This window comes from Mastigoproctus giganteus, chromosome 12 (genome assembly GCF_048544385.1).
Source record: "Mastigoproctus giganteus isolate SK-2022 chromosome 12, ASM4854438v1, whole genome shotgun sequence".
Taxonomy (NCBI): Eukaryota; Metazoa; Arthropoda; class Arachnida; order Uropygi; family Thelyphonidae; genus Mastigoproctus; species Mastigoproctus giganteus.
In genome coordinates, this window is record NC_143586.1 from 137,148,127 (window position 1) to 137,220,215 (window position 72,089).

The window sequence follows — 72,089 nt, forward strand, 5'->3', positions numbered from 1 at the left end:
ATCTTCTCCAATATGAAAGATCAATCAAGTTCCTTGGCCTAATCCTGAAAATAAGTGGACTTTCTTACCACATCTATTCCCTGAAAGAAAACACTAAACACTATGCAGCCATGTTGGCCTGTGTATCTAGAATGGACTGGGGAACAACTCCTTTACAGCTCTGCACTCTTAATGCCGATCATAACTTATGGAGCCCAAATCTGGTTTCGTCATGTTGATAAGAGGAGGACCATCATCAACGGGCTGGGATATATTCAACATTTCTTCCTTCTATTCTTGTTCAAAGCTTGCCACATGACACACCATATGAACATCTGCTCTCCAAGCCATCACAGCAAAATTTTCCCTGGATCTGTATGTTGCTTTCTGCGGTCTTACAGAACATGTCAAGATGAACGTAATAGCAAAATTCCAAGGTAAAAGCACTAGACTTAACCAAACCCTTAAAAAAGAAAAGAAATGTATTTGGCAAGAAGTGAACGTCCTGTGACAATCTTGATTGTCCAGTACTGATAAAGGTGTAATTACAAAGACGTTTATCTCAACCTTCGACCGCTCCGTCAGCTGCACCCTGACCTGATTCATCCCTAACCTTAAGATGGTATATCTCCTTTCCAGACATGGGTAAATCGAGGGTAATCTACTGGAACTGGCCTCGCCAATGATAATCTTTGCATCATGTTTAACTACGTTGTCTACTTAGACCTCAGACAGTAGCTTCTTCTGGAGAGTGAGTTTCAAACCCCCCAGCTTGTCTACTCACTAAATGCAACAAAGAAGGCCCTCCTTGCCTTTCTCATTATGCTACCAAGATGTTCATGCGGTGAAGGAACTTCTTGGCAGCCCTTCCCTGGCCACCACAGCAGTACATCTAGCTACTTGAATCAGACCTATAACAATTAACTTAAAAAATGCGTCTACAGCCTGACGACCTTCAACACTACTTTGACTCTTGCTGCACTGTCATATAAGGCGGTAACCTCGTGGGATCTGGCAAATGCTAGAACTCCTGCACGGGACGAATAGGGAGCTAAATGCCAAGCGGTTGGCTTCCACCTCTGCTAACCACATTTTGGATGGAATGCCTGCTTGCTGGTCTGGCCTCCGAAATAGAATGAAATACCGAAGTTGGATCCCCAGTGTGAAAATCTCGTTCCTTCAGCAGAGGCGACAATATGTCAGTGGCAAAGTTCATCAAGCGGTTTTATTTCTGATCAGGTGCCAAATGGCATGCAGTCTAGCAAGCACAGGTTCCCAACATTTTAAGGTGCTCTGTAACAATTGTGAGTCCACACTGCCATAAGAGAATGACAGTGCTGCTTATCTTACGGAATGTGATTCTCCTGTATTCATCCAGAATCTCCTGGGCAATTTGCTCTGGAGCGATGGAAGTCCTCGGCTATCCAGGCGAGAGTCATCCACTACAGAATTTCGATATTTTTTAATGAGCTTGTCCTACTTAAAAAAGTTCTGCTTTTTTGAAACACTTGTCTCAGTAAATCTCACAGTCACCATAGCACTCGTACCAAACTGAGCACATCAGAGTATAACAAAACGTTGCTCAGTCTGCACATCTTCCATTATGCACATCACAAAACGGTTCACAAGTATGTAACTTAAGACTACTTGGCAATTACCAGACAACATGTTAGAACTTGTAACTGTGTCAGCGTATTCTTAGATGCATTTTCCTATGATCTAATGGCAGTTAGCCGAAATTTGAGTGGTGATACGGTGGCGTTACCATTCCTCGAATTAAATTGGAGGAATGGTAACGTGGCCTGTGTAATACAGAATTACAAGTGTCATATATAAATCTGCAATACGATTTAAAATCGTATTTAAAAGATGTTCAATATCTGAGTAAAATGGTTCGGTGAATAATTTCGCAGGTTGAGCAGGGTTAACATGCTTAATTAGATAAAGTCAGCCTATGAGGAAATTTACAACGAACTGCCTAATCACAATGTAGAACATAGGATGGCAGCCCATAGATCGTATAGAGAACAGGGGCAAAGATTATTATAGATATTGAATCGAAGCTGCTTCAATTCAATATACGCTGGTAATTCGCACAATTTTGTTACAACCGCAATAATGGCTTTCCTGTGATAGCTGACGTAGTAAAACACTCATTAAATCTGTTAGCCACTAGTGCAATAAGCAACTATAATTTTAACGCCTTAGCACAGCAGTTAGGTTGTTCAAGAGCACTGAATTCATGTCTCTCTTTCTCCAGAAAGTGTCGACTCCATTATCTTTCTGCACAGCGATTTGCATCAGGTGTACTGCATATTCCATGCTTGTGAATGTAAGTGAAAATGTATGTTTTAATTATTGTTGTTATTAATTTTTTTCATTTTCAGTAAATTCGTTTCCGATCCTCCCTCCATTTTTGTATGTTTAATAGTTTTAACGTTTAATAGAAATAACTGCTAGTAGCCAACGGACCAAAATAAGGTATAAAATTCAAAATGACGGTTTTCTCAAAAAATCAGGATCCAAAAAAACAGTGTGTTCAGAACTCTCCCGTGAGAGACATTTGTTGTATGCTGAACAGTCTTTGACCTTAAAATTTATTTTATTGAGACTAAAACTGTTGTTCATTGTATGCTATATGCAGTTCGGGGCCGAGGTGGGCGGTTTATGTCTTCAGTTCAAATAACGTGCTTTAAAAAAAAGTACGTTATTTGAAAGAGTGAGAGACTAAAATATGCATGTCATACAAACACACACCACAGCAGCAAACGTTCAGCAAATTATTATTATTTTTTTTTTTTTTTTTGCTTTTTATCGACCAGATATGGCCCCTCACTCTAAGGATGTCAACTGCATTCAGTTTCCTGCAGAAGTTGATTTTTTTTTTTTTTTTTTTTTTGAGACTTAATTCTACTCCATATGATAAGAAAAATAAACAGATTTTCTACGGAACTTGGGCTTGCAATTGCAGGTTCGAAATTTGCAGTTCCCATTTATTTATTCTAAGATGTCTTTTTGCAGGATTATCATCTTAATTCGAAAGGCTTGCCTTTCAGCCTATCTATCCACCACACCCCTTTAGTTTTTTCTTCATGGCAAACCTGTTGAAAGGCTTCAACCCTTCACAAGGGTTGAAGCCTTTAGCATAATTTATTTTCTCAAGAGTAGTATAACCTTAATGAAATGTGCAATGATTAATATAATTATTTTGTAGCTGTGATGGCCACTGTTAAGTACCAATAGAATTTTTGCTGAAAATTTATTTTCCCAACTTGATGGAAAATCCATGAAAGAGAGATAGAACGAATGTGCTTTAGTAGAAGTCTTGTTGATTTAACACAGTACTGTGTACCCTGCTGTTTGTTTTTGTTGGAACTTAATAAGTTGTCTAATTAATTTGATCCTTATCTGATGACAGGCCGTTATTAATGTGTTCGGTATAATTTGTTTTCCTTTCTTCAGTACATCCGCTGAAACAGTTCCCTCCTCCAGCACGAGCCGAATTATAGCCCTCCTCTTGCATCTGCAGTTTGTCTGCTGCTGCTGCAGTGGTGTGTGTTTGTATGACATGCATATTTTAGTCTCTCTCTCTTTCAAAACTCCGAGGGACCACTAGTGCACCCAGACCGTCATGAAATTGGCAGTCGAACGCTAGTAATTAACAGGTCTTTATTAACTTGATTAATTAACAGGGCGCTAATTAAAGGCATCACGCGCCCCATCAAAAGTTGGTAGGGGAGGGGATGAAGGGTCTAATAATTACACAAGTATTGATGGAAAGCGAAGGACTAGCAAGAGTGTAGCACTTTTGTCGTCACCTGTGTAAGTACAGTGGTGCATGTAGTGGACATGTTCTGTTAGCTATGGCTATATTTTGTTCTGTATAAGACAAACAACATTAAAAACAAGAAAAAGGAAATAAAGAAAAAAATTGGAGGAGTTGGCTCCGGTATGTTAGAAGCTTTATAAGATAAACTTTCGTTTGCTTAATACTATTCATTATTATTAGAAATACAATAAAAACAACGGGATAGTGTTTATATATTTGTTTGCCAGAGGCTTAATTATTATTGTCCGTTTGATCCTTCCTTTCTATGTTGTGTCTGTAATTTGCGTGTATTCTCTGGTCGATGCTTGTTTGCTGGACCAAACACTCGAGTTTCCGGATGAAAAACCACGTAACCCCCGCCTTGGGACCAACAAACTCAATCAAATTGTTACAAAAAAGAAAAAAAGAAAAAAAAAGCTGATTAAAATTCCAAGCGTCGTTGATGGGGTTCGAACCCAGTCCTTTCCACGCGGTGTGAGGAGGATGGTTGGTTACCCTCCCACCGCAGATAAAATTTCTGTTTGCGCCACTGCATGGACACATATCACAACACCATCTTTATTTAAAATTAAATTAACCGTTAACATTTTAAAAGCCCATAATAACGGCGACTCGTTACAGGAAGGATCCTTTCTTTCTGCTGACCGAAGTTGATTGGCTTTAAACGTGCCTATGGCTGAGTATGGGCGTCCAGGCTGAACTGCTAAGTTACATACTGGTCACTATGGTAAAGAAAGAGTTCCATTTCACAGTGTCGTGAACGAGGCAGTTGTCTCGGACACGTGGCTGTGAGGAGTATTCCCGAGTACAGAAACGCCTTGTCTCTATTCTGCTTCTTATTATCACTACCATTGCGGCAGCCACGTTTGAAACGTTCTAGGTTCGAACCTGTCAGTGATAGGAAGAACTTATTGAAGCCTTTCCAAAAGACCGAGTTATGTTTTTGGGGGTAGAATATTCTTTTATTCAAAGAAAATGAAAACAGTCCTTACAGAAGCAATACACCTACAACTTTCTGTACATCAACAAATTGTTGTTACGGAAAATTTGCAGTGTTCTAAGTATAGAGGCATACCGGTAATTAATGATGATGTAGCATATTCTACTCTCATCGATCTAGAATGAAAAATCTCGGATTTCTTGAGAGGGGTGAATCTACCATACCTCTAGGTATGTAGTTGGGCTAGAATATGCTATAGCATCATTAAATACTAATAGGTATCTTATAATTTGAAAAACCTGAAGTTTTCCATTTATAGAGATAGATTTTTTCTTATATTGCCTTATTATTCTGTATATGTAGCTCTAAGTCGGAGACATCGGAAGTGTTTAAGAAGTGGGGCGATCGGAACTTTAAAAAAAGCGCCTGCGTGCATGTTTGAGCACATCTGTGGCTTAGCATGTCTGTGGCCTCCGTAGCCGAGTGGTCAGAAGTGGGAGTGTAGTAGCATATGCTCTTTTAGTAGACCGGGGTTCAAGCCCCTGACTGCTAAATACGGTCGATCTGCCAACCCGTATTAGACCAGCGTGGCAGATTATGGTCCATTTCCCTCAGCATGAATTGTTAATGAGGCTTCCATCCTGCAGTGGGTTGATAATGGCTGCAGTTTACCTTTTATTAACATGCACGTATAATGCAGCGCTTCTGTGAAAGATCTTATTTTTTAAGTACTGTTCTGTACTAGACTTATTTTTTTATTCATCAAAAACCCGTTAAAGACGTAATTGCCCACTGAAAAATAATGGAAAAGGTGAGAGTTTACATTCCTCACCGAAATTTTTTAATGAATTTTTACAAAGCTCCACTCAGAATCTATGGGACAACATCGAAGAAACAATGACGTTTACAGACTGTTCAAATCAAAGCAAAATTCGCTTTGATTTGTCTCGTCTTTTTCATGTATGGTGTCGATGAGGTTTGCACAGTTGCCACCACATAAAAGAATTGTTTAACTCAGAAATACGAGCATTATTTTAAGAAAAGGGTGTTCAGATTTTCTTGCTGCGAAGATGATGTCTTTTTTTTTAAGCTGAGAAATAAAGAGATCACATTATTTCGTTAATTTTAGAAAATTGTGGCTTATAAGAATACTGTACAATTTTTGCAGATATGTATTTAAACCCAAATGGATTAATCCACTTAGAAGTAGAGCCAAGAATAAAAATTGGTGATCCTTTTTCTGTTTTACTGTCGCCCTGCCAGCCCAGCATATCTCCTGATACGATGGAAAATTTGGCGTAGGGCAGTTGCACGGTCCTATCCCAATGTGGTGTCGATTAACTTTGTAGAGGCGTGATAAATGGTCCTCTTGATAGCAGGCCAGTTTCTTTTATTAGATTTTTTTTTTATTCCTTTGACGCTTCATTGGAACCTCTAATTTTTCTTTGTTGTGGTCGACACTTCTTAAAAAGTCTACTGAACAAAGAAGCGATTTATTCTTTTTTTCTTTTTTTTTTATTTTGCCTTTAACACACTAAAATGTAAATCGGCTCGCACTTCACGGATGAAAAGAGGAATAAATTGTCACATTAAATCCGTCCAATATTTCTCATTCTACAGGAATTTACAGTATTCATGTTATTATAATATGTGCAAAATATTAATCAAAATGTGATGTGGAGGGAGGAAGTTATGTTTAGAGGGACACTTCTCTTCCCGCATTTTGCCTTGACAAATTTGAAGCAAACTGTGGGAAGTTCAGTTCAGGTGACTTGTAACCTCAGCCATCATGACGTTTTGTTGAATCCGATCCACAGGCTCGAAAGTAAGAATATTTTCGAACCTACGCTCCCCCTGCCTAACAGGATCCGCCCTCGTGGGTAGTACGGTTGGCATAATTACCGTTCTCCCCACACCGGGTGAAAAAGACCGGAGTTCGAAACTCATCAATGAATCGAGGAATTTTTCGCAACATAGTTGAGTTAGTCGGTCTCAGGCGAGGGTAGCATGGTTTTTACTCTCGGAAACTCGGGTGTTTCGTTCCGCAAACAGCAAATCGACCACAGAACACACGCAATTTACAGACATATTATATACAGTGCAATATTGCCTAAGTTGCCGATGTGCCTAAAACCATAAACCACCAACCAACCTCACAGGATCCCTAGGTAGCGATTAAATACAAAAACTGTGGCATTACAGATTTCGATTCCGCGAAAATCACACCACCCCATACTGTACTATCTGATAGCACATTCTGTACTATCAGAATGTCCATATCACAACGAGCAAGCTGTAATTATCTCTTTAAAAATACCTAGTCCTGTGGCACAAAGCTTAATGCAGAGAAAGAGATAACAAATCTTAGTGGTACTCACAGATATCATATTGTAACATACGACTGTACTCAGAAGAGGATCGGTGAGGTGATGATCTGCATCCATAAAAGTCTCTACATCATTGAGAAAGTCCTGAAAATTTCTGGGAAAATTCTCGATGTCATATGAAACGCGTTATCACCCTTGAATTTCAGCTGCAGTTCATTGTAATTTACATTTTCCCAGACCGCAACCCAATCAACAGAGTTGAATTGTCTACTTGCTTTATGAATTAATCCCCCCCCCACTATCATATTGATTTCAACCTGTCCCTTCTCAAGATATAGTTATGAGAAAGAACAGTTTAAAAAAACTATTATCAGATATCGGTATTGAAGAACTAGACATTCCCGCCAAAAAAGCATCCCACTGGCTTTGGGTTTTCACAACGTGAACGGAGTTAAAAGTGTTACCACACAACTTAGATTCGGTTTAGACCAGTGTTTCCCAACCTTTTTTTTTACCATGCCCTACCTAAGTCTTTCTAAAATTCTGATGCCCCCTATGTAACACATACATATTTTTTATATTCAAAAATTGAATTATTCCCTAAATGAAGCCTAATTACAACTTGTTCAGGACACAAGGCTTAGGTTTTAGGAAGAAATCATTAGGAAATTATTAAGAAAAAACAGTAAGTAAATTTTCAAAACATATAACAGACAACTAAAATTCAAGTACAAAATAATTTATATGAAAGATTTTTCTATAATATTTTAATTTTTAGTAATTATTATTTAATTGTTTAATAATTTCAACATTCCATGTGAAGTCACTTCTAGATGAGTGCACTAAATTTAGTGAGATCCTTGTGCTTGATGCTTGCCGCAGAGAGATTTTATATTGGGCTCCAATTTAGTCAGCTTCAGTTTCAAGTCTCCCCGTTTTGTGATATCCAGTCGATTTCTTTTCTTTAGTAACAAATCATTTATGGCACTAAATCCACATTCAGCTAAATATGAAGATGGAAACGGTAACAATAGCTCTCTTGCAAAGTTGGTTGAATTTGGGTATTTAATTTCTGTTTCATCACAAAGCCATGCCATCGCTTCTTTTATATTGAATAAAGTTTTAACTGACTCATCATTTTGCATTTCTGAGAGTTCTTCTTGGTACTGCATTGATACATCAGACAAATCCACTAACATTGGTTGCATCATCCAGGTTGGAAAATCAATTTGTTTTAAATCAGAAAACCTTTCTTTTAAATCAGCGGACAGAATTTTCAGATGATCGACAATAACAAGTACAGCGGTATCAGTCACTTCACATTTTTGCAGCCAACGAAACTGTTCAAAATTTTTGTTACAAATATATTTTTGACATAATTCAATAAATGTAATGAAACCAAATATCTTCGCTTTTGCATCGACGAGAGTTTTATTTGTTCCTTGAAGTTGTTTATTTAATATATTTAGTTTTTCAAAGATATCGGCTAAATAACTCACAAATGCTTTACCATCGACCGTTAACAGATGCTTCATTTCAGGTTTGTCACTTAAAAAGTCACTAATAGTATCAAATAGTTCCATGAATCTTTTCAAGCAGTTCCCTTTCGAGAGCCACCTTACTTCAGTGTGAAGTAAAAGTCTCACATGGTCTCCATTTTGTTCTTCACAAAAAAGCTTGAAGAGACGTTCACGTTTGGCATTAGCTTTAATAGCATTGACACATTTTATAACTGATTTTAGTACTTCATGAAGAATAGGCGAAATATTTTTAGCTACCAAGTTTTCCCTATGAATAACACAATGCACAAGAAGCATTTCTGGATTCTCATCTTTCATCAATTTTAAGCAGCCATTTTTCTTGCCCATCATATTAGGAGCACCATCTGCAGCACAAGATGTTATATTTTTCATTGGTATATTATTGTCATCTAAGTAATTTTTTAGCTTATTATATATATCTTTGGAGGTAGTGGTGCTCTCTAATGATTTACAGAATAACATTTCTTCAGCAAAATTACCTTTATCAATATATCTCACATAAGTTATCAGTACGGCTTCACTGTCTCTCAAAGTTGATTCATCCATTTGCACTGAGAATTTTCTTGTTTTCAGCTTTCCAACAAGTTGTATTTCAATATCTTCACTCATTTCATCTATTCTTCTGCTAACAGTATTGTTATTGAGTGGCATAGCTTTCACGTCTTTGTCATCTTTTTCCAGAACTGTTTTAAGAAATGCTGATATTGATGGTTTGATTAAATTCTCTCCTATAGTATGATTTTTCCCAGATTTAGCAACGAGTAAAGAAATTTCATAACTAGCCTCAAGAGTACGATTGGCAGTTGAAGTATGAGCAATAAACAGAGACTTTAATGTTGCTCTTTTTTCAAAATTCTTCTTTAAATTTTGAAAGTAATTTAAATCTGAATTTACATGAGCATTATGTTTCGCCTTCAAATGCGCCTCAAGACGACCTCGCTTCATTGATTCGTTGGTCAAGCATTGTTGGCATAAAAGACAAAAAGGTGACCTTTGATCGTGGACAGCGGGTATGAAACCAAATTTTAAGTATTCCTCTGAATACTGACGAACTTTTTTTTTACTTGCACTACTCATTTTACTGCGCAACTGAAAGAAATAAATATAAGATAAATCAAAAACTAAAAATAAACTACGCATTAAAGTTAATTTTATTTTATTTTAATATATCAAAATTAATTATTAGTACGCTTTTTGAATGAATAAATCACACAAATTACTGAATTCGGGCTATTAAATCTGTGGTCTCTGTGAACAAGCAGATAAGTCTAATTTGTCAAAAATGAGATAAGTGCACTATAATCAAGTATTTATTATTTACTATTATGTGACACGCAGATATCTTCGTTATTGTAGTTTTAGCGTGAGTAATAAATATTTGTATATTCGAATGTATGCATGTTTATATGAGAGTGTGAAGTTTATTTTTCCTCTCCTGCAAATTCGAGTTTTTGGACTTATTTGCTTATTTACTGAGACCACAGAAATACATATACGACAAATACACACCTTGTGTATCACGGTTCTTTATTAATAATAATTCTGTGCGCGGACAAAGTAATTTTTATTTTAATCTGAGATCGCCAAACCTATCCAAATGTACAGTCACGACGCCCAAACGAGCGTTTGTATGAAAGGAATAACCTATTTCATATAACATGCTGAGTTTGCGGTAGGCTACAGTAGACAACCACTTTGCTTGCGCATTGCGCATGCCATAAGCAATCGTCCAATACAGTACGTACTATTCCTTCACTAGGCATAGTAAGCAATACTCTCCGAGCAAACTGTAGTTGATATTACTCCAAACTTTCAAGTGCGGCTCTATAGAAAGTACAACATTTAACGAATGCTTATTTCAAATTGAGATACCAACAATTCTTCTTTTGTACAAGTTAAATCATAGTAGGCGGTTGTTTTAAACTCTAGACGAGCAATTTTTGAATTGCCCCCCTGAACAATCAAATTTCCCCCATGTGGGGCGTGGGACCCACGTTGGGAAACACCGGTTTAGACCATTCACCTATTTGTTATCTGCGCTCAGGCTAAGATCTCTTCTTCAAAGAGTAGCCAGCTAGGCCGCCATGTAAGTAATTTTCTCCAAGAAGTTCACCAACAAACTCATTATCCGATAATAACTGCAGTCTGGTGAGTGGTATGATACTGAACACTGTTCACCTGTCAAGATCATTGATCTATCGTTCTGCATCTTAAAAATAGTGACGGAATAGGAGTATAAGTGGAAATATAGGAGATAACCAATACTTTTGGACCAAGCATTGGTTATCTCCTGAATTAGAAGTCATTTTTTCTGAAAACCAATGGTTTTATAGGGTTTTCAGAAAATGTTCATCGCATTAAATCAGTAAATAAACCGTCATGCAAGAGCAGTTTTGTGAGAAGCAGGACTTGAGCCCATCGGCGGAATTATCTGCAGTAGGCTCGCTACAAATAAGACGTTTACGAAACCAATAAAGAAAGAAGATTAAATTATTATGCACTTGAAGAATGGGCCTTCGACGACTTTGGGAAAGATATCGCTGAAGTATATACCTCGTTTGATCTAGGATGAAGTGGCGTACAACTCTTTTTTTCCCATTACCCTTACAAAGTTCTATCTTATATAGGCCATCAACAGTTTCCCCAATAAAGAATCGGCGAAACTCAGTGACTTTTCTTCTCTACGTACTCGATCTACTTCTCTAATAATTCAACAATATCCTTAATCTGAGGCACGAATTATTATGTATGTAATGGTATGTATTCTTCGGTTGGTTTGCTGGATGCAAATCACGAGTTTCTTGGAGGAAAAAAATATGCAACGGTTCGCTGCGACCAACTAATTCAAAAACGTTATGAAAAAAAGCCAATAAAAATTTCGCGCTTCATTGACGGGATTCAAAATTAGTGTTTTCCACCCGGTGGAGGAGTCAGTGATTATAACCACCATGTTACCCGCTGAGGCGCCAGGATTGCGCCTTAGCGGGTAGCTTTATCTCACTGTGGAAACTTTAACTCACTAAACCTGGCCCGAAAGGCTATTGAAACATATCAATCAATTGTCGCATCTTGAAATTCCTGATTAAACACTACTAAAATATTTCAATTATATCACATTGCATACCTATATTCAGGAGAAATCCAAAGTAAACATTCTTGAGACATTTCGTTGAATAAAACTCACTGAACGGTGGCAATAAAATGGTATCTTTTTTGAATATTGCATCCGTCTTTGGCAGAATCTCTGTTAAAAGCCCTGCTAAACACAATTCGTTGCACGACTTCTGTCTTATCAGCACACTTCCTTCACCCAGTAGAAGTTCTCATACCCAATAGGCAAATACAGGTAACTGAAGACAAAACAGAGGCCTCTCCGGTTCTCTATTCTGCACTACCATTGATCCCTTTTTTTACCGCTTGCAAATTTATTTTTGTATTACAGCGACCTTAAATTTACTCCATCCAGGGATAACCAAAATATTGAACTGATCTCTAAGGATATCGCCAGACAGCTAAACGATCTAGCATTAACATTAGCATTAGTAGCGGCATATCATGCAAGAAAGCAAGCTTATGCAGCATCAGCCAAAAAAAAAAAAAAAAAAAACACCACTCCCATTTCACCCTTCGTTCGTTCGATATACCTGTCCAGCTCAGCCGTAAATTTATTTAGGCCATCAACTTCCACAACAAGGGATGAAAGTCTATTCCACCAACCAACTACTCGCTGGCTAAACGCCGATTTCCGCACATCTATACTACATCTGTCTTTCCTCAATTTGAATTTATGCCCTCTCAGGTGATTATTCTGAGCAAGAGGAAGAATCCCATCGGCATTGAGCATGCTCAAACCATTCAAGCCTTTATACACCTCTATCAGATCACCTCGCCGGTGCCTAGTCTCCAGGCACTGTAATTTGCAAAACTTAAGCCTTTCTTCGTAAGAGCAACCCTTTGTTCCATTCACTAATCTTGTTGCCCTTCTCTGTAGTCGTTTCAGCAGCTCTACATCCTTCTTGAAATGAGTCCTGTATACAGTACTCAAGGTGTGTCCTGACCATTGCCTTATACAAGGGAATAATCACCTCCTTATCCCTGCTAGAAAAATTCCTGTATATGATTGACAGGACACCATGAGCTATTATTGCAGCCCGTCTGCACTGCTCAGAGAACTTCATATCTGCCTGCACAATTACCCCCAGATCCTTTTCATTCTCTACCACTGTCAGTGTAGTACCACAGAGTTGATACGTTGCTCTGGGGTTACTGTTTCCCATATGTAGTACTTTACATTTGTCAATATTAAACTTCATTTGCCACCTCTCAGCCCATCAGCTCAACCTTTCCAGATCCTGTTGCACCAGCATAGCGTCAGTAGTGTCCTTAACAACCCTGCCAACCTTTGAATCGTCTGCAAACTTGGACATTAAGCTTGATATACCACCATCAATATCATTTATAAATACAGAAAACAATAATGGACCCAACACTGAACCCTGAGCAACTCCACTAATAACATTAGTCCACGATGAGCAGTATCCATTGATTACCACTCTCTGTCTTCTCCCCCTCAACCATCCCTTTATCCATAGCAGCAATTTGCCTCCAATGCCACACTGCTCCAATTTGTGCAGCAGTCTTCCATGTGCAACAGTATCAAAAGCCTTTCTAAGATCCAAATATATAATATCAAAGTTATTCCCTGCATCCAGTTCTTTTGTGACTGCATCATAGTATCCAATCAAATTGGTCAGGCAAGAGTTTCCCTTAACAAAACCATGCTGTGTCCGAGCTATAACTGAAGTCTTGTCTAGATGATCTTGCAGTGCTTCTTTAACCAGTGCCTCCATTAATTTTCCTGGAACAGAAGTTAAACTCACACGTCTATAATTACGTGTGTCAGCATTTGATCCTCCTTTGTGAATTGGGGTCACATTTGCACATCTCCAGTCTATGGGTACCTCCCCTGAGTCAAAGAAGCTCTCATAATTATGGCTAAGGGTTTGCTTACTTCCTTTGCTGCCTCCTTTAATATAACTGGATAGATCCCATCCACCCGGGTGCCTTTTTTATGTTTATCCTCAACAAATTCTCCTCCACTTTCATCTCAGTTATTACAAAATCATCTAGCTCACTGCCAGTGTTTACTTCACCTCTGGCATTCTCGTCCCTGAATAACTCCTCATGTGTGAATGTAGACGCAAAATACTCGTTTAGTTTGTTAACCACCTGAGCAGGATCCTCAACTATTAAACCATCAATATCCAGTGGACCAATCTGATTCATCCCTTTCCTTCTACAGTTTACATAGGTAAAGAACTCTTTTCTGTTTTTCTTTGCATCCCTTGCCAAGGATTTCTCGTAATCTGCCTTTGCCTGCCTAATCTCCTTTGTGACTTGGTTACAGACCAGCTTATATCTATAAAAGGCTTCCATGTCACCGATTAATTTATATGTATCCCATGCATTTTTCTTCTCTGCCATATGCCTCATTAGTTCATCTGACATCCATTTTGGCCTAAACCTTGAACAATATTTCTTAGTTGGTATGTAAAGCCTAGTAGCTTCCAAGATAAGTTCTTTGAATGCTTCCCATTTTGAATTTGCTGTTGGTAACATCATCAGTTGGTCCCACTGTATAGAATTTAAATACTGTCTCAGACCATCGTAGTCGCCTTTACGAAAGCAAAAACCCTTCCCTTTACCCCTGATGGTAGTTACCTCTTTGAGTAAATTTCACTTCAGTACACTGTGATCACTGCCACCTATTGGTTCCTTTATCTGCAGATTCTTAATGCATGAAGGATCACTACTGATAATCAGATCAAGAGTATTACTTCCTCTAGTTGCCTCCCGAACATGCTGATTTAGAAAACAATCATCCATTGACTGATTTAGAAAACAATCATCCAGTAAATCCACAAAAGCCTTGCTCGTGTGCGAGTGACCAACCCACAAATTCCAGTCAATATCTTGGAAATTAAAATACCCCATTGTAAGACTCTAATTTACTGGCCCACTCTGTTTCCCTGTACAGTTTCTTATTATACTCATCAGAGTCATTAGGCCTATACCACACTCCTACTCTCAATTTTGATCTCCCAATGCTTATGTCACATCAAACAGACTCGACATTGCACTGTCCAGCGATGTCGACTGGCTTCACTTCCTTGGATTTTATGTGTTTCTTAACTAACAGCATAACCCCTCCTCTCTTCCTATCATGTCTATCCTTTCTGCACACATTGTACTCCCCAAATTCCAGTTCTGCATTATCTGATATCCCAACAATATCTGCCTTTGATGTTTTGAGCAATACCTCAAATTCATCAAATTTATTTACCGAACTCCTAGCATTGATGTACACGCAAGTATACATGCACCTGTTCCTGTTCTTAGCTACCCTAACACAACCCATGTGTTTACTTGTACCGCAATGACTCCCAGCAGTCTCTGAAATATCCTGCATCTTGTTTTCCAGGCCGCTGCTCATTCCAATAGAAGCAGTGCAAGAATCAATTTTACCTCTGCCAGTGGCTGCTGTTAATCCATTAGTCCTTGTATCCCTCTCCCAAGTTAGCAGTTTTCCGACCCACCTAACACTGCCTCGATAGCATCAGCAAATATTCTTGCACCCTTTGTATTTAAGTGTATCCCATCCCTATAGAAGCAGTGTCTCCTGTTAACAAGAACAGACCAGGCTGAAAAAAATTCTACCCCTTGAGCCTTGCACAATCTTTCCAGGGCCGAACTGATCTACAAGGCTCTCATCATATACTCCCTCCTATCGTGTCTGGGCAGAATTGCAGACACTTTCAAATTCAACCCTACTTCACGGCTTTTTTTCAACAGTGACCTGTACTTGTTAAGAAATTCTGCCAGTCTCCTACTCTTAATATCATTAGTGCCAATGTGTACAACTATATCACCTTTTGTGCCCTTAAAAGATGATATCCGCTCTACAACTTCATCAACCTTTGCCCCTGGCAGACATACCCTGGTCCTGTTTGACCTATCCTTTTTACAAAGCATGTTCCCCGTTCTCCTGACAATAGAGTCACCAACAACTACTAGTTTCTGTGGGACCAGCGCATTCCCCTTTGGGGGTTGTCGCTATGTTGCGTGATGACCAAGTGATCATCACGCAACATAGCGGCGTGATGTGGGCATTATATGGTTGATGTGGGCATTATATAAAAATTTGCACACAGAAAAACATCCCCCATGGCAATATCATGTCCTGTACCCGATTGATCCACAAACATTATGCAAGCAGTGCATTTTGAAAGGCTGTGATTCAGAGGGAAACTGCCCCCCTCAGTTCTCCCCTGAGCCACAGCACTTCCATTAGCTTGAGCCTTTTGCTTTGCTGCTCTCGTCTGAGTCATGATTTCGATTTAATTTCAATAAAATTTCAATTTCAGTACAAAATTATAACACTAAACTTGTATCCCAACTCAGTTATAACGCTATATATTTTTTTCAGTATCGAGTATTATCTATGAGTTCCCTTTATATAACTTCGCTATCAAGTTATGTATTAATTATTTTTCGTTTGTAATCTAAGTCGTTATATGTATTTAGTTAAAAAGTACAATTTAATTGACAATGATGTTTAACAAGATTAATAGGTTTTACTGATTAATTGACAATATTATATTATATACTATACTATACCAAGCTTACGCTATCTAGTTCGGGATATAACGTTGTATCGTAAAACAATGGCGGAAGTTACGAACTGTAAATCTACGGGCACTTAAGTATAAATTAAATTCCAAATCTCGCTGTCTCAATTCAGAATAAACTAAGGATCCTGACTAGATCTATAAGCTACTTATAGAAAATAATTTAATATAACAATTGGTCAGTAAAGCGGCTAAATATGGCTATAAAACTTCTTGTTCTAAAAAACACGTGGATTTGATACCCTTACCGATACTAAGTAATACCTACAAAATCTCTATCTAAGTTAAACTTTAAACTAAGTATCGTAACTAGGAATATAAAGCTACTCTAGAAAATAAGTTAATATGCCAATTTAAACTAATAAAAACTTCTCTATTCCAGGAGCAGTAAAAACCTCGCCTGCACAAGGACACTCTCGTTCTCGATCTATCCAATTATCCTCACAAAACTGGTCTCCCAAATAAACTTCACCATCCCTAATAAAAGCGTGTGACTGTGATCTCCCATTGGTAGCAATACTGGCGCGACATCAACTCTTCATGCTGAGAATGAGACTGTTGGAGGTAACAATTCCCATTCTTGCGAAAAGACTGACGCAAGTTTACCTAGGTGCCTGCAAGAAGCTTGTGAATGGCGATCCTCCTGCGTAGAGCATCCCAGGCATGCTCAGTTGTAGTGCTTTTAGAACTTTTTTGGCTTTAAGACTGTTTTGTAAATCCTGATATCCTTAAAAACAATAATAATAATTAACAATAAATTAAAAGCAAAGATACACGTGTACGAATTAAATAAAATATTCAAAGATAAGAAATTAAAGAACATTTGCAAAACTTTGCGCAACCCGAGGAGACAGTAGAATATATCTTGAAAGTCAGCGTTCTAAGAGTTATAAATCTTGGATATTTATAATTTGTATCAGAATATTGTTAATACTGTATATATCTCAAAAATCCTCATACCTTATCTGCGCCTCTTTCAAACGAAAATAACAAAACTTAAAATCATAAAAATCATCATATCAAAACCATGCTAATCGAAGATCTTAAAAGTTCTTTCGGTCTAGATGGGAATCAAACCAGACCTTTTCACACATAGCGAGGAAGGAGTTTGGTTCTCTTTTTATTTATAAATACATTCGTGTTTGTGTTTCTTTCTTTTGTATGCACTGCACACAAATATATAAGATTTCAGGGGAGCCTCCGTAGCCAGGAGCAACAGTGCGTAATACACGCTTCTTTATTAGACCGGGGTTCGAGCCCGTGACCACCAAATAGGAGGATGTGGAAAGGACAGGGAATGACCACCGCATATTCCCCGAGCAATATGACCTTAGTTGCTAATGCTCCTAAAAACCAAATAACAAACAAACAAGATTTCAGGAAAGTTGAATGCAGTTGGTTGCAAATTCGAAATATCCAAAAAATCAGATTTCTGTCTTATGTTTGCTATCTTATAAATCCTTTAAAAAGGGCGTTGAGAAGTATTTTTCTTCATTATCAAATAATTTTTTAAAATATTTCTTTAATAATGATACCGTTCTTGACAAACATGACTGAATAAGAATCCAGTCATGTTTGTCATTTGAAGTTATTGCCAAATATTTTTCTTGGAGAAGAACGTAGAACAGCGTACTAATATAAAAACCATTTTTAAATTTTAGGCAATCCAGGAGGTTGAATTTTCCGTATTGACTACAAACAGCTATTCGATTTCTGCACCCACCTGCTCACCTCATACTTGTGTAAAACTGTATTTTCAACAGCGGCTTCAATACGACATCCAGAAGCAGGTAAGTGCATCAAAGTCAATTTGAAATATGTTTATAGACATAAAGACTGTTGGAGGTATAAATTCCCATAAAGTATAAATTTCTGTTTGATTTTTATTTAAAGTTTCTAATGAAAAGTTCACTTTATGAAAATTCTTTTTGATTTTTCTTTTGCTTTCTTTTCTTGTAACAGTTTACGCTCCCCTAAATGGAGAAACGCTGAATTGAAGTAAACGTAAGATTTTATTTTAAAAATATTTTTAGTCCCACTGAGTAGGTTTCTGTTATGGAATAGATATTTCATATCACGTTTTAAATTTTACCGTTTCTGAACCAGAAATCAGTAAATTAAGGAGTCTGGCAGAATGAAAGTTATGAGTAAACTGAAAATAAGTTTTAAAATAGAGAAATGAAATCACTTTACTTAATCCGTTGTGTTTATATAGTCAAAATCTTAACTTGCCAAATTTGGAAATTCATAAATGACCTGCGATCTTAACTCGAATTATATTTTAAATTATTTATCAAAATTAGTGGCGTTTCCAGAAGAAGAAAGAGTAGTTCTGAAATCCCCTTATCTCCACCCGATTACTTTCTAAATAAATGCGTAGATTCTTTCTTTAAAATGTTCTGTGTCCTATTTAGCAAGACTTGAGTGGTGAGCAATTTTTCTGGACAGCTACAGTATTAGAAGAGGGGGAGAGAGATAGAATAAACAAGTTTGTTTATTTGAGTTTGAAAATCTTAACGTTTACCTTCAAGAAATGGTTATCAAACTTGCTTCCAATCACGGCTCAAAATGGACCGGAGAGCACCACAATGCCTTTTCTTTTCGTCATACGCATCGGTAATGACATGCCCATGCATGATTATAAATAACATTTATTATTAACGAGCGTTTCCCTTAGTAAAATTTTCATTCCAATCCCAGCTTCAGATAACAAAAACAAAAACAAAAAAACTGTGTTTCTTTAACCCTCCTTATATCTATCGTGGATTATATGCCTATGGATAATTTATGCAAACAAATAGAAAATAAACTATTGAATAATAAATTCGTAACAACAACAACTGACTGCTTATCGACTGCGAAATAAAATGTTTATCGTGTGGTTTCGAAACGCTCAGTTTGTATTCTATCCTAGAGATGGCGCCACGCGTACATCATTTAATTTTCGGATGATACCGAACTCTAGCTGTCCCCATCAAATGAGCTGTCGTAAATGAAGACGGGTTGTTACATTTCACAGCGTAGTCGACGGAATTCTGTCCAATTAGGTGATTATAATCTTATAACGTTGATCGGTAGGAACTGTCTGTACGAAGTACAGCTTCCATTTTATGATTAGCTTGCGGTTGTTAGGCAGGATCATCTTTCAGAGAGGTTATCAAAAGGTCATGGCCATAGGACACTTCGGTTTCTCGTTCCATGCTGAATGCCCGAAGACTCTGGTTAGTATTACAGAAATTGTATTCTAATTTCTAACCTTTCCTCCTGGACCAGGAGACGATCCATTAACATTTGGTGGATATAGGATTACGGCTTAGTGTGGCAAGTACGGAGAGAACATTAGAACTTTGAATCGCCCTGCTCTCCGTAATTTATTTCGTTTTATGAGCTTAACTAGGTTATTTGTCCTCCTCCTCAGGTCATGGAACATATTTGAATCTCCTCTTACTCAGCGGCAGTCTTGAATTTGATTCAATTCTCGCAATTTGTGGCACAAATCGACATTTTTTATTGACTGATTTATTTTTGGAGGAAAATGTAACAGATAAACTAGCAAAGTGCATATTTAGCTTAGAATGGAATAGCAAAATCGTGAAAATCAATCACCTCTCTCTACACATCTATTATTAATCAACCGGGATGGGAGTAAAACCAAATCCCTAAATGAATCTAAGAAATTACGCAGCAACAGAAATACGTAGTAACCATCAAAAAAGTAGCTGCTTTCAGTCCCTCCGGTGGTGTACCACCATCACATCCACAACCCCGAGGTTCACCACACGAAAACAGTAGTGAAAATAAAAGAGCCAAAGAAACAGATTAACCCTTCTTCACTGTTTCTACTCTCCCTCTGGGCTTGTCAACAGACAGCGTCACACCCAAGCAGTCTTCATCAAAGCCAGTACGGCAATCTGCAGCTGAACCCCGCGGACTTAACCCTTGCACGTACCACTACTGATCCCAATTCTGAGCATCTTAGTTGCCATTTTGCTATCCCTCCCTCCCCCAACCACCGCCCTCCACTAAGCCTAATTACCGTAGCTTCTACTTATCTCGAAGGGGTTGGTAACAATAATTAGCGCGAACAACTAACAGTGTCGGGCAAGGCAAGCCTAGTCCACTTTTAATTAGGCCCTAGTCCCACTGCGCTGGAATCACTCATCAGTTGTTGGCGAGCTTTCACAAGCTCTAATTAAACTTCATAATTTCTTCTTTCTTTGCCTCTTCCATATCAATATGGTGGTGAGAGCGGCCGTAAGCCACGTGCGGCTCTGTACTCTCTAATTAAGCGCCTCATGAATGCATTGTGGGCCTAATTGCGTTAGAGTGTTTTGTTCCCGACAGAAGTTGTAACGCAAATTACCTGCGACTAATGAATTCTGCTGGATTTAGAGGTCAGTTTTAATAATTGTAAACTCAGCTATTTCCACTTTTTCCCCCCTTTTTAGTATTTCTATCGCGTCCAAAAGGATGCGGTTGTTTAATGATGTGACCACCCTCCTTTTGGATACTCCAAGGTTAGAAAGAGTTTCAATACTTTGCTGAAAAGAAAGAAGTTTAGTTAACGGCGTTGCTTAGTTTCTATCTGGCATTCGCTGAAAAGACTGCACCGTTGGGGATGCAGAGGTATTCTGCTCAAGGGTTCCTCTACTGTTCGGAATCATAGCGCCATCTGTTTCCTATAGCTGCAGCTCATTTCTATTAATTAGCCCGATTGAATGCTATTAATTAGCGATTGAATTTCTATTAATTATCGCTAGTGAATACTAAGCACGATTGAGTTTGAAATCACCCTATAGCCTAGTTACAGGAACTTAGCACAATCTTGGGTAGAAAAAACAGCCAGGAAAATCGACCACAGAATACATAAAGTTTCCATACACAATATATTGGCGCCTCATAGTCTTATTTATTTATTTTTTTTTTTTTCGCTTAACACACGCTCTTCCTCTTATATTTCTAACAGTGAAGCAACAGTATAGGAGGAGTGAAGGCCATGAGGCATTGATATATCGTGTTTTTAAATTGCGATGTTTCATATTTGATTTTCTGCCCAGTTTACAAGACCATGTGACTTCCGTTGAAGATCTGCTAACTGCCCCACAGTGCGAACAAAGTCCATAAAAGTCTCTGGTATCCAGGCGGAAATTCAGTCCTAGCCTTTGTACATAATGTGAGAGAGCAGCATCCTCGAATGGTGTTAGACTGATTTCATGACTTCCGAGGATACCAGGGTCTGTTCAGAATCAAATGGGATCTCACCTGGTGCCTTCGTAGGTAGTAGTACAGTTGGTAGGATCTCCGTCCTCCCCTCACCGGGTGGAAAAGACCTGAGTTCGAGTCCCATCGATCACGTGAGGAATTTTTATGGGCCTTTTTCACAACGTGGCTGAGTTAGTCGGTCTCAGGCGAGGGTAGCATGGTTTTATCTCTTGGAAAAATAGCGTTTTTCGTCCAGCAAACAGAAAATCGACCTCAGAACACACAATTTGCAGACAATATACACGGAGCAATATGGCTCTACTCGCTGATGCTTCTAAAACCCTACTAGAACAACAACTGACCTGATCATGCTAGAACAAATAACATCAAGGTACAAGACAGCTGTCACCGTATATAATGCAGGAAGACCGACCTTGATGGCTGCAAAGCACTACTTTGATGATAAAGAGTGGATTGCGATAGAAAAGTCCCCTCACCTAATATGTGGCAAATTCCTTGCACTGGTTGCAGCATGCAGATTTCAGCCTAAACCTTATTTACCACTTCAATTTAAGTAGTAGATGAAATGCATACTAAGACAAGCTAAAGTCAGTTCGTTTTTTGGGACATACAGAGCAAAAACCCAATGAGCGTGTGTTGCGGCCTATCAAAAAAGATATCAAAAGAAAAAGAAAGAAAAAAAAGAACTGGGAAGTTCAGATATGAATTAATTTTCTGTCGCACTAATTAACTGATGACTTATCTACACTGTCCAATACAGTGTCACATTATCCTTTAATGAATTATCTACTTTTGTAATATTGGATCTTATAAAATTATACACTCATGAGCAAAAGCATTATGACCACCTACCTAATAAAATCTTGGGCCACCTTTCGCCGTGATAACCGCTTGCATTCGGCGTGGCATCGACCCCACAAAAGGTATCCTCAGGTATCCTGGACCAGGTAAACAGATGGACGTCCCAGAGTTCGGCAATACAGCAAGGCACTGGCGTGGACTGGCGAATGCTGCCTTCCATCACATCCCACAAATGTTTGGCGGAATTGATGTCGGAGGGAATTTGGCATCAAGGGGAGCACAAGAGATGCTTGAACATGATTCTTGAACCATTCCTGTACAATGTGTCCCTTGTGACATGAGACGTTGTCGTGTCCATTGCCATCTGAATGCAAGATCATTCATGTAGGGCAAAACTTCTATGAGACAATGCAAAGTAGGGTCTGGCGGTGATGGTATGTTAAAGGGGGATGAGGGAGACCCAGTGATTTCCATGGAAACATACCTCAAACCATGATATCATCGCCGCCGCCCGATTTTGGTCCAACCGTGCAGTTCGGTTGCAGCTGCTCATCTGCTCGCTGTCGAATACACACTCTTCCGTCGCAATGATGGAACTGGAACCTTGATTCATCGACCCGGCGACTCTTTTCCAATCGTTCAATGTCCAGGAACGGTGCTGTCGAGCCAACTGTAGTAGAGGTGTTGATGACGATCAGTCACCATGGGCACATTAACGGGTCGCCTACTCCGTAGGCCTATATGAATGAGCGTCTGCTGGATGGTGTGTTGGGAAACATTTCTCTGTGCGCTCTGGTTAGGGAGTCGTGAGTCTTCTGTTGTTCCGAACAGCACATGCCAACTGTCGTTCATCTCGACAGTCAACCGGTGGTCTCCCCATCCGGGCATGTTGGGTAGGTATGTGCCCCTCTTCGGACCATTCCCGCCACGCCTTCACTGTTGCGGTCCTCGAACAGCCCACAATGCCTGCGGTTGCTGAGATGCTGCCCTTCGATATAGCTTACGGCAAATTATTCCCCGTTAAAAATCCGTCAGGGCCTTCCTTTTCCCATTGTACGGGCTTAGTACTGACGAAATGAGAGGCACTACCGTGCCGTCACTATAAATGCTTTCCCGGTAGATAACGTCACACCTAGGTGCTGTACGATGCGTCCGTTCAATCTAACCTGGCGTATCTCCAGGTTAGATTGAAAGTACTGCCTTGCATATACATCTTTGAAAAAGAATACTAAACTTTAACTGCAACAATAACTCCTGACCTTCACCAGCGCACCTTCCCAAATATATTAGAGTTAATCACATAAATTTGATTCCTGGTTGAAACGTTTTGATTAATGTGTGATTTATCTGTGTAGATGCGAAATTCGAGGCCACTATCATGATGAAATATGTATTCAAGCATGGTTTTTATATTATTAGATTTGGATCTCAAATTCATTTGTGTGCATGTTATGGCAACAAGAACGAAATGTTTGTTATTATCACGCAAGCGTTCCTGATACATTGAGCCGAGTTCTTAATACGATGTCCACAAACCTCCTTTCCAAAACTAACGTTATTCTATAAATAGGGTGCATGATATAAATCTGAAATAAACCACTTCCAAGTGATAGAGGGTATTTAAAGTTTTAATTGGAGATGTTCGATATGAGCACAATTAGTTACTTTGCGGATGCCCCACTGTAACCCAATCCCTCCCATATTCGGCACAACATATTCCTGTAATGCGGCCGATTGCTTCGCAAATGTGTTAAGTTCCATCTAAAGGAGTCAAATCAGGGATCGTGTGGGATCAAAAAATCGGTCCTCCTCTTCCGCTCCACTTTCCAGGAAACAGTGTTCAGGTATGCAAGAACTTCTTTATGGATTTGTGGCGGAGCTCAGTGTTGTTGGAAAATCAAGTCGCCATCATTGCCATCCTGCAGATGGGCATAAGGAACTTTTGTAACATGTCCAGATAAGCGATGCCCGTAACGGTAGCACCTCCAAAGAATAAAGGTCCATACATTCTGTGACAATCATCACGCAAATGGCCAAATTCTGCCATAATCACAGTTCTGCGATTATGCCGCCATCTACAACAGCACGCACATTTTCCAGTTGGTAATTAAAAAATCTAAAGATATCTTCTATCACCTGGAAGCGGTTTCAGGCTTGTAGCATGTATCCGATTCACACAAAACTTTACTTCTATAAAGGAGGTTTGTGGACGTCCTCGCATAGTACGTTTTCTTTCTTTCTTTCTTTTTTTGTTTGTTTGTTTTTGTTTTCTTTTCATCGACTGCTTCGGTAATGAATTTATTGTTATAATTGTTGTAATGCGCTCGTTTCTATTGTACCCATTCATATGGCTTGTTATGTGTCTATAAATAACGAATTCGGACCCACACTTTTCGAAACGAGTGGCAAGTGGCGAATCTATAATGCTGTCGCGAAGGGCTAGCAAGGGTATTCAGATCTGATTTTCTGAGATAGTGCTGTGTAACAGAAAAGGTGATTCTAAATCCAACGGTGCCATTCCATTCCTTTTTTCTAGTGTCAATATTTTGGTGGCAAATGAAGGTTTTATACTTCTGACGTTCATATTTATTGCTTAAGTGCTTGCCAATATTGTGATATATTTTTGTGGATATTCTATAGGCCCGAAGCAGAAGTATAACATCGTTAGTGGCTGCACAAAGTTTTAAAGTTCATAGCTTGCTGCCATCCATAAGCATTCCACATTTTTGGAATTCCTATGGATGATTACGGGTTGTAGGCATTTCATTTCTGATGTGTGGTAGCTTCAGGTCAACATTAGAGGGATGATTTATTGGTAGTCGTAATTCTGCCGATCGAAAAGCTGTAGTATATTCCAATGTAATATCTTCTATTGCTCTGGTGCCACAGACTTGTCAGTTCTCAATCCACTTTCCAGAGAACAATCTTCAGAACTTGATGAAGGATTCTGTTGAGCAGAATAATTGGGATTACACCTCAAAAACTGTTCAAGTAAAGCGCTATATTTTCCTAATCAGCAAGAATTGGATGACTTAGTGCGTGACTTCATCCTAGCCAAATCTAATGCAGAGATCCTGGCAACTCAAAACAAGTTTAAAAGAGTGGAATCTACTGGATCCCAGCTGAAAGACTACCAGGTACAGAGAAATGTCTCTTATGCGTGTTTTTTTCACTGTTGCAGAATCGTGTGCTGTAGTTTCGATTTGATTAGTTTTTATAAAGAAATTGCTATTAGTCAATATCAGCAACAGCGTAATCTTTTCAGAGACAAAAGTTTGAAAACTGTGTTGCTTCATGATGGGAATACACACTCATCGATTCCTGGCGTGCATTATGTTCATATTAAAGAATACTAAGGAAATGTGAGCCTGTGTTAGAGATATGGCCAGTATAAATAGGATGTCTGTGGGGACTTAGAAGATACTGGAGTTCCTTCTGGGATTGCAATGTGTTTTCACCAAGTTGACTTGTTTTGTCTGTCTCTAGTAGGGCTTACAATACCGGTCAAAATCTTAATACTGGTATTTCGGTATTTTTAATTTATGAAACCGGGATACCGGTATTCCAAAAACAAACGTTTTTCTCAATAAATTTTGATGACAATTAGGTGCAATAAAATAAGGAAAAAAACAAGTACTGTAATTACTTGAATTCACGTTTTAAATAAACTTTTATTGCAATAATAAATATTCTGAAAAAAAATTCATTAAAATACAGTTATTCTAAAAACAAAAAAATACATATTGTTACTGCAAAGTTTAGTTATGTTTAAGGATCCACACTACCTGTCCGAATAAAGTGAGCTCTTAAGAAACATAAGCAATCAATAATATGATCGTTTAAAATGGATCCAATTTTGGTACATATAGTATTTGATTAGCGGCAGAAAACGCCCTTCCGGATTCTATTCTGGTACTGAGATAATCGAAGACGATCTCAGTCCATATTTTCTAGGCTTTGAACTTTTTTAGCAAAAATAGTTAAAAGTATTTCACTAATTTCCGACTCAAGTTCATCTTTTAAAATCTCATCGGAGTCAGGCAATTTCTTATTTTGGAAAGAATTTGCGGAACACTGATGTTCTGTTCCATGTTGGTCTTCCATGGTTGAATTACGTTCATCATTTTCTGAAGGAGAAAGACGATTAATTCAGCGAAGTATAATTTTCACTATGGTATCTTTACTGAGTCTGGGAGAGAGCAAAGAGTGGGGATAAGGAATAAAGAAGAGAGCAAAGAGTGGGGGTAAGGAATAAAGAAGAGAGCAAAGAGTGGGGATAAGGAATAAAGAAGAGAGCAGTTAAGGAATTCTTCACATATATAAATGCAAAGAACAGAAGGACAAATCAGATTGGACCCTTATGTAATGGACGTGGGATAGTATTAGATACCATAGCTAAAGTTGCAGATGAACACGACAGTTACTTTGCATCGATATTTACAGACTTTTTCAGGCTTGTTATTTGGTTTTTTAGGAGCATTAGCAACTAAGGCCATATTGCTCCGGGATATGCGGTGGTCATTCCCTGACCTTTCCGCATCCTCCGTATTTGGTGGTGACGGGCTCGAACCCCGGTCTAATCAAGAAGCATGTGCTACTTACTGCTGCTCCTTCCCACCTGGCTACGGAGGCACCTCGATATTTACAGAAACAAAACCCTTCACGTCAATAAGAAATTATGGGAGTGAAGTTGAAAAAAAATGTAATTAATGATTTTGAAATTTCACATGTTGATTTAATGAGAAAACTTTCGCGCCCAGAGGCTAGTAAGGCTCCTGTGGTTGATGACATATACCCTATAATCTTAAAGGAGGCGGCAAGTGAGTGCATTGAACCATTAAGGCTAGTTATGAGAGCATCACTGGACTTCGGAGAGATTCCGTTGGATTGGTGTAAATTGGAACATAAAGGTGGCTAGGAGTGTAACGAGAAATTACCCGTTAACATCAGTAGTAGGGAAAATCGTGGAGGCAATGATCAAGGGTGGAATTCAGGATCATTTAGATGGAAATGGAATTCTGTAGTATACACAGCATGGTTTTGTAAAGAGAAAATAATGTTAAACAAATCTGGTTAGCCATTTTGACAGGTCACTCGTGAGCTGGATTTAGAGAATAATTTCGACATTGTTTATTTAGATATCAGCAAGGCATTTGACTCAGTCCCACATGAGCGGTTACTTTATAAGTTGGAGCAGGCTGGACTCATAGGGAAAATTCTTAGATGGACAGCACGATAGCTTGAGGGCACCAGGGTTGTGATAAATGGTTATTTCTCAGATTGGGTTAATGTAAGAAGTGGAGTTCCTCAAGGATCAGTATTGGGACCACTGTCGTTTTCGATTATCTTAAATGACATCTATAAAGGGATATAGGGTATGATGTCTAAACTTGCAGATGATGTAAAGATCAGTAGAGTAGTTAATGATCGCCGCCAAGCAGAGCTTCTTCAGAGTGACCTAGATAGACTTCCGGGATGGTCAGAAAAGTGTCAGCTATATGCTTTAATTCAGCAAAATGTAAGGTCTTACACCTGGGGAACAGCAACTCCAAAATAACTTATACGCTTGGTGGAGTTGAACTAAAGTCAGTAGTGGAGGAACGGCACTTGGGAGTTACGATACGGTCAGACATGAAGTTGTCCGAGAATTGTTGACAGGTTGCAATGTTGTATGGTGTCCTATCAATGATTTATCGAACATTTGCTAGTAGAGATAACGACATCGTAATTACATAAAGGTGATTTTATAACCTTTATGTGATTAAATTATAAACAATTATTTTTTTTAAAATTAGTACCGAAAAACCGGTATTTTTGTATCAATACCGGTATTTGAATACTGGAAAAAAAAAGACCGGGATTTCGGTATTGTTAGTCCTAGTCTCTAGGTAGTAGATTGGCGCTATAGGAGAATAGTCTGCCAAAATTGGTGAACAGTCCCTTGGTTCCGAAAAACAAAATCTTGCTTCCACCACTCCATATCAATCTGGGACTAGTCGGGATGCCGAATGTCTCCATTACTTGCAATCTCACCTGAATTTTTCCAGACCAAATCTGGGCGATATTAGTAAAACGCATGGAGAGAGATTCTCCCAGAACAGTCAATGGAGAAGAAGTACTAAGGAGGGTGGAGTGATGCTATGATGGTCGACTGCATGTGGTTCTTAGTTCGGTATAATTACATTGACACTGCCGACAAAGACGTTCAAATGTACACTTTTAAAGGATTTTTTGATTAACCCAAGAATGATTTGTACTTCTTAATTTGATTTTTTAGCTTCTTCTTTACTGCAAAGATTAATACATACTCTACTCTATACAGAAGTAAAACAGTGTTAATAAATCTGATATAGTATAATTCCTATTTTACTTTTCTTTCATTTATAGGAAAACCATCGAAATTATGCATAATCTAAGATTATATTCGAAATCAGCTTGCCCAAATTCACAACGAAACGCCAAGATGTGCAGATAAACAGAAGCCTTTTTTGAAAAGCCGTTACATATTGTAATGCATTAGCAGACTGGTTAACGAAGAAACAAAAAGATTCCTTATAATGCTGCTTAAAATAATGGATTACATGTTAATAAGTAGCAAAGGCCATTTAATTATGGATAATTAAATTCATGCAAAAAGATCGCCCACAATAGATAGAACAGACGCCTGCATCTAGAGTGATCTGCTAATTAAGAAATGAAAGAAAAAAAATTGTATGTTCGTACTTGCATACAGTATATATAAAGCGATACCGGTGCTATCACTCACTTCATGGCAGACAATTTTTTCTTTTTTTCGGAAGTGAGGAGTAGATGTTAAGCACGAAAAATAAAACGCAAAGTTATCATTCATTCCACTTAGACCTTTTCTCCATAACCAGTTTTAGGTCGTAATCCAATCAAGCTTTTCCACTTTCTTTCTTTATCAATTATTTGCCGAACTTTGGCCAACTTGTTTAACCTGAAAACGGGACCCGATAAGTTAACAGATAGCAATTAAGCTGGATAATTTAAGACGAATTACGTTTTGTAAAAAAATGAATCTTTTAATGTAACTTGTCAAATGGGACAACCTCGATAGGTGTGAATAAAAAAAACAATTAATTAACCTTTTTAATAGTCAGACCGTAGCAATTCGTAAACACGCTTGATATCAAGATGAAAAGACTTCTTCAAGAAATTGTTCTTTCTTTTCAGAGTGCAAATACGAAGGATCTTTCAGTTTCAAATGGGGATGTTGGAGATAATTGGATATTTGACGACTACAAAATCCTACGTTAGAGAATCTATACTGCAACACGAGTGACACCTGTCGCTATGGCTACATGGTCGACATGCAAAACGGTCGGCTGAGTCATGAGTCAACCAAATCAGCAGCGTTTTCATCAAGGACAGGAAACTGTTCCGCTGAGAGACAGACCTTATAATTTTTTTTTCTTTTTCTTTTTTTTTTTTTTTTTTTTGCTTTTGTGGTGATGAGTTCCGGAGTGGAATGAAAGGGCCAAAGAGGCGAAGGGAGATTGAAAAATCCTCACATCATTTCCCGTTTGATTTTCCTTGTTGGAGATAGCGAAGATAGCATTCGAATGAACGCAGGCCTAGGAGTGTAAGGGTTGTAGAGCAGATAATGAATTGTGTGATGAGATTAATGAAACGTTTACATGAGATCGGAATGGGAGTGATTTATTCATTTTACGGGAGAAACTAGTGGACTGCTGTGGTGCGATGCTTACAGTACCACGCTACTCTTTGGAAGATTGATAGTTTGAGCCAGCACTACAGTGCACGCTTTTAGCTTGTGGGAGCGTTATATGAGAGACTGATTAGTACTTTAGTATTTGGACTGTGAAGAATAACTTACAGCAGTGATGTCCAGTCCTTTTGCCAATTGAGGACTGCTCTGAAATGTTTGCACTAAGGTTTAGTACGAGTATTTGCAAAATTATACCAGAAGGCAATAGCAGAAGAAATAATAAATGTTATCCTTGTTACTTTCACTCACTTCGTTTATCTACTTCTTCCAAACCTTCAAATTTGGTTAAATTTTCCATTTCCACAAGGCTAGACTGGAATTTATCCAACAGCCAACTAAAACTTTGTTTAAAGGTAAATTATTTCCTTTAGCCAAACGCAAAATAATTAATAAAGTAGAGTAAATATCCCCAGAAAGGATAATTAACCAATTTTCAGTGCCATTAATTAAGTTCGCATATTTGCGCCTACTGTCTTCACCATGTCCATCCGAACGAAACTATGATCCTGACCCTCTCTACATTCTGTAGATCTAGCTCGCCGTTTTTTTGGAAGCAAATTTTTTTATTGAGAGGGAGGTATTTTTTGACATTTCGATGGTCCATCAAAAATCGCATCATTCGATGTTTAGGGGGGAAACAGCCTCGTCACAGAGAAAATACAGAGATTACACAAATTAATATCTTGGCCGTTTCCGATCCAATCGGACATTCTCAGCCAACTTTTTAAATTGTTCTCTCAGTCTTCTTCACACCGACTTGATTTTCCGATTGAAGTGAAAAAAGCTCCGACTTTAGGACTGTTGAACTTGGCACGTGATGTAAGTTTGGGTGGATGGAAAGTGGCATTATCAGATTGGTTATCTACTATTAATTGAGGAGTGAGGAAGATGATTCCTGTAACCGATTCCGTAACGTGATCTTTTTATGAAGTAGTTTTCTGTCCATCAGAAAGCAGCTGTTTCGTTTTTGCATAAAAACAAAACATCTGTTATAACTCCGGGACAGACAAACAATGCTCTCAATCGACAGTGAACTCACATTTTTTGGGGCGTCGCACACTCCTGAGCAAATTGAGTTCTATGGGGGAAAATGGTATTGTCTATAAACAGAAAATTAAGGCTGAGAACACGTGGATATGGAGGAACAGAAAGTCTTTCTTTGGGGATCCATGGTGTACAGTCTCAGTGATAGTGACTCCCCATGGCTTTAGTTGCCTTCGGCTAATTTCTGTTTCTCCTGCCTCCAGGTCACATGATTGGAGTGATCAACAATCATATAATAGAACAGTTTTGTAAATTTTAAATCGTAGGCAGAAAAATTAAAAAAAGTGAAAATAAAGAAAAGATGTCAAGGAAAATACTTCTTTAAGAAATTGTTCTTTCTTTTCAAAGTGTAAATACGAAGGATCTTTCAGTTTCAAATGGGGATGTTAGAAATAATTGGATATTTGACGACTGCAAAATCCTATGTTAGAGACAACGTTATACGCACGTTGAATTCTTTGACTTTTACCGCTCTCATTTTCACCAATTGCGGTCTGGTCTGCTTTTCAGTTAATTTGGGTATAACCTGTCTGGCCTACTAATTACTCAGGGTTCTTGTCTACGCAAGGTGAATCTTGATTAGGTAAATTCCTTTGGGGGCTGACCTCAAAATTATAATCCGAACCGGAAATGTTCGATAATTAGGACCTGCACCTGTCCGGTTCTGATTTTCACTCTGACTTTGATATTTTTCGATGTTTGATGACGCCTATTGATTAGACTCTAATCTCTAATCAATATGCGTAATGAAACTGTCGTTTTAGCGCAGGTAGGTGACCTATGTAGTCAGAATGCACGCAGCAGCAAAGAACATGGCGAGCTCTCTTGTGTTGTTTCATTCAGTTATGACTTCAAAAAACTCAAAATAGCCATAGTTGCTGTCCATCACAAACAAGTGTTGCTCACCGCTCCGTTTATATAGCAATTTTTGCTATTTAAACTAATGTCTTCACCATGTCCATCTGTCTGTCCGTCGGCATGTAACAAACGAACTTTCACTTGTCAATTGAGGTCACTTTGCATGTCGTTATGACATTGCACAAGGACCTAATGCAGGTCAGACTCTTCGAATTTGTACATGTCGCTGCCTGCCATTATTACTGCTTGAGATCTGCTACATAATAGCAGGAATGGAGCCGGTCATTAAGACCCCACACATAGCAATCGCATTCTATTTGATGAACTATATGGGTTGCGAAGCTTCCGAACTTTACTCATATTAATATACTCCAGGATGACCAAATATTTATTATTTTCGGTTGTGGCTTTATCCTAAAGTATAATCTGTATCTTGTGAATAACTTGAAGTATCTTAGGTTGGTATCAAGGTCACAAGGTCAGTTTTATTAGCAGTATATAACGATAATTTTTGATATATGGTAGTAATTATATAGAAAATCCATTTATTAATTTTTCTGCCCGATAAAAAAGGAATGATCAGCCAAGCCAAAAGTATTCATATTTTTTGTTAAACGGCTAAATCTGTGCAGCAGTTTTTTTTTTTTTTTTTTAATCTATATTTTCCGCTACCCTATTCCGCTTTCTGCTTTGCGCATTAATGTTATCTACACAGTACAAGTAATTGACCAGAAACTTAAATGTTCTTAATTCAAAGTTCTCCAAAAACTTATCCGTCACGCATGACAAAATATTTGTCCATTTTCGATCCACTGACCTCATTCTACACAGGCTTAGGATATTTGATTAAAATTTTTTTCTTCTTTTTTAATTGCAGCAGTTTCTTGCAATTTAGTGGAAAATCTTTTTAAGTCCACTTACATTTTGAGCTGATAGGACAACATATCTCCCCTGTGTTTTACTAATTGGAATTCCCACCCATAATTCGAAATGAAGCTACAGTTCCTCTACTCCTTTGACCAAGCTACAATTCTCTATTCCTTTATAAAAAGGGGTAGGAATTGCCATCCCCCTGTACCCGTCCTTTCCCTCTATAAAAACAATCTACAATTCGAATAAAACGTCCTTGTATGGCTGAACTTCTGTTAATCAGCGATGAGCAAATTATTTGCAATTCTTTTCAGTTCTACAGTTTATTTCCTAACAACGTTGGAATCCCCTGTCATTGTTTTTAATGAAGGGAATATTGCATATGATGTCTTCTTATTTAGTATACAGTAAAGACATCTTGAACTCTTCTGAGTTCAAGATGTCTTTACGTAGCCATAGAGAAGTATAAACAAAAACTGTAAACCGCAGGGGAAAACCAGTATATTGTGGTATATTTGGAAGATATATTCATCCTCCTTTCTTAGACTTATGACAGACTTGTACATTGTTACGGTATAGTATCAACAAACCGTGTGCATACCATTCAGAAATAACCAGCAATACACTGGATATTTTTCAACATGAGATCTTAAGTACCGGATTCCTTTCAATCCACACAACCGCTTGTGGGTATATTTAACAAAGTTTTCGTGGCAGATCCACGCACATTGGAAGAATGGAGGATACAGCCACAGAAATAGTCTGTTCCATATAGAAAGGTACTTTGTAGGCTGTAGAATCACGCTGATCGTCCATGACAAATGTTTATGCAAAAGAGGTGTCGAGTGCGTTTCGTTGTAGAGAATAAGATTGCGATGCTCAAGGATTGTTGGTTTTTGAAAGCAAAATTTCATATACTTAAGTTTTTTTGCTTTAAAATTACTTGTATAATTACATGGCATGGTCTAGTGAGGAATTTGTGACTGCTTTTTCGCTCGTGTTCAGTTAGCCTGTCTTAGGGGAAGGTGCGTGCTTTTTTACTGTCCTTCTTCTGATTACAGTTATTCTGAGGCTCCGTCTCCGTAAACAGGAAAATCGACCTTGAACACACCCGACTACAAACTTGTATATACGTAGATATACGCATGGTTGCTGTTCTTGTTGTAAGGTTTTAGGAGCATCAGCGACTAATGCCATATTGCTCCGTGTGTATTGTTTGTAAATTGCCTGTGTTCTGAGGTCGATTTTCTGTTTGCTGGACGAAAAACCAAAGTTTCGGGGAGAAAAAAACCATGCTATCATCGCCTGAGACTGCCTTACTCAGCCACGTTGTGAAAAAGGCCCATAAAAATTCATTCCTCCTGTTATTGACGGGACTTGAACTTGGCTCTTTTCCACCTGTGGAGAGGGCAGCGATCCTACCAACTGTGCTACCCCACGAGGGCATACGAGCATGAAAAGCGAGAAACCATTCCATCGCCAGTATAAAATACCCAGGGTTAGGGACCTGTCTAACCTTCGGGCAGAATATTTATCATCATCCTTGCGTTATCTTTAAGATTACCATGAAACAATACCTAGAATTTGATGCAACAGTTGCACAGTAGTTATAATCTCTGTTCTTCCCCACCGAGTGGAAAAAGCTTAGGTCGGAATTCCTAAGTTTCAACCCTGTCATTAAGGAAGGGGGGTATATGCCTCCTCTTCCCACCCCTGAATACGCTCTTGATTCACTGTGTAGTTCCGGCATAAGTACAGAAATGTTCCTTAATAAATCACACAATATGTGTTCAGCTATTAAGGCACACCAAAGTGAAGCGTTCATAAAATATTTATATTCAGCAATTTCTTTTTCACACGCTCAATTCGTATAATTTCACTTCGAAGAACATTTAAATAAATTAAGTAGATTAGAACTTGCAGAGATGAATGCTAATTTCTTCTTTATGCTACAATTAACACATTCGTAAATAAGAGACAATACAAAATACATCTTGAAAGAAGCTTATGTCATTACAATTACTGCCCTCTTGGGGATTTTCGAAGTATGTCATTAATGATGAGGATCATTGCGTACCATTATTATCACCATCTTAAGTATTTTCCGATTCGATCGGTTAGCTCTAAAGTAATTAAGTCTTCTCTCTCTCTTCCTTCCCCCCCATTCCCTCACTTTCATTATGCTGTGCTTTGCATATTTTTAACGAAATAAACAATTTTAAATGCATATTTGGATATCTGCATATACAGTATTGCCTTTTTAATGTCAGCCGATTTCTTTGAATATCCCTATATTTTTATAAGAACGAAAATAATATACATGCCGTCAGGGGCATATTCATGGGTGGGCAGAGGGGACATATGCCCCCCTAACCCAAAAATTTAAAATTAAAGAAAAAAGGAGGCATTCTAAAAAGTAACTCAAAAGCCTGGTCGCCATCTTCCCCTTACGATGATACCTTAACCTGGTCGCCATGCCACCCCCTCCCCCTTACGATGATACCTGGACCACCACTGCATGCCGTATATGATAAAAAAGTAATATCAAAGCATTTTAACCTATACTTTTGTGTCCTTAGAAAAATAGTTTGTGTATCACTCACCAGATGGAAGCATCGCACTTAAGTATGGCAAACTACCATCTCTGCACGTGCGGAAGTGCTATCTACGGCCAGTCATCAGAGTCACATTAGATAGTGTAAAGTCAGCAGATATGCTAAATGGATGAACTGCAGACGGTAATTAGACCGGAAATGACGCAAAATGAGGTAGGAAGTTGACACAAATCGCTCTGTTACCATATTTGTCACATACTTGAGCGGGCAAAGTCAAGTTTATTGGAAATACCTAGTTGAGAAAAGTGTGCGCCGAAAGAAATTAGAGGAATCTCTTCCGTTTTTTTAAGATGATAATTAAGTGATCGCAAATGATCACCTGAAATATGTTTCCCGTTAGCTTACAACGCATGCCTCAGCCATCGTGATTTTATTGAGGAATTTTTCTAGCGGGTGAATATCACAGCAAACAAATCCATAATTTCTTGAGATATCATCTTGAGTGTAGCATCGCATGCCCACTTGCTCCAATGATATGTTTGCACCATAGTCAATTGCGTCCTATATATACAACAGTTAATTTAGTGCATAAAAGATAATTATTTGATAAATTGCAAACATAAGTGTCAAATAAAGATCAAAAGGAGTCTGTAACTCCCTGTTTTTATTTTATTTTGTGTACAAAACATATAGAAACAGTTCGTGCATTGCCTACTTGAAAAATTGCAACCCGAATATAACTTATAGACTTGGAGGGGTTGAGTTGGAGGTGTCCAGCCGAGGTGTCCTTGGAGGGGTTGGTGTCCTGCCAATGATTTATATGGTGGTTTAGAATATGTGGACTATAGAGCTTTGTAACCAGGTAATTTTAGAGAGGATTTAATTAAGCTTTATAAGGCTGTGGGATAGCAAAATTAGAGATGGGGAAAATTTCATGGTACCAGATGAATTGGGCATAACTTCAAACCAAGAGGGAGGGATTATAAAGTGAACTGTAGGAAGTTTTTCTTTAGCCAGCCAGTTGTTTGTTAACCATTGGTAGTTTAAACTGGCGGTTTTAAGAAATTTGAAAGGCATGCTGGATCAGTACCAACGAGAAGAGGACACACATAGGGTAACATATTTTTTGGGTGGGGGATGCAGGTAAAGCTGGCTTACTCGCGGTATATGGCTAATACTGAACTAGAAACGAAAAAACTACCATATGATATGAATGTTGTGTTTTGAGGATATGACGGACAACTGGCGAGATCCCACATTTACCTTTCATATACTGCTTATGTCTTTAAAATATATGAGAAACGGGTCGCACCAGATGGTAAATTGTAGGGAATTTAATGATAATGATATAGGACAGAATTGCTGAAATTTTTAACAACGTAATGGTCTACTTTTAAAAAATTATATCACAGCTGACAGATTCTGGCCTTCAATAAAACTTCAGAATAGCCTCCTCATAGTCAGCACTTGTACGTTGTTTTGAATTTTGAACTGAATCCTGGTTGATTTCAACTGAATGTTGAGTCAATTTTTCTAATAAGCGAAATATCGGTGTTGTGTGAACATCTTTAAATTGATGATTCATTCCCGCCCCATCAGTCATTAAATGTAGGCCATTCCTATGTTTTTATGGCTATAATCAAGCGAATACAGGAATGTTCTTCACACACACACACACACACACACACGCACACTGGCCGAATCATTCGGTTTCTGGTAATGGTGTTACGATTTTTTTATTCAAAGCCCTGTATAATTACCGTCCTTTCCACACTGGGTGGAAAATACTTGAGTTCGGATCTCCCTCAATGATGTGAGGAATTCATTGGGTAGTTTTCACAACGTGGATGAGTCAGTCGGTCTCAGGCGAGGGTAGCATGGCTTTTTCTCCTGAAAAACGAGTTTTTCGTCCAGCAACATCAAATCAACCACGGAACACACGCAATTTATAGACATATCATATAGTATCAGTGTAAATAACCATAGTTAACCCATAAATTTGAACTACGTAAGTAGCGTAGAAGGCATCGTTTTAATTGTATCTCATATTGTGGTTGCCTTCATAACGAGATAGTGGTATTGCACTACTTCAAATAAATAACGCTTCTCTAGTAGAGAAGACTACTGTTATTTATTTTCAGAGGATACCACCACCCAGATGATTGTTTCGATTATATACGGCACAATATGGCTTAAGTTTCTAATGCGCCTAAAACCAAACCAATCTTGATTCAAAAGTTGGTTTTCATCACACAAAACAGGTAAATAGAATATACTCAGTTTACACAAACGATTACTGTAGTTTCATTACTTTAGTTGCCTCGGTGTAAATTCTAAACACTCCAATATATTCATTAGCATACCAACCATGGGATTCTTTTGTAGTATGGAGAATCTTCACTGGAGGATGAATTAGATGAGTCGACTGCAAACCGCTTCATGAACGTCAGCTTCTAAAAAATAGGAAATATGGGACTCACATGACACGCTCTGCCGTGTGATGTGCAACAGGATGTATCATATGGATCATGCAACATGTTGCATAGTATACAAATTTGAAAAATCCATAACACCACTTAGGTCTTAGGTGTAAGTGCTGGAATCATAGAGAAGCTAGAATATACCGTACTCCAGACCAAAATGATAACGACTCTCCATACATAAATTAACCACGTACTGTATCTGGGTTTTTCTGCCACTGAAGAAATTCTCCCCTCCCCCTTCCCGTGAGACATTTATTATGACTGTACAGGGTGTTTAAAAAGCGATGGTCAATAATTTAAAGGTGAACTGTACAGACTACAATATGCAAAAAAAAAAAAAAAGCCTAGTAAACATGGGTCCTTAAGTGAATCGTTTTCGAGATATTGCACATTTCTAGTTGGGATCCACCACTGACTTGTTTGTTTAGGTTAGGTTATGTTCATTCTCTTCCTTTCCCCATGCTCTGAGACGTAACAGGCATACTAAGTGTATTTGCCAAAGGATAGTCAACATGGAGAGAGGTTATAGCAATGAAAAGTATGCGGACATGCACTTCGTGTATGGTAAAGCCAACGGCAGTGCACTCGAGGGTGCACGTTTGTACCAAGAAGCATTTCCCCGGCGAAGGCAGCCCAACAGGTGCAAATTCATCAGGGTACATCAACGCCCTAGAGAACATGGGCGCTTTGCACATGGAGTACGAGCAGGTAGGCCCAGAAGCATAACACCTGATGTTGAGGTAAGGGTATAAAGAAAGAATAGAGCAAAATCCAGGAATTTCGACAAGGAGGGTTGTCTTTGCAAGAGCGTGTACTAAGTTATAGCAGTGTGTGGCGAATTTTACATCGCCAATTACTGTACCCCTACCATACCCAGCGTGTACAAGGTCTCAGCAATGCAAACTACTCTCCGAGAGTGCTCCCATAGTCAATGGCAGATCCTAACAGAAAATGTGCATTATCTCCAAAACGGTTCATTTGCGGCCCGATGTTCACTGGGACTTTTTTGCATATTTTAGATTGTACTCTTCATCTTTAAATTATTGACCATCATTTTTGAAACACCCTGTATTAGATGCAGAACTTTGTTCTGCCATCTAAACTTTCTGTACAATAGTATGCCAATTTATGAGATGGAGAGTTTATCTTCCTCCCGCTAGTACGTGAGACCGCATGGACATCATATAACGTCTGTCTGCAGTTCTGTTATGCAACCCAAATGCTGTCAAAGTTACTCATTGATTAGTCATATCAAAATTAGTGTTAGTTTTAAACATAAATGAAGTCGACTCCCCATTAAGGTCTCGCACTAAGTTGAATGTGTAAAAATATGACTGTTATGAGCAACTTATTTTATACATGTAATAATAAAATAAGAAGTTTTCAAATTGAAAAAGAAAATCCTGGAAACCTGGGGATAATACAAGGTAGTTATCACTCCTTTGTTTACTAAGAAACGGGTGAATTGTATTCAGATTTGTAATCTGCGTGTTTTAAAGATGTAGAACAGGTTTACGAGAAAAATAGTTTCGAAACTCACCACCAGAAGGATAAAAGAGAGGTTGTTGCTCAATTTCAGGATAATAATGACGTGTTGGAAGCAAAGGAATATATATTAATCTAAGTAATGGAATGTATGTTAATCTAAGAGTGCAGAGTTGTGAGATTCCAATTTGGAATCTCACAACTCTGTAACTGGCTAAGTTTCCATCCAAGAAATCCTCGGTTTGTAAAATGTGTAGAATACGCCATGATACATAAGCACAATTCTGGAGAAATCCACGCTGTTCTAGTGCAGGAATTTCATTTTGCCTAAAAGGCATGAGATCGCTGAACAGTGATCGAGCATGTTACAAATCCTGTTGTACGGATCCTCCCTCAAAAAACAGGGACTAATGATGAACCTCCACTCTCAAATCCCACTGCATGGAAATTGAATAATTACCTGAACCTCAAGAAGCGTCGGCCATTTTGTTCAGAGTGGTGGAGGTAAACTCAATGTTGGAAGTAATGCGCTTTCGTTTTCGTCTGCTTCTAAGGCTTAAGCTTCCCGTGTCCTCAAATTTAGCCAGATCCTTCAAAAGTTGATGCGCAGCTACTATTCTTATAGAACAATTTTACAAGCAACACGCAGTCTTTCATCTCAAGAGACGCGAATGTCATCAGAGATAACGTTTCCCAAATTCAGAAAACAATGGCTAAAAATATCGCACAACATGCGAAATACGTGCCCACCACTATCCCTCTGGTGGCGAATTTTAAAACAGAATTTCTTTCGCGAGTCTCGTCTGCATCTTTATGCGTGTCGAGCCCGAATTGATATGCTCCCTGCCAATTTCCTAGGTCTACAGAGGCATCCAGGAAAATTAAATTATGACGATCCTCTAGTGTAAATTAATATACATTTATTCGTTTTACTGTAATTAAGTTTATTAAATTTCCATCATAGAATAATAGAAACGGCTTCTATTTTCATTTTATGTTTTATTTTCTGTACCGCATTAGATTAGAAATAATTGGAGCTGTCGCAGTGTACACTTTTATGCCCAGCTGCTCTGGAATTAAAAATTCATCCTGGATTCATCACGTTAAGTGCAACCAGGACTCCAAATTTCAATTTAAAAAATGAATAAACAAATTTGGTTGTAACTTTACTTTTAAAATGCTGCTAATGTTCAAATATTCTTTCTATAAAATGTTTCTTTCCAAGCCAATTGAGATCATGACATTGGAACAACCTCTCCTAGCTATTAGTATGAAAGATTGCTGTGCTGATAATAAATTCACTGGATTTCGTAACGTTGCTTAGCTGATATGGTTTCAATAGGGGAAGTAACGTATTATTTTAAGATTTTGTACATGTTGAAAGCACAGCTATAACTTTTCGTGTCAGCCTTCATTTTAATTCTTTGCGACAAACTTTGTTCATGTACCGAATACGCAATCAGAAGAAGTACACCATAGTGGAAAGGTGAGTTTTTTTCAATCGTTAGAAAGTGCATTACTTTTTTCATTCGTGTAGGATATGATTAAAAGAAAACTGAACTACAAATATATTTCAGTGGAGAGCAACTGGTCCAGAAGAAATTCGGGATTTCAGATCCCAAAAATTATTCGGTGTATATGTAGGTTTACAGTGTAATCAGGAAGCTCACTAAAATGATAAAAAAAAGTCTTGAAGAATACAGGAAATGGAAGTTTGAATGTGTCTTATCAGTAAGATGCTCATTTCTGTACTAGCAATTCAGGTAGAAGTTGTGGGAATACGAGACACTAATCTTCCACTTCTTAGAGAGACAACTCCAAAGTCCAGTAATAATCTTTGAACAGAGTTTCCGTTATAAAACCTGTGATAAGCTCTCCTAAAGAATAAAAAGACATCCTAACAGAATGCGGGCAGGTCTGCTAAAATACTGATTAGCTAACCAAAAATTTTAATGCACGAAACGATTAACAGAAATTCGTCTCTACAATAAGAAATGAGATGAATAGCCCACGGAGAGAATGAATAATGAAGCCGTGGCTACGGAAAACGTCATTTTGGCACGGAAGTAAATTTGTCGTCTTCCGTTCTTGCCAAAGCAACATTACTCATTGTGTGTCGCGTGTGTGTATGTGTGTGAGAAAGAATAACTTGGCTACCCCTCGCAAATTAAAATACCGAATGTGTCGATTGAATTTCAGATGAGCACTTTCCGAAAAATATGTTTTTCGTCGATTAAAATAAAATGTGCTGAAAAATACAAGGGTTAAAAAGAGCTGGGTTCGAACTCCATCGATCATTCAATGAACTCATTCAAGTCTTTTCAAGAAAGGCGAAATTATCCAAGAACAAGATCCAGGGGTCTGTCTTGGAGTAATTTTTTTTCTCACAAACAAACCAGCCTTAAAACACACAGTTTACATATACAATGAAACTGCCCATTGGCAAGCCCCAGTCTTTGGGTCGAATTTTCTGTATTCTGCAGGACTTGCGCCTGGAGAAGGGTTCTATTTTTGGTTCTATTTTTTAAGTTTTGCTTTTGTGGTCTCCAAAGAATAACAAACAGAAACTAAACTTATCAATATTAGAAGGATAATGACTCAGTAGAAATCACGAGTGATTTTAGATGAGTCATTTTGACTTCCTGAAATAAATTCTAATCGGTAATTTCTCCAAATGAAGGGGGGCGGTTTCCATCCGCTTTAAGCAGAGATAGGAATCAAGCTTAAAGAGAAAGTGCCGGCTTTGCATTGCCTATTTACTAATTATACTAGGGGGTTTGCCTCCCTTTTTTATACCACAAATTGTCTATAATCTTCGTGCTGTGCATTGCAGCGACACTGTGGGAGATGTTTATAAATAGCAATTACTGCAGTTCGGTCCCTTTGACTTCTGAAACAAAATAAAGACGTCTTTACTTTCTGGGTAAGTGGTTTAACTAGCCATTTGAGGTTTAACGGCGACTGTCAGCGACCCCAGGCTTTTTGTGGTAATCCTCCCCAATTGCAATGGGCGAATCCATGGCTATTCGCGGTGGTCTTCTTCAAATGTACCGGTTTCAAGTGGTCGAGATCTAGAGGAAAGACAAACTTTGCGGTGGCAACCTACAAAGTACCATTTCTGATTTGTTCTCAGGCTGTAGAGGAGGGTGGCCATTTCATATTTGCACATTCCTTTCTCCCGGAGAGCAAAAAAGGGGGAGTAGGTTTTTAAAAAAAAGGGGAGGAAGGAAATTAAAACAACACCATTCCTAAAGACAATAGAAAGCCGAGGGAGCTGTACTCAACCCACCTTTCGCCTGTGTATGTAATGGGCGTATCCGGGTGTTGCCCACCCCTGCGAACAATGGCCCTTGACACTGGCTGCCAGCCAAATAAACTCACTAATTAGACCTGTCCCACCTGACACCTGTCGTGTTCTGCCCTGTTCGTCCACACCCTCCCGTATGCCAGAGTAAAGAGGTACGAATAAACACTATCCCTTTGAGTTGATTGCTGAGCGAAGCACACACACTGCATTAAAAGGAGAAGGGGACGTTAATGGAATAGAGTACACGTTTTTTGTTTGAGGTTTTTAATTGGAAGCCTGGCGCCGCTCTGGAAGTATACTTATGTGCTGCCATTTCCCAGTAAAAAGAGGGCAGTTTCCACTTGAACACCTTGCACGTTTTTCTTATTCACTACAAGCGAAGTTAAAAAAGAGAAAGAAAGAAAAAAAAAAACTGCGATATAACTCGTCAAAGCAAAAGACAGATTTTGTTCTGTTTGTCTACTTTAAAGCTTTGAGTGTTAAGTGCTTCATTTCATGGGGAGATCGTCATCAAGACAGGACTCCACTGTAAGCGGACGACTAAGGATTGCAACGATAAAAATCTATCCACCGTAAGATCTTATTTTAAATGCCTTCGCATAAAAACTCAGAAAAGTTACGAGAAAGAACTCATCAGAGTAGGCAGGCTAGAAAATCTGTTAATAATAGAGTAGAATGAATTTTACCCACATTTAATTACCTAATCTTTCGACTTGATGTTTAAAATCGGAAAATTTTTAAAGAGTTACAGTTTAGAGCAGTGGTGAGCAACCTTTTTTTGGCTGCAGGGCCAATTCAGGAAAAAAAAATGTTTGCGGGCCGCATTATAAATGATATCCGTATATTTTAATTTATTTATGTCAGTGACAAATTGACCATCAAACTAGACACGCACCTGTACTGAGGCGTCACTATTATTATATAAAAAATAATAATTATTATTTTAATGGTCCCGATCGTTACCCAAATCCGTCTGCGTGTATTGTGGCTGTAGAAGTAGGTGTCCACGGACCGATGTGGGGTGGGCTGAAAAGCTGGAAATGATTCACTAGGAAAATCCTACGCCCTTCTCCTGGGATCGGCTAACTGCAGCCTCGATTGAAGAGGACTTTAGCAATTCCTCCAGTCGTCGACGGAATTTGAACCTCAGAACTCTCCAAACAAGTGACAAATAGTGAAATCCCTATACTGTAACGGAGGATATTAAAAAGTGCTAGTTGCATTATCAGCAATACAACATGAAACTGTTTAATAATATTTTTATAGGAACATAATTATTCGTAGACTTTAATGTATGAAGGGCTGCATGAGGCCCTCGAGCCGCGTTTTGCTCATCACTGGTTTAGGATATAGCAAATCATCAGTCATGATTCTTGATTTTGCTCATTTCTTGTTTAATATTTTCTCCTAGGCACCCAAGGCCACAAGTTGTGAATATATCGCCTGTAAACTGTGCAATCTACAGTCCGTTTTCTGTTTTACGGGATTAAAAACTCGAGAGTCTGGGAGAAAGTCGAGTCATTCGAAAAGGTGGGATCCGAAACGAGGCCAGCAATTGTAATCACTGTACAATCCGCAGAATTGTTTTTCCAGTAGATCTGGAAGTTGGTAATGTTGTTGTTGGTCTTAGGAGCATCAGCAACTAAGGCCACATATTGCTCCATATTTATACTATTTGAGTATTGCGGATGTTCTGTGGTCAATTTGCTGTTTTCTGGATGAAAGTCCAGCAAACCCCCGTTTCCGGGAGATAAAACCATGCTACCCTCACCTGAGACCGAATAACTCAGCCACGGTGTGAAGAAAGTCCATAAAAATTCTTCACATCATCGACGGGACTCGAACTCAAGTCTTTTCCACCCAGTGTGGGGCGGACGACGATTCTACCAACTGTTCTACCTATGAGGGCAGGAGGTAGTGCAAACTTTTATGAAAATTAATTATTTAGGCATACTTAGCATGCTTTAAGAATTTGACACAACATATCAGTATTCATTTTGGTACAAAAATCAAACTTTCTTTTTACTGACAGTTTTCTCAATCTGTTGTAAAGGTTAGAGATTAAAAGTTATCCAAAAATATGTGCCCATTTATCTCTTCTGTGTGCAATAAGGCAATCAATTTATAAAAACCTGCTAATACATAATGAAGGCCGCCGTAGCCTAGTGGTCAGGCGCGCGGGTGCATACGTACACGTGCCTTGAGTGACCGGGGTTCAAGACCGTGACTGCTGAATACGGTGCTGTTTCTTGTATTCTGTATATCTTGTGAACTCCTCTGACCGTTTGGTCGTCCCGGAGTATAAACAGAATATTTATTTATTTATTTATTTCTAAAGGTTACAACCACAAAATCTTTGCTTAAAGTACTCTTTACTGATGAGAGTAGATTCAGTCTCAGCAGCGATTCTGGATGTCAGCTAATCTGGCGAGAGGTTGGTACACGGTATCACCCCGCAAACATCACTGAAAGGGATCGATATGGCGGTCGAGGTGTTCTCGTCTGGGGAGGCGTTATCTTGGATAAACGTACACAACTCCAGATACTGGAAGGCGGTACTGTAACCGGTGCACGCTACTATACTGAGGTAATTCTTTCCCATGTACGTCCGTTCCGAGGTGCCATTGGCCCCGAGTTCGTGTTTATGGATGATAACGCCACACCCCATCGCACTGCAGCTGTTGATATGCTTTTGAAAAGTGAGGACATTGTTCGTATGGATTGGCATGCCCGTTCCACCAATCTAAATCCCATTGAACACATATGGGACGCTCTGGGGAGACGCCCAGCGGCACATCCACACCCACACCCACCAGGAAATCTTCACGCGCTGACAGAGGAATGGACGATGTTATCGCAAGAACTTATCAACAACATTGTTCTAAATATGGACAGGCGGTGCAAAGCCTGCATCGACATCAGGGGTGGCCATATCTCCTACTCTTCCATTTGTTCCATCTTTGACAGTGATGCATCTGTATCATGGCGGCCTGTGTTATGTTTCAATTTTTGAATAAAGTCCCTCTGTACCGTTTTGTTTCCGTTGTTGTGTCGGTGTTGTTTCCTTCATCATTTCTGTACCTCACGAGGTTCCTTTGGTATGCTTTTCCCATATCCAGGCCACTCCTGAGAAGCTACAGATGAAAACCTGACTGGTCCTTAAATTTTGCACACTAGTGTAATATTACCATTTCTGAAGCCTTCCACGACTCGCTGATATTTCAACTGCTTATTATACATTTTATATATAAATACTGTGTTATTACCCGAAGCCAAATTCGATGATTGAATGTCTTTTTGCGTCCTAGAAATCGTACACGGACCAACGTTATCTGAAAGTTTATTAACTGGTGGAAAGAAGCCACATAGTTAAGTCGTTTCGAAAAACAAAGCGGTGCTTCACGGAATAATCAAAAAATAAAAATGGCCGGGTAGTTTCTTTAATGGTAAAGAAAAATCTAAAAAAAAAAATCCAACCTTTTTCCTGTCTCCAAGTTAAGCATGTCGCCCGGGAAACGCGTATAAATACTAGTATCGCCTTGTCCTCTTCCATTACAGCGGAAATTGCGGAAACAGAATGAATGGCTGGGTTATTAGTGGGAGGAAATTAGAACTGTTTCCTTGTGGACGGCTGGGATTTTCAAAGTTTCACCAACGTCATAGTGTGACGACATTGTTGACACAGATACATGATAAGAGTGATACTGTGTATGTGCGCGAGCGCGCTGGCAGGTCTTACTATGATATTTTACAAGTATGACACTGGTTTCGAAAAAAAAAATGTAGCGGTCTTGATAGGTGACATTCCCCAAACGGGGAACCGCTCTACCTCTGATATTTCTTGTCCCTATTAAGCAGATAAGCATTCATAACATTTATTCTGAAACCACAACGAAAAATTTTGCTTATTTAAGTTGGCGAATAAAGTCTAATTAAAATGCAACTTCATTAATTGCAATTATTTTTCACCGAGTGCCATAATCCTTAGAGCCTGTCTTGGACAGACGTTTGGTTTTGGGTCTATCGTCCTAGAACTATGTAAATAAGGAATGCGTCCAGTTCTGAAAAGCCATTTTTGTCCTTGCTGGATGTGCTATTCTGTCGGTATGCTTTCTTACGGATGTGCAATGAGCAGTGATAAATCGAAAATGATTGATCAGTTGAAGTGTCTGTCCTTCTGGAGTAATCATATGAGGAAAATGGAGGAATCCTTAAAGACCTCATCCATTTGGGACTGTTGTTAGCCGATCTCAGTTGTAAGGAGTAGTGAGGTATTCTAACCAGGTTTTTCAGCCCACACAACGTGCCAATTTTCCTTTGAACACACCTTCGACAGATTTGTGTATAATATATACGATAAAGATTACACGTCGGACCGTATGAATGTGCACACTGTGGCCAAAGAAGTCTGTGTGCCAAAGGAAACCAATCAGCCATCAGTCTTAAAGGCTGGTAGCTACATGCATCATCTCTTCAGGAATTTGATACGTTTGGATGGTATCCGACGCATCAACCATTCATGGATACGTTTGGTCAACAAAACATAGGCTAATTTGCATCTTTTCACCATTCCAATTAATATAATGGTTTGCGGTCCCTCTCAGTCTTATGCCTGAGGGTTTACTTCCGTCCCTTTTCAAGGGTGTCGGTGTTTTCATTTGATTTTGTGTTCTTGAAGATTTCGATGTTGTCTGAGCAGGAAATTACGTTTCCTGTGGTTTTAAATAGCTGTAATGCTGCTGAGATTTTAGCTAGATAACGCTTCTCTTTGTAGTACTGTTTGGAACTGATTTTAAAAGGACTTTTATCATTCACTTGCATTTTTTATTTGTATTATCAGAAAATCATACAAATTGTTGACGGTTATTTTCTTTACAAATATGTATATTGGGGTGGATGTTATTTTCTTATCAAAAGAAAATAACAAAACATTTATTTCACGCTACTTGGGAAAACAATGAATGAAAACATTACAAAGGGCATTTCTTCAACTTAAAATTCGATTCACGTACCTAGACAAAACCTGTCAAATCTTGCCAATGGAAAATGCTCTCTAATCATGTTCTAACCAATAGAATGCTTTATAAATAAACGTAAATCAATACTAAACTTGCATAATTAATGCTTAATTCTTTTAATTACATAGGACAGTATATGACATCATACCTATTATTCATAAACCTGTCATTCGCAATGCTTTTCGTGCATAATACCTATAATTCATATGGGACGCGTCTGTCATTCACTCAATCTCTTCCACTCACTTACCTCCTTTATTCAATCTTAATAATGCAATCACTTTCCGATTATCCTTACCTACAGCATTTATTTTCAACTTATCCTACTTTGATATTTATTTTCAAGATTTAATTTTACATTTTCTATTTACCAATTATTTCATTAAGCCTTTATATTTTTTCTTCTATCTCTCGTATATTTTGTCGTCTTCCCTCCTATTTATTATTATTATTATCAGTTTATTAACTCAAGGTTCACCCCCTGTACAGCTAGTGGGCTAGGAGGATGTACAGAAATTTTTGAAATACTGTATACATTATACACTTTTATACAAATTTTCAGATCTTTACAATATAATTATTGTATTGTAATAATTATTAAATAGATAAATACATTTACTTAATTGTATTCACTTTGAAATAAAATAGATCTTAATAATTGAAGAGTTAAATACGCAGGTTGACTTATATATCTTTTCTTCGGCAACTAACATAACAGATTTATTTATTTTTCATTATATTATTGCATTTAATCGTTCATATCATACAAATTTCTGATAAAAACTTCTCAACTTTCACAGCAGTCCTGGTGATTTAGTCCAGATTTGGTCTATAATTTGAGTTCTGTATGTTTTATTGACTTCAAACTTTACCAGATCGATGGAGAAAGTGTTGAAGTGTTCAATGGTGTTACAAAGGCACATTACATTTAGGGAGTCCAAGTTTGATAGCTTCATCCTAAGTGGGGGATGGCTTCTATTTCTTCCTCTTGTTAGTGCGATGATATCGATGGGACATATCTTCTATCGATGGGGCATCAATCTGGCGAGTTAGCAGCTTGGTGAGTGTTGACAGGTTTTTTTTGAGGACAGTGAGCTTCCAGGAGGTCATACCTAGGTTGACTAGGAGAATGGATTTCGAGGTGGTGAAGGGGTTCCCTCCCAGACGGTTCAGCCACCGCAGAATCCAATATTCCATTAACAGAAATTTGTTACATCGAGAGGTAGATGCAGAGGACCAGATTTCTGAGGCATATAGTGGTATGGGTGTGAGACATCTATTAATGTATTGTCTTATCAGTTTGGTGTTTTGACAACCTGCGAGCTCCTGGCGGATAGCCCAGAAAGCAGCATAGGTCTTCTTCTTTGCCTTTAGGAAGTGTTCCTTGAAATTTAAATCTTCATCCCACATTAGTCCCAGGTCAGTATGAGATGAAACTTTGGGGATTGTCTCATCATTAACTGTAACTCGAATGTCATTCTTGACCTTCCTCTTCGTGCTTGTCATGTGGGCTGAATTGGCATTGTTTAGTTAGAGTCCAGCTCGCTGTAAAAAAGTCCATTAACTGTTGAATTTGTTTGGAGGTTTCATAATTAATTTCATATATCTGTTTGGGGTCTTTTGAATTGATAAAGAATTTTAGATCATCAACGAAGGAGCTAAAATTTGGATATTTTGCGAGGAATGGTTCAAGTAGGATTGCAAAGAGGGTAGTCGACATCACCCCTCGTTGAGGTACACCCCCTCGTTGCATAGGTTGTTTTCTGGTGAGTTCCATTGGCTATAATTAAGTGTCTCCGCTGTAGTAAGGACTTCAGAATGCTGGCAATTTGGTTAGATACTTTGAAATATTCTATTAAGATGCCTATAAGAGTAGGAATGGAGAGAGTATGGAAAGCAGATTTGATATCGAAGAAGATTATGTCCAGTTGGGCTTTGTCATTCAAGGCTTTTTGTGCTCCGAAGAGAGTATTGAGGAGATTAGAGGTCTTGGACCTGTGGTGCAGGACTGTGTGGAGGTAGGGTGGTCGGTGAGCAAAACAGTGTTGAATAATCACTGGGTGTATGAGTTATTCAAATATCTTTAATAATGTACAACCTATGGAGATTGGACGGAAGTCCTTAGGAGTCTTGGGGTTTCCAATTTTAGGGACTGGTTTGACATAATAAGATTTCCGGTGTGGTGCCTATCTTTAGAATTTTCTGGAAGATGTTCAGGAGGAGATCCACATTCATAACTATAATAGTAATCTGAGGTAGGCTTTTGCCTGTCATTACAGTCATATATTTTTCATATTCAAGTAGTCTAAAAGAGTCAAATAAATGATAGTCTGTTCACATCAATTTTTCCACTCATTATCACTATTATACGGTGCTTTCCCCAGGCAAGACCGGGCAGGCCTACCCCAGGCACAATATGTACCCTTTAAACCTGCATCCTTCCTCAAAACCAAACTGTCATCCCTGTTCCATACTATAGTTGCCCCTTCCAATTACAAATTACCGAATGAGAAGAGGTCCCATTTCTTTTCTTGTACATTCAACATCGCCACAATTATTAAAATGTCTCTTTTACCTCGCCCTTTGTTTACTGGAAATCTCTTCTGATATCCAGCCTTTCGGCTTGTTGTTTGTCCTCGATATTTGTTCTTCATCCCGATAAAGAACAAAAAAACCCCCACAGATATTCATAACTACGTGCCTACCCACGCTAATGGAAAATTTGAATTACGAGAAGGGATTACATATACTTTATGAATTTTTAAAACCGCAATATTTTGAATAATAATTCCGTTGAAAAATATAAAAATTGAAGACAAAGAGAACTATAAACATTCAGTAATGACCTTAAAGTTTATTGCATTTATTGGTTCGCAGAACTCTCCCTTCGTTTGCGCTGACTTCTGTTGTCCCTAATCAAGAATCGATCGTTTAGAGGGCCATTAAAAACTTTTGAATTGTGCGATTCAATTAAAATTAAACGAAATCACCGCCAACTACATCACTTTTCAATACAGGCGCGTCAGTCAAATGAAACTCCTACCTCGCGCGTCCAATTTTAATTCGCAGTTTTCTACATTTTAAATAAATATCGGACGCAGCTAAAGAAAAAGACTGATGACTTTCAAAACGAGACTAGTCTATCTCTTTGATGAGATTTTCTCTCGGAAGGAAATAAAAATCGGAATTGCAATCTTTTAATAAAGTTAATTACTGAAAAAAACCAAAAACTGCGTCTATGAGGACAGAAATATTCCTTTTTTCCTCTTCTGATAATGCTTAATTTACAGCACATCTTAATTCGCAATCACATTCCGTCATTATTGTCTCAAACAAAGGCCACATTCCTCGTGGCTCGCTTGATAAGGCGCCTTTATCCACGTTCGAAGCTCCTGCAACAATAACAAAAAAAAAAAAAAAAAAAGGAGTGATTTAGGAGTAAAGTTTTTCCATTGTTCTAAAACAAATCAGCGCATCGTTATTATAATTACGTCATCGCCCCTTTTGCCGCCCCCCAGAAATGTTCTGGTCGTTAATTTCTATCTAATGTTTTGAAAGCAAACTGCTCCTTCCAGGCGCGGGCCTTAGCTTAAGATATTTCTTCGATTTATTTTAAAAACGGGGCCAAACGATGTTGCACAAGGAAAATTTTCGGATAGCTCGACTGGAAGGTTATTATTAAAGCGATGGTGTGAACATTTTAAACCGTATTGACGTCCGTTTGTCATAATGGGTTTGGGCGTTTATGGAGCGTTTTTACAGTAAATGAAGATTTTATTGATTTCGAACCTCCTCGTAACGTCCGCTTTTACAATAGCAAGATGCGCTTTGAACTCTTCTCAAAAGAGAATCAGCGAGGCTTTAGAAAATTTGGGGCCCGAGCAAAAAGTCGATTGTCTGCTAAAAACAGCTTATCTCCGAACCGCATAAAATACTGGCCGTGTATCAGTCGGGAAGCGTTAAATGGATCTCGACTACTGTTCCGGATCAAAATGGTGCCTGCGAAAAAAAATTTAATTGCTAAATGAATACTCCGGAGCCGTATTACCGTCACCGCTGTAACAGCGGTAGTTAAGGGGTGGGGGTGGGGGGAGGAAGAGAGGATGCGCGCTATCAAAAAACTAAAAACTATTTTTTTTAAAACTCCCTAAATACATATATCTATGTTTGTGTGCGTGCGCGCATGCGCGCCTGTTTGTGTATCTTTTGTAGATATATCAGCGGCCGCGCGTGTGCGGGCACGCGGTCAATGGAGCGCACGCTTACTTCGTTTAATGGCTTATAGAAGCGGAAGAATAGAATACAAAAATAAAAGTTTAATCTTCTTTTTTTTTTTTTTTTTTCATTAGGGACTGAATGATATCAGCGACCAGAAGTGCTCTCGCAGCAACACTGTTATCTGTCCTTTCGGTAACACGGCGGAGTAAGAGGGGGGCACGTTGTTGAGGTGGGGAGGGGAGGGGTTGGGGGGTTTGCTTTTGGAAACAGTGGCAGTAGCGGCCCAACGAAAATGAGACGTTTGGTTTATGAAAGTGGCGGCTCAAATAATTAAATTGCTATGGCTTCTTATTTGTCCCCCTTAATTACGGCGAAGAATTCGAGCGTCTGCATGAACCCTCATTTCATTACAGAAATCGGCTTTGCCCGCCATTAGAGAAATTGAAATTTATCTATTGACAGAAGCGTTATTAAGGAAATTGGCGCCACGCCGTAATTGAACAATGTCGGCTTAATGAAGGCGGTATAGCTGGCTCGTTAACAAACGCCAGCGTGCCCCCGCTATCGGCTTGCATCTAAATTAACGCGACTTCCTCCCTCGCATATGCCACGGAGCTGCCCTGGCCCGCTCGGAAGCCAGTAAAAGCTACAAGGCAATTTCGCGCTTCAAGAAGTTCTCTGTACGTTGAAGGCCTCACGCGGTAATGGACAAGGGACAGCAATTTCCGAGAGCCCTGGAAACAGCAAAGAAACGTACCTGGTCCGCCATCTGTTAGTGTGGCAGTGCCTCCGGCGGCGGCGGTCACAGTGCAAGCGGCGGAGAATTGATGAACACCCACCAGCAAGAGAACGTCGCCTGCTGCTACTAAGCCTAACGTGATGTTTGATGGAACTGTTGGCTTTCCAATGTACGCGAAACAGAATAATGAACCCCGAATTGCCTAACTTGTTTTTTTTTGCTCTTCCCGTGTCGATCAGCTGACTCTAAGGAGCGTTTTACAGTCTTAGGGAGGGCACCACCTATTTATTAGGACTATAGTTATGGAGCATGTGTCACCCTCGTGAAAAAACATTTTTTGGTACCTTTTTATCTCCTTTTAAAGTCTGCTCCTACAGGGGATAAAGTACCTTAAACTGGTTTCTGATTAAGTCTTCGCTGTTGATGGTTTATTGATAATTATTTGTACTCATTATGAAAAGGATTCTAGCAAATGCAGATTTCTTTTTTAATTTTAATAAATTAAAATTTCACCCAATCATTGATTTCAGTTTTCTTGTACGGAATACAGACTCACATTTTCTAATGTTTTTTTATTTAGCTAACCATTAAAGTTACACAACTTAACCAGGTAGCAAGAAATGGTGTGGAGAAAAAGTGGGACTTTGCCAAGGAATTTGGAATACTATCCGGTACATTATCGCTGATGAAAAACGAAAATTAGATTTTGGAAAGCTGTGGTGGAAGTGTATTGGGAACTAAAGATGTCGACTATTGCATTTTAACTTGGACTATACAAGCTAATTACATCTTATTGTTGGGAATTTTTCTTGAAACCAAGGGTTCATTTGGAAAATGGCTTCTGCCCAAAAAACTTGATAAACAAAACGAGGGTGCAGAAACATCGCGAGGTTTTCTTCATAGACAACTGTTAAGTGTACATTATTATAATTAGTGTAGAATTTACAAGTGCAGGGTTTTTTATCCACCTATACCGTTGAAAGTTCATTCTGATTGATTCATCTGTACCAGAAATGGACAAGAATAGCAACTCGAATTTTCTAGAAGCACGAATGATGAGTAACAGAGTTTGGAAACTTTTGTCATGGACATCTTTGGTTGTTGAGACAAATTTCGAAACTGTGAATGTTTTCGAAAATCTGGTTGTTACTTGTGAGTTTAGCGGAGATAAGATACAAAGGAAAGTTATTTTCGATACTTCAAGCACTGAAGAAGAGGATGGAAGATCAGATTTCATTCCCGTTTGGAGCGACCCAAGCAATAGGCCATTGCTGGGTCAATGGCCTATAGGCCAATAGGTCATTTTATCAGCAGGCAAAGAAACAGTGCAAGTTCTGGATATTTGATTCCATCAAGGGCTGGATGAATTTCTAAAGTCTTCTTCAATTGAGGCTGCAGTCCGATTCCAGGCTAAGAGCGTAGGGTTTTCCGCTTACCACAATGCGTAAATAGGCCCTTGACCACGCACGCGATACGGATCCGAGTAACACTCTCCAGTGCCGTTGAAATAATAATTTGAATTTGTGCATATTATGTCTATACAAGTGTACGTTCATAGGCCAATATGCTTGTTGTGCAGGATGAAAATCATAGTCTACAATCCATATCAACGTTTTTGAAAACAAGATACTGCGTAATCAAAAAAGATTACACTTATTTATATAAAACAAATATTTAATGATAAGCTCGTTGGACAGAAAAGTTGTTCTAATTAGCCGTCAGATGGCAGTGGGGGAATGTTATTGTTATCTCCACCCCTGATAAGCTGAAATATCCAAGCATTCCTGTAAAATTGTCTCATATGTATTCAGTTTAAATTTCGCAAGCAGGAAAAGGGTGGAATCCATAAACACGAACAGTGCGTATATGTAGGTGTATGAGAAGTGAAATCCGCTTGCAAAAAAGTATCAGCCTCTACACTATTTCAGTTTATTTTCAAATACGTTTTTCAAAATATTATCATTAAATAACGAAATGAACGAAAGGGGTGTGATGTGTATAACGCAAACAAAATTTTCGAAGTCTATAGTCTAAGTTCAATTTTAAACTGTTTAAGATTTCTCAGTGCAACAGTGAAAAACAGTACAGATATTAGTGTAAGTTTGGCTTTTCGATTGCCTGTTGCCCAGGGTGTTACTAGTGAGAAGTAGCGATTGAAGCTTAAAATTAATAAATGCAAAGTTCTGCATTTGGGTAACAGAAACCCTAGAATAGCATACCAACAGGTTGGTACCACACTCAGGGTAGTGGAGAACAAAAAAGACTTGGCGGTTTATAATTGTTCAGTCAGATATGAAGTTGTCTGTGCAATGCAGACAGGCTACTAGGAGAGCTCAGGGTGTTCTTTCAATGATATACAGGGATTTTTCCAGCAGAAACAAGGAGCTGAATATTCAATTGTACAAGGCAATGGTTAGGTAATACCTTATGTACAGGTCTGGAAGCCTCATTTTAGAAAGGATGTGGATCTGCTGGAACGGGTACAAAGAACGGCAACGAGACTGGTGAGGGGGACAAAAGGGTGTTCTTACCAGAAAAGACCAGTTCTGCAAATTGCTACGTTTGAAGACTAGTCACCTGCGAGGAGATCTGATTGAGGTGTTTCAGGCTTCGAATGGATTGAGCAAGCTCAATGTGATGGAATCCTTCGTTTTGCTCAGACCACTCATGAGGGGACATAAATTCAAATTGAGGAAGGGTAGTTACGGGATAGATGTACGGAAGTTTGCCTTCGGCCAGCGGAGGGTCGATTGCTGGATCAAACTTCCATCTGGTATAGTAGAGGTGTGTAAATTGGTGGGCAATTTGAATAAATTCAAGAACTAGACAACCTATTCGAGGGGATGGATTGGACAGGTGATATGCTAAGTTTTATTTATTTTATTCTTTTAGCTGATGTATAAGTTAGCATCATATGTCACTGCTGATACTAATACCGTTTGAATGCCTGTTTATCACAGAAAATAAACCAATATTAAACACAAAAATTTTATAGAGGAGACCTCTGCAGTGGTATAGTGGCTTTACTCATTAGGAAGGTTTTAGACGAAATCCCATCGAAGACTGGAGGTATTGCTTAAGTCTTTTCACCCGATCTCGCAGTTATCTTCAAGTGCAGGTGTGGGATTTCCCCTCGTGAAGCGTATGGGTTTTTCATCTCGCAAATATACAGAGCAGCCTTGAATGCATCCATTTATATTTAACTGTATTTACCCCTTTACTAAAGCATATCGCCCTGTTTGATGGTGAAACAAATAATAAAGTTAGATTCCAACAATCCAATAATGGAAATTTCAACGCAAGGCTTAATTCAGTTTAGCCTCAAGCTCATCTGAATGTAATTCAGGCTAATTGCGCAGCATTTAATTACCCAAAGAAATAGTAGATGCCACTTTAAAATGTTTTTTTTAATTCATAAAAGTTCAGTTTTTTTTTTTATATAGATCTAACAAGAATTTTTTACAAAGCTGAAAATGAGCAAACCTGCTGTTCATATCTCAAGTTTCTCGATAATAGCATTACGCATGATTTCTGAAGTCGTGGGACTGCCTCTAGACATGGCAGGTTCTTATTCCTGTGAGTAATTCTGAGAAAAATGTCGCAGTTAAGTGACTTTGTGGAAGGAACAGAAATCATTTCTCACGCCTCCTAAACGTCAAGTTCGGTGACTGCGACTTAGTTGAGGCAACAAAGATGACAATAGTTTCTGCGAAACTTATTCTACCGTATCCATACTCGTTTGGTATGACCAGCAAATAAGGAACTCGCAGATCACTGTGGAAATTGTGCACCTGCTCGAAGAAAATATTATCTCTTATAAAGGAACCCATTATCTGTGGACAGTAGTTCGGCGAAATTATAAAGGGACCATGGGAGTTACGCAGGTGAAAGTTTCATAAAATATGCTCAATATTCTTGTGTTTGGCACGTAAATTTGATAACATTTGTTCTCTGGATTTTAACCAAACGGCATAAAGAGGGAAAAAAAGCAGTACGATCACTAAATACTGTGGACTTCAGATAAATTTTCTGAAGTGAAGATAAAACAGTCGAACAGTGTTATAAACGAACAAGGATCGTTGAAGATAAAAAGGAGATTTGGAAAAAAAAAAATGCAAAATTTGGAGGTTAACATATTCGGGAAGAAACTTTTTTTGTTTTCAAATAGTTCACATCTGTCGCCTATCATATACCGATCAACCTCTGGCAGTTGTTTATCGCATCACTTCTAAATTTACCTGTAAATTTTCTTCCTATTCTCTATCTGTTTTTCCAGGACCTTCAGTCTTTCTGAACTTTAACATCGCTTCAACATTTATCGATACTTGTATCAGTGAGCGGAAAAGAAATAGTTTCTCTATGACTGGTGTTGAAACAGTGCTCTAACACAAAGTTAGGAAGCTTCTGTTCGGAATTACTCTGGAGATAGCTTGTAGTTACTCAAATTAGGACTTGTTTTCATGTTCCAAGTTTGATAACTTCACGTTGGGAATCAATTTTCCTCAAACAACCGAATACACTATGTTATCAAAACTATTTGGACACTTTCTATAAATATAAAACGCATGTCATGAATATATATATATATATATATTTCTCCAAAGAACATTTGTTTTTTTTAATTGGGCAAGTTATGTTGGCCTTTGTGTGAGGTAAAGCTTCAGTAAAGTTTTGATGCAGTTCTGAATGCAAGACTATTATATAAACTGGGGCAGATTAAGATGACTGGCATTGTCCTCCGTAGATAAGAAACAGTTAGTCATAGGCGGACACTCTTCAGAATAAATTAGCGGAGCAAGTGTATTCCCTCATAAATTAGTTCTCGGGACCTCTCCTATTTATAATCTTCCTTAATGCCATCGATGAGGAGTACAGGGAAATTATTCAAAGTTTCCTGTAAATTTTACCTCGGAAGGGCGATTAACAACCAGGACTAGGCTATGTTGCTTCAGAGTGAACTGAGATCGGAATTGGATCTTTCAGACTATGTAGTCTGAAAGCAAATATAGTTTGTAAGATAGCAACTAAAATTTGATTCTTCTAAATGAAAAACGTTTTGATGTTGGATGATATTACTATGCAGCTCCAGTGTTATATTCCTGAAATTCATTTGCACACATTTGTGAGGGGAGTGAAGATAACGTTCCAATTCTTCAATGATAATCTTGACCTAATGGGTTTACTTTAGCAGCGAAAAGGGCATCCGAACGTATCAGGTATTCAATATCATCCACATAAGCGTTCGGATGAGCTTCCAGAAAAGGGTTCAATACCGCAGCAAAAAGCCTAGCTGATAGGATGCTTCCCCGTGATATTCCTGATATCTGAAACTGATGTTTCATGTGCATGAGCACACGTTTTATCAGGCGTTTATAAACGATAGATGAAAGATTTCCACCAAAGTTCAAATAGCTTCCGAGTATGTGCAACACCACATTCGCAGATAATCTGTCACATGCTGATTTGACGTCTAAAAAGACTACAGCTAGCTGCGATTAGGACCCAGAACCCTCTGGCCTTTGAACAAAGTTTTTGTAATGGTCTCAGTTACCAGTTGCAGATTGCCGCAGGTGTTATCAGTCCACGATTTCCAAACAGTGATCTATGAGGAGATATCAACATAATATACTGACAAATCTGCCCTCCCCACCCCCCGAAAATTCTGTCACATGAACGTTGCTCATGCTAATATGCTACTATTTGTTATAGTTCATATTCATTATTTTTATTAATTTTATTCTGAATGTAAACATTCCATTTCTACTGCGATCCTTACGTGTAATGTTCCTGTCCTTGTTAGCTGTAGTGGGCAAAATTATTTAACAAATTTTCAAAAAGGGTTCTTTTTATCCGCATTTTTTTTTTTTTTTTTTTTTTTTTGTGATTCTTTATGGATTTGGGTATGCTAATTTGGAATATGACCTTAGTTTTTGCATAGCGTCAGTGATTTGTTTAAAAATGAAATACAAGTGAATATGCCACAATGCTATATCTGTACGCAATGCTATGTTTGCATAATACTATAAGTTCTGTACAGAACAGACTAATGTTTGTTACAAGTAAACAAACATTAGTCTGTACCGAAACACCCAACCCTCACCTTCAGTGGCAGTACAGCAATAACTTGCGGCTTCCTTGCACTATATGGCGATTACAGCCGAGGAAATTAGGATAGTCTTGAGAAGTCTAGACGAAATCTTCGCATGATGACACTCTTCATTGCTTCTGCTCATCCGTGAAGCTGTGCAGCATAGATTTTGCACAACCCTTCCTTTTTCCTAAAATGCAGAATGTGACGAATCGTCTCCTTATTTGTATCCAACTCATCTGAGGATCAAACGATGATCTCTTTCCACAGTTTCCTGAATTTTTTCAACTGTATCTTCATTTCGAGAGGTTGGCGGACGCCCACTTCTTGGGTCATCGCGTACATCCTCACATCCTTCTTTGAACCGCTTATACCATTCACACACACTGATTGGACTTAACGTTTCATCACCATAAACAGATTTTAACATTTCTTACGTTTCTGTTGCAAATTTTCCCAGTTTACAGAAAAAGTTGATATTCGTTTGCCCCATTGCAAAATCATGACACGGTAAGTTAACGCTACTAAAGAACTGTTTGTTACTTGCAACCTGTCATCCTACTGGGCAATCTCTGTATCACCATCTGTTGGAGGTAGTTTGAACCACAATATGCTACTTCCGTTTAATGTAGGTGTCTTACAGTGGATCCAGTAGACTCTGATTTCCGTTCGCTTCATATATTAATGTAATTGATTGATTAAAATACAATTATTGAGTAATATATAAAAAAATGTACGACATTTGTCTTTTCATGCTTCATATTCGGTGGAAGGTGAGTTCTGAACACGTCCTTCCTTTCTAAAAGCAAATAACTGACGTAGTTGGCCCTAGTTAAGCATAATGCAGCACATCTTTCCTCCCTTACCCTTGTTTACATGTTTTCTGTCCGAAACGAAGGAAACTGCGTACGGTTGCGTTTACATCAAGTTAAAGACAAGGAACAAATGGTGATATGTTGAATGATTACAAAGTTCTGAGTGGGATGTCGAGACTCGTGAACGTAGTGTCGCTTGTCAAGTGTTTTGTAAGTTATAATCTTAGTAATTAATTGATAACGAGATAACTATATTTACTTTTTAACTTCAGTTATTCACAGAAAAAAATCTATTAATTTTAATTAAAAAACATAGAATACTCCTGAAATGTAGCGCATTTGATTGATTCCCTAACTTGTAATGGAACTACGTTAACCGATGTTTAGACATTACTTAATAAAAAAAGTTCAATCGATATCACATTTTCAGCGCATGTTTCGTTGGTCACTGGAAAGCTTTTAAGGTCAACCATAACCTCCCCTGCACTTCCAACGCCACCACATAAATCTATTCATTTAAATGAAAGTATATTTCGCATATTACTCTAAAACACGACACTGCTCTAAATTATTTGGCTAACCATGCGGATACTCCTTACTGATAGGGCACACACTATTCTTTTAATTGAACATTTTGTTAGATTAATAGTTTTCGTCAGCCTACACATTTCTAGTAAGATGTGGCCCTCTGAAGTGTCTAAATCTACCCATAAGTTATCTGCCTAATTTGGTTTTGGGTGTAGTGCAGTGGAGTATCGGAATATCGCCAGTTCCCTAAAAAATATGATCTGGCAGCCCTCCTTATGAGCAAAGATTGTGTTATGTATTACTGAAAAAATCTATATACTTATCTTTCAGCGATATTTGAGGGAATCTAATTGTCATGCAATTTAGAATGACAGTTTTAAGATATTTTAGTTTCTGTAGAGTTAATCTTTCCCCTGGAACACTGCTTTAGCCCCCCCCTCATTTTCCCCGGCTGTTGGGGGTTATCATATCCCTTGTTAATATCTCTAATCTCCTCTGATGGATACTGATTTTCAGATAAGCATATTTCAGAAATGGCGTCTTTTGTCTATAAACTGAACACGGTTCTGTTGCTTCATACATACTAAATTTCACTGATTTGAATTATTTTGCAAGCTGTTTTCATTGAAAAATTACGCATGATACATTCAGTTCGAAATTATACACAGCATTAGCTCGTTCCATATAATAAAGTGTCTACAGTCAGCATGCCAGTGCCGAATTTTGCACATCGCGCGTTCAAACCTGCACGACACCACAAAATACTCAGTCTATCGTTTACGATGAATTATTGTGTCTAGCAGCGCTGTCTTGTGAATTTTTCTTGCCCTGCCAAAGGTATTAACAGAATTTATTTCTATTAATTAATTAAATGCACTCTAAGCAGGATATTTTATTTATTAAATATCCATTGTAACTTTTTTAACTTTATTATATTATACGCGCAATATTGGGAGGATGTATTCCTGTCATTGCGCGAGTATTAAAGAAATAAATAAATCGATGCCCAGTTTAAAAACAAAAAAAGAGCAGTTTTTTCCTTACAAAGCAGGTTGAGACTCATTACTGTTCCTAGATACTAATTACACAAGACGTTAAATGGTAAACAAGTTTTTGCTTCTTGCCAGAAAGTAAAAAAGAAAAAAAAAAAAAAACTCGATAGATTGGATAAAATCTCAGAACCACGTAACATCGACAACGTGTGGCGAAAGAAGATAACAGTAACAAAGGCGATTTTATGGCCCATTAAGGGGATTAAATAAAGAGCTACTGATTTAATATATACCCGGCTAAACCTGAACAATGTCAGCATCTTTTCATGCAACATATTCTGAGACTCTGCTAATTGAAAATTATTTCCGATCGGAATAACCATAAGAAATTAAATTGATCATCTTATCAATGTTAGTCCAGAAAACGGCACAATTAAAGAATGCGCTTTAAAGTGCACAGTTGTTATGTCAACTGGAGTATTTGAACGTATAGAAAAGCCGAAATATGTTTTTCATACTTTAAAAATATGATCCTGTAATCACTATCGTGGAGTGTACCTTATCCAAAGTAACTGAACCAGCAGTACCTCGATAGTTGAACATCGGGATGATATATTTGTAGCCTTCGTTTTCTTTGGGTCTTTTTGACACGTGAAAAAGTTTGGTGAATTTTTACTGTAATCTAAGTGGCTGAATAAGTTGCTGAATATATGTACTCTTTTCAGCAACTTGTTAGGTACACCTACTCCTTTCATGAAATAGAGGGCTCCTGCAGTAACATGGTAGTAGGCTCCAGACTCGATATGAGTATCTCGGGAACTGCAACCCTGCTGGGTTTTCATGTAGATCTGTGTCTCTGGTGTATCGAGTTTGGTTCGATAACCAAATAACTATGATCTTGTGGTCGAAAACAGCTCGTTGACACGAGAGGCCAACGGAGGCTGACAAGACTTCTGCAAAATAACAGAAAGACTACAGTCAGCCAAATAAAAACTCAGTACAATGGTGGTAAGCAAAAAGCATTTCAGAACGCACAATTCGTTGTACTTGACATGGATGAGGTATGTAGCCGATGACCTAACTGGGTGCTCTTCTTGTCAGCAAGCACGTACCGTTGCAATGTGCTCAGGAACACCAACACTGGACAGCGGAGGATTGGAGGGAAACGTTGTCTGGTGTTTCACGCTGATGGGAGGACGAGAATGTGGAAACACAGCAGGAGTTCATGGGCCCATCCTGTAAGGTATCAACAATGCAGTTGGTGTAATGGTGTGGGGTGTATTGGGTCACCAGTGGAGCAAGATTTGGATGTCAAGGTTCTTTGGAAATTGTTTCTGACGAGGCTAATTATTACAACATGGTAGTGCGCCATGTCACAAGACTAAGAATTGGACAGAACTGGTTTTAGGAACTGCTGCAGTGACCTCTCCACTCAGCTGATTTCAATTCAGTTGAGTATCTGTGGAATGAATTTGAACGTGCTGGAACTGTCCAATTTCCAAGAACATTTGAGTCACCATGGGGTATGCTTTCAACCTCTTTGAATCCATAACGCGACGAATCCAAGCTGTTCTGAGGGCTTAAAGAGGAACTACTCGCCATTAGGTAGTACAGTATACCAAATAAAGGGTCACTCAATGTAGATTAGAATTATGACCTTAACCAACACAACTATTCCGGGTACTGTACATACTAAAATTAATTATATTATTGTAATATAATATAATATAAAATATATTATATTTGATATTATATTATTTATTGTATTTTATATTTTTTTATTTCATTTTATTCTAAAGTGTTTTTTAACACAAGATTTTGAGGTGATTATGAAAGTATTCTAAGGAGCCTGAGGTGAGGTGATTATGAATGCATTGTAGGCTGTATTATATAACTATTCACCTTCTCAAACAACCTTCGTAATTATAAAAGAAAACGCATTGTCGGTTATTCCTGTTCTAGACATTGTATGTCTATTAAATATACTTCCACTTAAGAAAGCATCTTTAACAAACAAACAAAAACCCATAATAAATAAAGAAATGCAAAGGTGGCGAAGCTAGACTGCAATAGTGGTTTGTCAGTTCTGATTAGCATAAGCTCATAAAATCAGCCAGGAATCGGACAGAATCGGAATAAGAAACCACTCCATCACCAGGAGCTGGTTTAAGAACGTGTCTGCCGGGTCAACTATGCCGCTATGTATATTAATTGCGAGTAATTTATCATAGAGATATACGTTAAGTAGTCCAGCATGCTAATCACAAGTTTGGAGATAATTTAAGAAAGGTAAACATAAAATCAAAATAGGCGATTTGTTAAAAACAGAGAAATTAATAAAAGGGCTCCTTAAATGAAGCATCGAACAGGAGGAACAGGTTTCTGCTACACCACATCCTCTATGCACGTGTTAGAGATACATATAGTGCGATGTATCTTTTTATTTTGTTGCCTACAAGTTATTTACAGAGAACACTTTCTGAAGAAGGTAACAGCAAGTGAATATGGCGAATGCCAGTGTTGATACCACTCGTAGGCGAGTAGAAGAATGTAAGCTGGGGGGGGGGGGGGTCTTACAGTATATTATGCTTACCAGGAGGGAGGTGCAATTTCGTACATGGATCATGGAAAAGCTTAAGCACGAGCGAGAGTTACGAATTAGACAGGTAGGGGTGGAGACATCTTCTCTACCGCCCGTATCTTTCTACCTGTGATTATCATATATTTGCTGAAAGAAAAAAAAAAATATCTTGCAGAAGCCTATGCACAAATTACGCTATTGTATAGCGAAGGGGTTTAAAGAGCGTTCGTCCAAATTATCCGAGAGAATAAGAGCGGTTAATACAACTTTGTGACGCATGTCTAAAAACCTGTAGTGAATTTGTATGTTTTTGTGATTTATACACACTTAAGAAAATGTACAATAATTTTTTATAGTCGCCCATATTAGGTCTAAATATTCTTAAACATTAGATATCGAGGCGACCTACATTAAACAAAATCCAAAAAAGCTGAATGCATTAGAAATATGATTTCTACTGGTTCACCTATTGAATGAGACACGGATGAACTGATTCTGGAAGTGTGGGAGAAGTCTTCATCACGTTTTCTATTTATTACTGAATGGTCAAAGCGTACGAATGAGAAAACATTTGTTAGAAAGTGGTGTCTAACATTGAATAAATTATAAGTCATTGGGGAATCACGTGAAATCAAGTATCTTAATAGTAATAGTAGTAGTAAAAAAAATGATGCAAGAAAGCAAGCTTATATAGCATCAGCCAAAAAAAAAAAAAAAAAAAAAAAAAAACCACACAGTTCACCCAACCGTATCCTCCAAGAATTTGCCCAGTTCTCCCTTGAATTTATTCAACCCACCCACTTCAACAACAACAACAGATGGAAGCCTATTCCAACAATCGACCACCAGCTGGCTGAAGGCAAACCTTCGCCTATCTATCCTACAACCACCCTTTTTCAACTTGAATTTATGCCCCCTCTCAGCAAAATACCATTAACGTTCAGCTTATTCAACCATTCAAGGCTTTAAACACCCCAATCAGACCTCCGCGCACATGCCTAGTCTCCAAACGCTGCAATTTGCCTTTCTAGGTAAGAGCACCCTTTTTTCCCTTCACCAATCAAGTTGCCCTTCTCTGCACCTGTTCCAGCAGCTCTACATCCTTCTTAAAGTGAGGCCTCCAGACCTGAATACAGTACTCAAGATGCCTCCAGAGGCCTCCAGACCTGAATACAGTACTCAAGATGCAGCCTAACCATGGCCTTATACAAAGGGATAATCAGCTCCTTATCCCTAGCAGAGTTAATTGCAGCAAATGCTGTAACTCATACACTGGAAGACTGTTTATCATCACAAAACCTTATTTTCTCTTTTTGAGTTGGCATACGATGAAAAAGTGAGCACTTTACAGACACAGAGCATTGTATATCAAGGCTTTTAAAAAATAATCGTAATTAATATATTCAAACATTTTTTCATAGAAAGTAATCAATCAATACATAGTATTAACCTTGTCTTACTTAAAGCCGCTCAACAAACAGCAGGAAGATAGTTGGTCAGTAGAACTTGTTGTCTGTCAATCAAACTTATTCTCGGATGGGGCATGGGCCCGTCAATATGGTTACCGACTGTAAACTGCGAACCGTATATTATTGATTTATTCTTTTTATGCTGACTATGTAGATCGCAGGAATTTACAACTAGTCAGTTAACAATGAATATTGCCATTAACAGCATTTTTCTGAAAACATGGATTCAACTGTGGTAAACTTAAACGCGTGCATTGTTGTTATTTACTTGACCACTCGACTACGCCAGACCTTGGGGTTCAAATCGGAAATTATCAGAACAGTAGCCTCGCACCCTAGCCAATCGATCGGACTCGACCCTAAGTCCAACAAGATTAATTTCAAGAGGGATACCTCAGAATTCTTTTAGAAATATCTCCAGTATTACATATATTGTCTAAATCTTGGTATTTCTTATTTATTTTAATATTTCTATACCAAAAGAAATAGAAAAGGAAATATTTCAGATATTTGAAGTAAAATAAAGTCTTAGTAATTTTAATATCGTTTTATATTTTGATTTCGTGGTTTGAGGTCGAATAAGTAGGGCCTTGATGGGCACACCGTATCGGTCGTAGATCAATTGGTCATATGGGAGCAAGCAGTCTGAACAGGCCTTGAATATAATAGTGGGATGATTAATGCTTTTCATGGATTTCGAAAATTCCATTTGATTGAGCTAATAGATCAGCCTGGGACAGGTAGTGGAGCATTATGGGTCTTGGAGAAAGATTATAAACATCTGTAACTGACAAGCTAGCCGGCATTGAGATATGTGCAACTCCTGACTGAAGGGTTCAAGGTTAAAGTCCGTAGAAAACAAGGATTTATTGTAGGGCTGCTAATATCGAGAAATATGTTATCGAGAGCTGTAGGGCCACTCGACGGAAACAAGAAACCTATCATCTTGGCAACACACTAGCTTAAGTTAGAGAAATTACAGCTCGGGGAACGGGGGGGCCTTGAAATGGGTAAAAGACTTGAGAAAAATGAAAAGAAAAGAATTATGATCAATCAGGAGAAGGAGAATCAACTCATAGCTGCCGCCCGTGAGTAACGGACATGTTAACGAATGTCTGACATGCTGACATTAGATTGCACTTCGCATTCTTTCTTTTGAAGGAGAACTTTAGAAAATAACAATCTGTCGCTGCATCTTCATTGCAGTGCGCCAGTAAATAAGGTAAAAGGGGAAAAAATAAAACGAATTATTTTATTAGATGATAATTCATCCAGTAGAGTTAGAAGAAAGCTGTACTTTTAATAAATATTATTCATTAGATATTAATTTTCGAAAGGAAACAACGTTAACAAATCGATGACTTTCCATTACTTTGGTTGTTTTCCGTTGAGAACGAAGTCGATGTTTTTCCCAATGATATAGGTCACATCGTTGGCATAATAGACTGAGTGAAGCTGGTATTGAAAGTAATGCAATACCAGGGCAACTCGTTAGAAGTGTAAGTTTATTCTTCTGCGAGAATTAAAACCATTGGATTATCCATGCAATCCCGCTACCCGCAAGAACAGGGTAAAGGACAAGATCAAGCCAGACATTATAAATGTTTACAGATCTAAAGAAGTTCAGTTGTTTGTAGTTAATATTTATTGAAATAAGCTCTTATAAAACTTCTCAACCATTAGGTATACCTATCTAAAATCTGGCATTTACAGTCCACGAGGGCACTGGATGTTTACTGGATTTATGCTTCATAGCCTTGGTTGCTTTGCTCTTATTTTAACTGTCCCACCCTTTAATCCTTTTATTTTGATTCTCCATTATCTTTATCATGCATGCTTTGACCTGTGCTATAAAAAGTCCCATTGAAGAAGTAGACGAAAGAGAAGAGAACACCAATATTAGAAGGGATTAGTCCAGTCTTGCACAACCTTTTCTATCAACGGTGGGGCATTGCAGATATTTTCTGAGCCTGCTGCGGCATTAAGAAAAATTGTAGTAAATACAAAATTACTTTGTAATGCTGTTGATTCGATGTGTTAATATTGTAAATAAATATAATTTGTGCACTTTAATTTATTATCACATGTACGTACGTACAGTATCACAGTATGTGTGTATATACAGTAACTAAGAATGTAACAGTAACTAAAATTGGTAGACAAATTGATCTTTAGTAAGTTTTAGTTCTTCATTCATGCTAGTGGGATCTTTAATCATCTCCATCAGCGAAAATGTCTGTTCGTAGATATAAGTGCTCCAAACAAACAAGCATAATAAGCTGCTTTCTGAGAGAGATTACGAAAGGCTTCTTTTGAAAGACATTGATAGTAGTTTAGTAGATTCCCCTCTTTGAACTTGTAGAGCACCTCATCATTACACTGAATGTTTGATGAGTTCCAGCTATAAATTTCAAATCGGATAGGATTTGCAAAGGTTTTCAACGCGTGTTTTTATCACGCTCTGTGTACAAACCCTTCCATGAACGATTGTTGAATACGCTCTACATGACAAACATACTATTGGTATTATATTTGTTAAAAGTTCATTCATTAAGATGGTTATCACAAATGCTAAGTCACAAATCCATTCAGGATCATTGAATATATTCGCATCTTGTTCTTTTTCTAGTAAAAACATCTTTATTTATCTAAATGCTGCAGAACTTTACCTCAGCTAAGCCAACGGATTTCCGAATAGTAACTATTCTGAAATCCGTTGAAGAAGAAGGCGAGACAAATCCTTTCCCTGACCTGAAAGGGATTAACTAACTCAATCCTTCGGTGGAAGAAGCCTAAAGTTTTTTTTTTTTTTTTTGTTGAAGCTGTATTGTAGAATCGGATTCAATCCGCTGCCCTTCAACTCAACTTCAGTAAGGCGCGCATTGATATCAACGTCCTCGAACTATCCCCCTTCTGCAATCCATATATTTTTACCTAAGATTTCTTCGCGCTCCTGATTTTCCTATGTAAATGCCTGAACACAACGTATTTTCTCAGCTCAAAGCTTCTTTCAACATTCGCATCGCCACTGGAGCTCTATTAAGTTTATTTCCTCCTTCCCAGCCTTGACATCCGTGCATTTTTATATGCCACAGTCTTTATGTCAGAGATCCGCCAGTTTATAAGGCTAAGTGAAACTTCACAAATAAGAGATTGGCGTTGACACGCTATTACTGTAGCTCCAAGATAACACCAGCAAACCCCGCTGGCGCCTTTGGTGAATGGTTAACTTGCACCACTACATCGGAGTGAATTTTTAGTCCATTAAGAGATGATGAAATGTGACAACCATGTGGCCTGACATGTCACAAGTGACTCCGCGTGCATTAGAGGCACGTTGTTTCTGGTAATAGTTGCATCCAAGAGGTTGTTATTTTTATAGTTCTAAATAAAATCCGGCATTTAAAATAAAGGTTGCTTTTACATAAAGCTCGTTTACCGTTTTTTTTCTCCTCTTACTCTTTTTTTTCACTTCATTAAAAAATGAAAAATAATTCGGAGTATCTCGCTTCTCAATCGAAAAACAAAACAAGAATGTAACATTAAAAAGAATGCAGAGCTCTGATGTTTCATACGATAACTCGATATCTCTGTTCCAGACTCCTGAAAGATCTCCGTATTTTGTTTATTTTTAAATAATTTTAATTAGACAGTTCCATCCCTGAGTTCCTTCACTTGGAGATCCACCATAAAGCAGATTATTATCAGGAACTGATTTTTACGTTGAATAAGCCAGCTTATAAACCCCCAGATCTCGATGATCTAACTCCAATGTGGTATGGAATACAATGGCTTTCTATGCTTGAGTATTTTTCGTTTTCAATAAAAAAAACAAAAAAACATTGCTGTCATTTCCGTTATGTAACAATTTTTATTTTAAAAATATGTATTATTTAAGTTAATTTAAAAAAAAATTACGAATAAGTTTAATTAAGGTTTTCAGTCATTAAACTCAAATATATTTGTACACCTCTTTTTTTCTTAATACATGTTCGCATTTTACTGCGATTGTTGACCAATGGAAATTTTTATTTTTGTTTATTTATCAGATGCATTGTGGTTGCCATTGGATCTTCAACACTTTTATAGATTTCAGGGTGAATCAATGTTTTTTTTCCTTCAGCCATGACCCCAAAGGCTATTGCTGCCATCTTGATCCACTAATTTTCGTCTAACATTCACTCTTTGAATTCACCTCCTGCTTTTGAAAATAATTGCGAAGTATCTGAGTGATATTTAGCATTACTCTTGTGATAATTTCTTTTATCTATTGACAACATGTGCAGAAAAGAAAAAAAAAGAACACACATGTAGAATGGTAGACGTGCTAAAGTATGATAAAGCCAAAACGGTGAGTCATCTACAGACTACGTCTCTGGACAGCAATAGTGGGTGTGTTGATAAAGGTAATCACATTACAATAATGTAATATTAATGCAGGTAGCTCAGAGAGACAAGTGTGGTAGGCGTGATAGCCAGAGGTTGGAAACAAGATGACAATCGTAGCAGAACCTCTAGGGGACTGTAGATTGTCGAGACTATGAGGTCTAGCAAACCCTAACCTACTGTTGCTCCGAGGAATGCGCGTGTGAATAACTGCACCATATTTCAGAATTAACGAACGAGTCATTCAGCAACTTGTAACTGAAGGGGATACCAAATAAGATATTCACAGTTGTTGTTTTGTGAACTACAACTCGGGTTACTCGTATTTTTATAGAACTGTTTAATATACTCTCTAAATGGTATAGCTGGTTACCATAATTAATACATCATCATCAGTGCATAATTTTGCTTAAAAATCTCGAAGAAAATTTTTTCCATAGTTCATAGTCGTTTATTTGGCCAAAATGTTAGCCAAAAGGCCGAGAACTGTTAATTCAACTGAGAGACGGACTGTAGTTGTAATAATAATGACGTCCGTAGCGCATTGGTTCAATTTGTCCAAAGTTAGATGCTTCAATTTTTATCGCCATTCCAAGGAGAAAGCTGTATTATTTAAAAATAAATAAATCTCATCGAACAGGATGGTTATACTGTTGCCGTTATTCTCTGTTGTACGACAAGTTTCCTTGGCTCACAATTACAGTGATTATCCTTTTCGAAATTTATCTGTCTCCGATTTTTATAATGTCCCTCATAAGAGGGACGTTCTAAAAATCGGTGACTCATAAGAAGTGCACATCCTGTGTTTGAGACTACTTTTTTCAGGTCAATATTCTACACATCACATAACGAACTTTCTACAAATAGCCAACGGTGGCATATTCGCTTTCCACTACCAGGGCTGTGCCGAGCCAATTTAGTACCTCAGGCAAGAATGAAAATTTGTGGCCTACTGTTATTGATGGCAACGTCGGAAATTATTTAATCTTTATTTTGGCACACCCTTTCAGCTTTTAACCTGAGGAAGTGCCTCGTTCGCCTCGGCACGGCTCTGTCCACTACTATGGCTGCATTAGTGTGAAAATTGAGCGGCGTAAGCAGAATATGAGAGATTTAGCTTCGAACGGAAGAACAAGTTTTGTCTTCAGAGTAAGTTGTCCTGGTATTGGACAGCGTTGAAGCACCTTGTTTTTAAACTGCTTTATTTTTAAACTAGTTGGCAGATTAACCTTTAAGAGATTACATTACTAAAAGGTTTGTCTGCTATTTCGCATTGTCTCTTCTTTTAAATAAATGGATGATTAACGTTTTTGTAATGTATTGTGTTTGAAAGAAGTGCAATACCGGTGCAACTCGTTGTGTGAAGGCAAAGTTTGTTCTTCTGTTGGCATGTTGGACTGGAAGGTTTTGACCCTATCTCAATCACTTATCATGTCATAGCTATTAGTCTATGACCCAAATTTGCCGATGGCCCTGCGGCAGTCTTTGCTCAGCTACCTGGGCCAGTCCGCTCCTAATCAGCATTAAGTAGTGATGGACTAAAACGCTTTTAGGGCTCAAGCCTCAGGCCGCATGAAAGTTTAACTGACGTGCAAGTTTGTGCAATAGTTAGTACGCAGCAAACTCTAAAATAGTTGAGAACGGCATCGTTTTAAGTGTACCTCATATTGTGAACACTTTCACATCAAGTTCTCCCGAATGGCGCCATTTCTTATTCTATATCTCCTGGTCTTTCCGGACACTCTCAGAAACTTTATTTCCACTGCTTTTATTCTGCTGATATCATTCTCCCTCAGCACCCACGATTCTGATCTATAGGCTTCACCTATGGATCATAATATAATATTGGTATATAATGCACTCTATAGAGTACCATTTTGCACTTCTCAGGTACCTCGTTTCTCCTGACTAGGTCTTTCACACGGTTATAAACATTCCTCCTTGATCTGCTCTTTTACACATCTCCTTATCAATTCTCCCTTCTTTTTCTACTATACTATCTAAATAGCTGAAATGATCTAATCCCTCAATAAAGATGCTAATCCCCTTCTCGCCCTCCTTCCTTGTCATTCTTATTGCGTTACTCAGCATCAGTAGACTTTAAATTGTATCTATTTGCCTCCTCCGCCCAGCTTTCCACCTGCTCCTGTACCTCCTCCCCATCAATCAGCAAACATTATCACTTTCATTTTTAATGTCCCGATCCTTTTCTCCAGAGCAATTTCTATATCTTCAATTAATAGAAATATTTCTTGGCTAAATGCCTAAAAGTATGAAGAAGTTGGTTTATGCATGAGTATTGCACTTCCATCAGTATGAATGCATCGTTTAATTGAATAATCTCATATTGCGAATATCTTCACAACGAGTTGCGATTGTATTGCACTACCTTGAATAAGTAACGCTTCACCAATGGAGAAGACAATTGTTACTTATTATCAGCGGATATCACCACCCAGACGGCACCGTTTCGAAGCTTATTGGCTCACTCATCGGAGGGTGGGCAGGTATCCTGTTATTGCACTATTGACAACCCAATTATGAAATCGCTTCTCGGCCTTTTGGCTAAGATCAA